Source organism: Dromiciops gliroides, chromosome 2 (genome assembly GCF_019393635.1).
Source record: "Dromiciops gliroides isolate mDroGli1 chromosome 2, mDroGli1.pri, whole genome shotgun sequence".
Taxonomy (NCBI): domain Eukaryota; kingdom Metazoa; phylum Chordata; class Mammalia; order Microbiotheria; family Microbiotheriidae; genus Dromiciops; species Dromiciops gliroides.
This window is the reverse complement of record NC_057862.1, coordinates 127,459,000-127,531,088: the sequence shown is the minus strand read 5'-3', so window position 1 is coordinate 127,531,088 and position 72,089 is coordinate 127,459,000.

Sequence of the window (72,089 nt, the reverse complement as noted above, 5' to 3'; positions counted from 1 at the left end):
AGAAGTCTGAATTTTTTTTCTTTTATGAGGTATTTTCAATACTTTATTGTCAAATTTGGCTTAAGTTTTTGTGTATAAGCTCTGTGTTATCTGGAGACCTTTGTGTGTTGTCTATAGCTTCCAAAAAATTCCCCCCAAATCCCATTTATTTTCTTATGCCAACCCATGATGTATCAAACTTTAACAGGGAAAGTCACAATGCTGAAGGGATAACTGTATTCTTTCTGAATCATAGATATAATTATGTCAGTACACACATAAACTGAATCCTAGATATAAATATCCCTACACACATGCACTAAAGAACTTTTGGTTATTAAGATGCATTGCTTCAAGGGGCAGCTAGGTGGCACAGTAGATAAAGCACTGGCCCTGGATTCAGGAGGACCTGAGTTCAAATTCAGCCTCAGACTCTTGACACTTAACTAGCTGTGTGACCCTGGGAAAGTCTCTTAACCCTCATTGACCCGCAAAAAAAAAAGATGCATTGCTTCAAGTACAAACTTGGCATTTAAGGTCCTTCAAAATCTGCCTTTAATTTACCTCTTCAGACCCATTTCACATTGCTTGTTTTCATACATTCTATATTCCAATAAACTGAATCACCTCCTACCTGAACTTGACCTTCTATCTCCGATTTCTGAGGCTTTATGAATTCTGTACCTCATAACAATATATTGCATCATTTTCTTTGCCTTTCAAAATGTTCAGAAGTTCTGGTCACCTCTTCCCCACTGAAGCCTTCCCTTATTTTTCCAGTTGTGAGTATTCTCTCCTGCCTTAATTTAGCTTGCTTTTACTTAGCTGTGTACATGTGGTATGCCTCCCAGGAGAAAGTTAGTACCTTCAGAGCAAAGACTGTTTCCTTTGTGCCTGTAAATTCCCAGTATCTAGTAGAGTGCCTTGCACATAATAGGTGATTATGAAAAGTTTGTTGAATTGAATTTAAGGCAGCTTACTGTCATGGAAAGAGCAATGAACCTAAATCTGGAGACGCTGAATCCAAGTAAAGGGTCTGATGTTTAGGAACTATATGGCTTTGGTCAAGTCACTTAATTTCTCTAAGCTTTAGTTTCTTTATGTGTTAAATGGAGATATGTGTATTACCTATCTCATATGGATACTCTAAGGAAAATATTTAATTCACTATAAGAATATTCATTATATTATTCTGTATCCTAGAGAGTTAGTATGGGTTAGTGAATAAAGAGCTTGTCAGTAAAGGCAATTCTTGCCTCTGACCCATACTTGCTGTGTGATTCCCACTGCCTCAAGCAATTATCTAAAACAATAATTTGCAGAATAATTGCTGATCTACACTGGTGATGGGAATTTCCATGCTGAGAACTCTCCACATGGATGAAACTCAGTAAACAATTGGTGTTGACAAGTCATGATTCCAGAGGACCAACGATGAAAGCCTGCTCACGTCAGAGAAGTGATGAACTTAACATAGAGAATGAAATGTACATTTTTAGACACGGCCAATGTGAGAATTTGTTTTGCCAGACTATACCTATTTTTTAGGAGAGTTTTCTTTTATTTTTCATTGCTCACTGATGGAGGCAGAAAGAAGAAAGAGGTAGGAAAATAAATACTTGCTAATCAGAAGAAAAATGTCAAATTCTATTTCATTTGAAAAACAATTCCTGTTGACTTAGAAGATGCAACTGGGCTGCTGAGTATTTCCAGGTGGTTCTCTGAGCTTCCAGACAACTTCAGAGTGTCCATTCCAAGGGAAGAGTGGAAGAAACGTTAGCCTTGAAATCAGAAAGACCTGGGATCAAATCCTACCTCTGTCATTAAAAGTGGTGTGACAATGAACAAGTTACTCAGGGTACAAGGCAACTCTTTAAAACTGTGAGTTGCAGAGGAATGGTCAACCTGTTTTGGTAGAGGGGGTTTTCCATGATAGGAATTCCTTGCATTGATGAAATTGTAGTCCTAGACATTATTCTCCCCCCCAAAAGAAATAATGTACCCTACCACAAAACTCCATTATGAAATTGAGAAACAACTAAATTGTATGCCTGTTGTTTTATTTTAGTTTATTATCTCAATCCAATTGTCAACATCCCGGTCAGAGGAACTGATGAAGCTAGGAGCAATGAACTGAGCCACCTCTAAGCCATAGGACAGCTCTGAACCACTCTTGGATAAGATGACTTGCATCATCACATAGGAATTTGGACTTGGTATGTGGGAGAGAGATTTTAGAAAATGATAGGACAGAGCCGACTTCCAAGAGTTAATAGAGCTTATGTGGCACTGGGTGGCAGATAGAGTTGCTTGTTCAGAATGTTCCATGACCACTCACAAATCACTGCACACACTGTTTGAACTCCATATACATAAGATAACCACGTTTCCAAAGTCCCACATCCAATCTGGGTTTCTCCTCCCTGTGGTACCAAAATGTTACTTGGATATCAGTCTTTCCAGAATCAAGAGATGGAGAAATTCCATTTAAAATAATTGTAGACAATATAAACTTTAAAAATAAATGTTAGGGGCAGCTAGGTGGTGCAGTGGATAAAGCACCAGTCCTGGATTCAGGAGGACCTGAGTTCAAATCCGGCCTCAGACACTTGACACTTACTAGCTGTGTGACCATGGGCAAATCACTTAACCCCTCATTGCCCCACAAATAAGTAAAAAAATAAATAAATAAACAAATGAATGAATGAATGAATAAATGTTAAAAAGTGAAAACATGTAATTGAGGAAAAAATAAAATATTATTAACAAAAAGTCAATATACGATGATATAGCCTTGCCAAGACAGCCTAGATTGCTTTTCTAAGTGACTAGTTGAATAACATTCTGCTCAATCAACCTCAGACATGTTTGAGATTGCCTCACATAACATATCAGTTCACCATGAATCAGTGCAACCCAACTTTGGATTATACATTTTGAGAAACAAATAAAGATATTCAATCAATGTGATTTTTCAAGTAGCTGATCTCCATCCCCTGCCAAGAACACCATACATATAAATACAACTCCTCTCATAGTTAGAAAATTTTCAGGGTACTCATTTCAATGCCCATATTAGGTACTCAGGAAACAATCAGTGTTGATGAGCCATCATTTCAGGGGACCAAAGATGAAGCCCACTGTCTACTTTGTGCCAGAGAAGTGATGGACTTAAAATACAGAACGAGATTCAGATATTCAGATGTGAACAATGTGAGAATTTATTTTGCTGAACTATGAGCATTTATTATGAGAGATTGCTTTTTTTATCCTTTTTATTGTTCAGTAGGAGGAGGGAGTGAGGAGAGAAAATAAATGCTTGCTAATCAGAAAAAAATGAAATATCATATTTCATTTGAAAAACAATCAGTATTAGCTTAAAACTTACAATTGGGCTGCTGAGTGCATCCAGGTGGCTCTCTGAGTTTCCAGACAACTTAAAATGTCCACAGCTGCTTTGGGGGTACTGTTCAGAACTAGGGCAGGTCTAGGTCATTTTTCCTAGAGATTCTACGTGGCAAATATATAGGGCAGTTGTTAAATTTTGAAGGACTTTAAAGATGCTTTGGGGGTTTTGGCACAAGATAAAAGTCCCTGTGGGCTCAGTACATCTAAGTTCTCAACTTGCCTACAAATATAGTTAAATGTGTAGGCACTCTAAAATGAATAGTGCTTGGTTTTTATTTTTAAGTTCTTCATGCCTGGGTAGCTCATTCAGAGGGTAAAACATTATATCTTTAATAGTAAAATTTAGAGATAGCTAGGCTTTGCAGTGTACAGAGTGCTGAACCTGGAGTTAAGAAGACCTAAGTTAAAATTCTCCCCCAGATACTAGCTGCATGACCTTGGGCAAGTCACTTAAATGTTCTCTGAGCCTCAACTTTCTCATCTGAGAATAATAGGAATACTAGGAAGAAGGATGATATAACAACAGAGCCTATAATAAGAACATCATAGAGTTGTTCTGAAGACTCAGTGAAGTAATATAAAGTATTTTTCAGACCTTAAAGTGTCCCAAAAAGTCTTGATACAGCCAAAATTGCAAAACCTCATGAAGACTTTTAAGACACTTTGTTCAAATGCTAGCTATAAAATATGTTAGTAAAATTTTGTGGCTTTCTTATGTGGTTGTTTTGGGGTATGTGTTTTTTTAATCTATATTTTAAATCACTATATTTAACATAGCTAGAATTGATATGCTGAGGGAAAAAATGTTTTATAGGTTAGAAGATATAGTGGGATTCAGAGATAGAAAACTATACCTACTAACCACTGCAAAACAATTGACATTCACTGCTTGATATTCCAAAGTACAATTTTTTTTTTTTTTACAGCTCAGTAATTTACCTGTCAAAAGGGCTATGGCAGCAAGTTGAAAAATAAAGGTGTAGAGAGCACCTAGACACAAATCCACCTGGATGGACAAGGATTTCTCAGCGTTTCCTGCTGGCTAGGTGGGTTCTGTATTATGTTTGAGAAATGCTGGTATGGGCCTCACTATGGTTGCAAATTCACCCACACTTACATGGATGTCAAGAAGACTGAAGAGCTCGCTTGGTTTGGCATCTCTGAAAGTCTGGGGTGTTTCACCTATTACCAGAGCCTCAGGAATCTGAGGACTAGCATTATCTGTCCCAGGATTATATGCAATTTTGCATCCAGCAAAATTTAGAACAATGAGATTGATTTGCCTATTACAAGGCCTCAAAAACAACAAACACTAGGACGGTATCTACACCATGTCAAGCAACCAGATGGAAACTGGGAAATTTAGAGTCATCCAGATGGTCTGTCTATACAATACTACATTTGGAAATCCACATGATTAACTGATTTCTACCCCGCACTGTTTTTCATCTAGATGTTTGCCATCATACTACCTACCCAAAGCTGCCTATCTGATATGTCAAGAACAATTCATTAAGGGTGGATCTTTTTCTTCAGTGATAAAAAAAGAAAAGTATCACCAAAAGGAAAAATACCACCCCTGCAAACTTATACATTTATATTTTTATAAGTGTAAGATACTAACATTCTACTCTGCTCCCCATATTAGACTAGGCTTTCTGTGGTAAGGGTGTCATTTGACCCTTCCCTTGTCAACCATTTCCAATATCTCAGTCTAGAGTTGATGGCAGCTAGGTGGCACAATGGATAGAGTCCCAGACCTAGAGTCAGGAAGACTCAATTTTCTGAGTTCAAATCTGGTCTCTTATTCCTCTTACTGGCTTCTGATACTTACTAGCTGTGTGAACCTGAGAAAGTCATTTAATCCTGTTTGCCTCAGTTTCTTCATCTATTAAAAAAAGCTGGAGAAGGAAAGCGCAAACCACACCAGTATCTTAGCCAAGAGAACCCCAAATGGAGTCACAAAGAATTAGACACTATTGAAACAACTGAACAACAACTAGGGTTGACTTTTGGTGCTGGTCATCTTAGCAACCACTTGGAGCTAACTTTCTCTGCCCCATATCACAGCAAATAAGTTAGCATTATTCCTAAGGTAATCACACTGAATTATTTCCAAGGTAATGGGCCAATAAAGTTGGTAGAAGCAGATGTACTATATTTCAAGATAAAATAGAAGTTTAGGGGGCAGCTAGATGGTGCTGCTCCTGGATTCAGGAGGACCCAACTTCAAATCCAGCCTCAGACACTTGACACTTACTATTTGTGTGACCCTGGGCAAGTCACTTAACCCTCATTGCCCCACAAAAAACCAAAACAAAACAAAAAGAGTAGGGAGCAACCATAGAGGCTCATCAAATTGAACTTTCCTTCTACAGCATGCAAAAAGGAGACAGGTTTTTGTTCAGAAGTATATGTTTACCTTTCAGTCTTTGAAGTCATAGGAAGACAATAGCTAGGTATCAACTGAAGGAAATTCCCACTGCTCAAGCATGGGACACAGAAGTTTCTAGGTATGGTAAAGCTCCATTGTAATGGGGAAAATTATCATCGTGTTCTGTAAATTCCTAGTGACTAATAAGATAATTCCTTTGGAAAGAGAGTTGGCAATGGAAGTTTTGTGAGCTTGGAGACAAGAGAGTGGGCAATTTTTTGCATGTATACTCAATTTCAGCTCAGCAACTTTTGAGTCAACAGTTCTGACTTCAAACAGATGTAGAAAGCTTTTCAGGTTCTCATAGTACTAACTCTGAGTTATCCCAGCAAAATCTGTCTCCCTAAAGTTCCATGTGTTGGATTGTAACCAGGCAAGGAATTTCTGTGCATGCTCCAAGGACTGAGCCTTCATTAGCCAGTCTACATATTAGACCAGATGGAGACAGGTTTGCCTCAAGAGAAGTTAGATGACCAAAAGAAAAGTTTTTTGGACCTCTAGATAGTTCTCAAGGTGGGTGAGATGGGCAAGGTGGGCAAGGTGGGCAAGGTAAGAGGTGGGTGTGGTGGGCAATAACAAATTCAGAAATTTACAAGTGAACTGAAAAATTGAAAAAGTTGGCAAGCCTGATATGGGCACAATTCAAGTTTCTGGGAGAGGCATCCGATTAAGTATATAAAGTAAAATGTTCATCTGACTTCTTGATGAGGCTGCACTCCACAAGGCTGATAGACCTAATAGGATTTTTATTTTATTTTATTTTTATTGCTTGCAAATCTAATTGCTGCTCTGCTATGTTCTGTCTATTTTAATGTTATAATAGGGTACTTGTCTACTGAGGTGATTATACACAGCACATAATCCAAAGAAAGGATGGTTTAAACAGTGAGTAGTAGGTGTTTTCTGCCCACTCTCATTTCTCCTATAAGTAAATGGCAATAATCACTGTAAGATTGGATTTACCTTGTTTCCAAGGCAATGGGTTAAGAAAGTTCGTAGAAGGTAATCCTTTTGCCTAAAGAACAGAACCTGCTTTCTAATATATTAGAAAAATACCATTTTTCAGGGAAACATAGATGGTATTTTTTACTCATAAGGATTTCTAGCCCACTGGGCTTTTCTAAGTTATTAGTCTAAAACACAATGATAGTATAAACATAATTTGTTTTTTCTGGGGCAATGGGGGTTGAGCGATTTGCCCAGGGTCACACAGCTAGTAAGTGTCAAGTGTCTGAAGCCAGATTTGAATTCAAGTACTCCTGAATCCAGGGCCAGTGCTTTATCCACTGTGCCACCTAGCTGCCCCACAAGCATAATTTTAAAAGGCCAAAGAAAACACCAACACTTCCTTTAGAAAATAGAGTATTTAATAACAGTTTGCAAATGTGGAGCCATAATTAATTTTTGATCTGATGGATGCATCCAAACATTCTTTTTTTTTCTTTTTTTGTTTTTTCTTTTATTTTCTTTTATATTTTATTTTCTTTTTTTGTTTTGGGGGGGTTTGCGTCCAAATATTCTTACAACAGTTCCTACCAGAGACTTCCCTCATTTCAACTACTTATGGAGTTTAAAAAAAAAATCCATAACTGCAGGTACGTCATGAGTCTTGTACATCAAAAGGCCAACAATCCCTTTTGGAGGCTTCACTACCTCTAGACAAACTGGAAAAAAAGAAATAAATGTACAGCAATTAAGCCTTACCAGGCAGTTGTGAATGGTGGTCAAGGAGCTGTAGCCTGATTGTTTGGGACTCTAGTGGAATGAATCTAGTGCATTTCATAGAATCACAAAAGTCTAGTATAGAAAAAGATCAGAAAGAATGGATCTAACTAGACCCAGTGAATTTAGGCAGTACCATACTTAACATCCCACCCCAAAGGTGACAACCTATTTTAATTGCAGAGATTTTCAGAGGAGTGTCTTTGAAGTCCTTCAATCCCTTCAAGCTATTAACAACCTTCATAGTTGTGAATTCATTCCTTATGCTAAATTAAAAATCTTAATAAGGCAACTTAAACTCATTTTCTCTTATTTATGTCACCAGAATGATTATTACCCTGAGGGAAAAAAAGATGTGTTGCCATGTGGCAAGATGAGCAGAGGAACAGCTTAAGAACTCATGATGTCAGGAGAAAGAGGTGGGCCCAGCCATGTTGGGCGAACCCTGTCCAGGTAAGTGAGGTTTACAGAAGATGGACTTGCCTGGGGTCATATATCCTAAGTGTTTGAGGAAAGATTTGAATTCACATTTTCCTGACTCCCAACTCCAGCATATCTTCCACTATTGCACCTCTATGTCTCAATTATAAAGGGTGTTAGATTGTTTGCTAGCATTTCATAGCTGTTAGTTTTGTCTTTCTTTCTTTTCAATTCCTTTACTAGAAAGTTTTTAAAAATGATTACAATTCCATATATAGTTTTACAAAGTTTACATTAGGGAGGAATGTAGTGATTATATTAATATGCAGGTCTCAACCATGTAAACAATTGTGAAAATCAGAGTGCTACCAACCTGCTGAGAAAGATACTGCAGGGAAGCTCTGCCAGGAAAAGAACGCATGTAACTTAGTGTCCAGAAGTGACCTTTTCTGGGGTTTCGAAGGTCAGATTGGCTTCAGGAAGTGATGTCTGCCACCTGTGGGTCCTGTCAATCGGTATTACCAGCCAATTAGCTTGGAGCTGTGTGTGGACGGCCCTGTTTCCTGTTTTACAGGAGGCTTCTGGGAGAAGCCACAGAGGAGTGAAGTCATTTCAGTACCAGACTTGGACTTGGCGGGAGGTCGGAGGCTGGCTCCTAGAGACAGTTAGACGAAGATTGTTTTACCTCTTTCTCTCTCTCTTCTCTAACTCCTAATGCACTTTAATAAATACTTAAAAGGCTAAACTCTTGCTAAAGCTTCTAATTTAAGGTGACCACTCATTGGATTTTAGATATCACAGCTAGAATTTTAGACCTTACACAATATAACCAGCACTTCTTAAACTAGATTTCATAGGCCTAGTACAATGCAGAACACTTAGAAGATGCTCAATGAATTCTGGCTGGTTAATATTTGTAGTTAATTATCCATGATGCACAGTGATGCCAAACTTAAAAATGAGGGTCACTAAAACTGAGGATCTTGTGAGTCACATATTGACTTATTAAATACATACTAATATTATCTGTTTTGTTATAATTTTTATTTATTTTATTAAATTTGTTTTCAATTATACTCTAGTTCTGATCACATTCAGGAGTGTCATACGCCGCCTATGGCCTATTAAGTTTGACACCTCTGTATGGATAATCTAGAGGGGAACTATCCCAAAATGCTAGAAATGAACTTTCTAAAATCCAATTTCTGATTCCAATATCAACCTTCTTTTACCCCCAATTTAACTATCCTTCCTTTGGGCTTTTCTTAATTAATTTTATTCATTTAGCAAGTATCTATCCTCTTCTTTACATTTACCTCACATCCCCGCCTGGGGGTTGGGGGGGCGGGAGTTGGAGAGAACAAAACCACTGTAACAAATAATGTAGTAAAGCAAAACAAATTCTGAAATTGTCCATGTCAAATATGTGTGTATCATGCTGCAAATCTAGTCCATCATCTGTCTCAGGAGATGAACAGAATTTTAAAGCACTGGTCCTCTGGAATCATACTAGATCGGTGTATTAATCAGAATTTTTAAAGCTTTAAAAAAGATTTCTACTTTTACCCTCTGATTATGAGATAAATCATTCCCCCCCTCATTCTTCTACTTTCTTTTCTTCCCTTAAGATCATCAAAACATAACATAAAACACCCCCAGGTCCTCCATCTCATTTGCTTCTCTCTATGACCACTGCAGATATTTTGATGTTCAAAGAATACCAGAATCACCCTCCCCATTAGAATGCAAATACTTCATCCTTGGAAAGTCTCTTCTTGGTGCTCATTGAATTTACCCTTTTCTATTTCTGTTCACTCTAATGTTTTTATTTCAAAGTTTCTACTTAGCTCTGTTTATTTTTTCCCTATTAGGAATGCTTATAAGACCTTTATTTCATTAAATATCCATTTTTAGTGATAACTACTAAATCTTGTGTGATTTTGATTTAAACATTTTTTTCTGGCTATTTGAAGTATTTTTTTAACCTGGAATTTCTGAATGTTGGCTATGAAATTTCTGGGAGTGTCCATTTTGGAATTTATTTCAGAATGCAATTAATAGATTCTTTCAATCTTCACTTTGCACCCTAATTTTAAGATATCTGGGCTGCTTTGTCTCCTGATTTCTATAAATTGTATATCCATGTTCTCTCTCATTTGTTTGTGTTCTCTCTCTGTCTCTCTCTTTCTTCTCTTCTCTTCTTTCCTCTCCTCCCCTCTCTCTGTCTCTTTCTACATCTCTGTCTCTGTCTCTGTTTTCAGTAGTTCAATGTTTCTTAAATTGTATCTCCTTGATCTATTTTCTTGGTCATTTTTTATATATTTTCTATTTTTTTCTATTTTTCCAACTTTTTACTTTGTTTTGATACTTTTTATTGTTTCTTTAAATCATTAACTTCCATTTGCTTCATTCTAATTTTCAGAGAGAGACTTTAGTAAGATTTAGTAAGGTACCACTTGTGGAGCAGCTAGATCTTGCAGTGGATAGCTCATTGGCCCTAGAGTCAGGAGGATCTGAGTTCAAATACAACCTAAAACACTTGACACTTAATTGATGTCTGACCCAAGGCAAGTCACTGAACCCCAATTGCCTCAAATATCACCAGGGCAATCTTTAGTCATCCTGATGTATATCTTGCCACTGGACCCAGATGGCTGTGTAGGAGAAAGTGAGGCTAGTAACTTTGCACAGCCCTCCCTCACTTAAATCCTGTTCATTGCAAGTCATGACATCACCTCCCAATGCCATGGTCCCTTTTGAGGACTAAAGACAAACAACAACATCTTATACTAAGCTATTAATTCAAGTCTTTCTGCCATAGCTCTTTTTTCATATTCTTTCCTCTGTAGATCTCATTTAATTTGTAACAACATTTTTAATTCTTGCATCATTTTCTGTATGAATTCCAATTAATGTAGACAAGTTGTGTTTTTTCTGGGGCTTTGCATGTTGGTGTTTTGAAATTATTTCCTCTTTTGAGTTTTTGTCTTAGGCATTCCTGGCCTTATAACTGAATTTTTCTTTCTGGGTCACTTCTTGACATTGACTTAAATTGTGTCTAACTAAGACCTAGATATCTCTGCATTGCTAATGTATGGTGGTCTATGAGTGCTGAGTCTTTAATTCTCTTCACCCCTAATCCACAGTTCTTGCCTTGATCACCAGGTCAAGTTTTTGATCTTGGACTTATAGGATGATCTACTTTGATTTCTCTTTCATTTTCCTTTTCACTAATCTATCCAGCAAATTTCTTAGATAATGATTGGAGTAGTTTGTAGGGGCAGGTGATTCTCTCTAGTTCTTGTTGTTCAGTCCAGGAAACAAACTATGATCCACCTAGGAGCATCCAATTTGGCTATAGCATTAGAATGAATGACAGTTACAGGATACTTTTCATATTGATGAAAAAATTATAATACAAATAGTCATAAATGACAGCAACATGTGAAACCAAAATTTCAGAGCAGTTTCACATGGTCACATGGTTTAATAGAAACAGCTTTCAACTCTGAAAGTCAGGGGATCCATATTAAAATCTGTGCTTTTTAATGCATCCTGAACTCAAAAGATGAGTTGGGGATGGATCATGAAGAGTCTTAAATACCAATCAAGTAAATTAGACTTTATTTGCTAGATTAGGGATGCTTTAGAAGGTTCCTGATTGGGGAATTCCATGATCAGGGCTGTTTCAGAAAAATAATTGTTCTGACAATGATGAAGATAAAAAGGGAAGAGACCACAAGTGGGTAAACTAGTTGAAGAGGAACAGTCCAGGTAATATGGGTCAATCTATATAAATGTTCATTAAATGAATGAACTAGGTTGCTGTGAGACTTTAAAGGAAGACATGGATGCAAGATAAATCCTTATTAGAGAATCTTGGATGATGGACAGAATTTGAGGGTTGTAGGAGCTACCATTCTATATTAGTATTTAGTAGTACTTTATGATTTAATTCATCTATTTTACTGAAAAAAGGAACAAAGTCTTTCTTTTATAAAGAGATTTCTAATATTTGGGGCTTCAAGGCCCTTGGGATCTATATAAATGATAGTAATTTACAAGATGATCCACAATGACTAGGAAGAATTAATGCATCTGCAAACACAGAACTATGGTCTAAAGTTGATATTACCTTTGTTTTAAATAATGTCTTTCTTCTAGGCACTCTGAGCTTCTTTGTATCCTAAATATCCCTTTAACAATATTCTTCAAAGAACATTGCTGTTACTGTATACAACGTTCTCTTGGTTTTATTTATTTTACTCTTCATTATTTCATGTGTCTTTCCATGTTTTTTCTAAAAGCAATCACTTTATCATTTCTTAGAGCACAGTAGTATTCTACCACAATCATATACCACAACTTGTTTAGCCATCCCCCAATTGATGGACAACTCCTCAATTTCCAGTTCTTTGCTACCACAAGAGAGTTGCTATAAATATTTTTGAACATATAAGTTCTTTTCCATTTTCCATGATCATCTTGGAATATTTGTTCTTTAAAACATCCTTTTGAGGTAGTCAACACAAGTATTATCTCCTTTTTACAGATGAGGCTCAGAGCAGTTCATTTAGTTGCCCAAGGTTATTAGGATAGCAACTTATAAAGAGGATTGGGGTTGGTTTTTTGTTTTTTGGTTTGTTTTTTAGTTTTGTTTTGTTTTGAGATTTGTTATAGCAAGTGTTTTGGAAGTAATCCTTGCCCCTTCTCTCCTCAGACATTGTCAGCTACTCATAAAAATGAAAACATTGCTCTGGATCATCAGTATTCCAGCTCAAAGACCATATTTCATTATGTTCTGAACAGAACCAAGAGTATTGTTTAGATTCAATGTGGCTTAAATAATGGCATTACTTTGAAATTTAATGATGATTCTACAGATAGAAAAGCTATAGTTCCATTGCAAGAAGCCTATCACTACAACCTGACCAGTTCTACTTTTTGATTAAAGCTGAGTCAGAGAATTGCTTTATTTTAATGGCCTCTTTGGTCAACATGTTCCTTAGTTAATAGAGGAGAAACCCAGGTATCAATATGGCATAGTAATTTTCAATATGCTACAAACAAAAGAGAGTATTTACAGCCCAGAACTGTTCAGATTCATCAACTGTTTCAAATGTATTTACTTTGGGACTTGAACATTTCATTAGAAATAGATTATAGAACAGAGTGGTTTCAGTTACAAGAAATGTGCTAAAGTAAATGCATTTATAATAGCAATTGGTGTGCTAAATAGCGAAGGGACCTGGGTGGCATGCAGGAGTGGAATAGGATATAATAGGACCATAGAATTAGAGCTCAAAAGGACCACAGAAATCAGCTAGTGTTCCTTTTGCAGATGAGGAAACTGAGGCCCAGAGGGGCTAAGTCAGAGGTGCCAAATATGTAGTAAGGGCAGGGGAGGGTAGTGCATGCAGTCCAGAAAACTTCTGAGTGTGGCCCAAGTCAGGTTAAAATGTAGTTCCCATCTGATCTTGATGTGTTGTTATGTTAAAATATGGTTTTCTAAATCAATATGTGACCCATAGGGATCCTTATGTCTGATTTAGTGACCCCCATTTCTTTGTGAATTTGATACCACTGGGCTAAATGACTTGGCTAAGAACAAACAGGGAGTAAGTGTCAGAACTAGGAGTTGAACCCAGACCTTCTGACTGAAATCTAGCACTCCTTCTCCTGTTCCACATTGTTTTTTGCTCTCTGCAGTGGCTATTTGGGGAAAAGGCAGGGAATCGTTGTTTAATGTTATAGCTGTTCTAAATAATCTCTAGTGCTTTCTTGGGAATGGGGAGAATTACCATGGTGCTGGACAAGAGCAAATGCCTTGGTTTTGTTGTTGTTGTTGTTGTTGTTGTTGTTTTAAAAAAGAAAGATAATAGAAAAGAGACAAAAAAAATCAATAAACTTGATTCTGATTTCTGGCAAATTTCAGAGAATGGACTATCAAAGAAATGGTTAGTGAATGTCTAGGAAAGGAAAGAGCCAGTGTGGCTCATTAAGAATAGATTGTGCTGGCAGCTAGATGGCGCAGTGGATAGAGCACTGGCCCTGGAGTCAGGAGGACCTGAGTTCAAATCTGGCCTCAGACACTTGACACTTACTAGCTGTGTGACCCTGGGCAAGTCACTTAACCCCAATTGCATCACAAAAAAAGGAATAGATTGTACCAATGCAAGCAGGCTTTGCACATGCCTACCTTACCTAAGATATAAGCACCTTGTGGAAGAGACTGTAGGAACCTGCTTCTGGAAGAAGACATCGTGCCTTCTCCTTACCACTTTCCATTGGCTAAAACTGTAGAATAGACTTCCTCTTTAAAATTACCAGACAGACAGCTTCATTCTCTTTCTGGCAGTGTCTAGAGGGTGAAGATTCTGTTCACCCAAAGCTTAAGCACATGAGCTGCATGTTGGGGAAGATCAACCTTCCCTCTTCCCTTTTAATCCATGTAGCCCCAAATTCAGGTTAAGGATTTTGGTCTGTTCCTTTTGTCATTTTTGCTTGTAGGCATAGACAGGAGAATTCTCAGACCTAGGATCTCAAGCCATGGTTAACTTGGAGGCAGAATTCTAAGCCAGAAATTTTTGTGAGCCCAGCAGGAAAGTCCTGAGAAGCCAAGGGACTGGGACTTGAGCCCAGGAATGCTCTAGACTTTGAACCTGTTGAATTAATTCTATAAAGGAACTAAATTAGGCTCTAAATCTAATTCTTCACCCTCCCCAGAGACTGAGGAAGGGTAGGAGAGAATACACACACACACACACACACACACACACACACACACACACACACACACACACACACACACACCCTGCTGGGGAGAGATGATCTTTGTATGTTTGTTTTTGCTACACCTTTGAAGTGAATTTTTCTCTGTAAAAGATAACCTATTATGTATGTAGTTAAATGTAATTGGGGCACAGGGGGTGCCTAAAACTAAGGAAATTCAGTCAGTGAAGTCTTGAGTCAATGGCAAAAATTAGATGTGCCCAGCACCTTAAGGGTACCCAAGAACCCAGGGGGCAGAGTGAAATGTAACAAACATGGCCTTCAGGTAGTGAAGCCCAGAGAATGACTGCTACATTTTATTTTTCAAGATTATTAAAGTGGTAGATTGTAGACACCCTTTTGTCAATATATTAGGAAAGTATTTAATGGAGTATCTCATGCTCTTCCTATGGAAAGAACAGAGAAGTATGGGCTAGATCATAGCAGAATAATATGGATTTATGGCTGGTTGAATGGTCAAAGATATAATGCATGATTTCAGATGTCAATTTGGGAAAATCTCCAATGGAATACCCCAGGTATTTATGCTTACTCCTTTGGTATTTAAAATTTCTATGAAGGATTTGGATAAAGATATTGATGATTTGCTCATTAATTGTGCACATGACATAAAGACTAGAAGAAACATCTGATTCACTAAATGATTATCAGGGCACAAGAAGTTTTTGACAGCCTAGACAGTGGGCTGAATAAGATAAAGCTTAATAAGAATAAATAGAAAGTCTTCTAAGAAAAAAAAAAGAAAGTCTTCCCCTGGCTCCAAAAAATAAACTTCACAGGTATAAGATGGGGAAGCATGATCTGGCATTTTTATTGGATAGAAAACTCAATGTGTCAATGAGCATAATGTAGAAGGGGGGAAAAAGCTATTATGCTTTTGTGTTGCACTAAGAGGCATAATTTCCAAGAATTAGGATTTGATAGTTTTACCATACTCTGCCTCACTCAGGCCATATTTGGACTATTTTGTTCAGGTCTGAGTACCACAGAAGGACATTGATAAGCTGGCAAACACACAAAGGAGTGCAATCAAGATGGGGGACCTTGACTCTACAAGTCAAGTCACATCAATTAAAGGAACAAGGGATATGTAAGCTAGCCCCCGGAAGAAAAGACTGAGGATTTGGTGGGATAGGGACAGATGATAGTTGTCTTCAAGTATATGAAAAGTTATCACATAGAAAAGAAATTAGATTTATTCTTTTTTACCCCAGAGGGGAGATTCTGGATTTAAGGGTAGACATTACAGAGAGGCCAATTTAGACTTAAGGAAAACATTCCTCACTAGGGCCCTCTGAAAGAAGAATGGGCTACCATGGAAAGTGGAGGGTTCCCAGCACTCACTGGAATTTTTCAAACACAGGCTAGATGACCATTTCTTGGGCATGTTGTAGGGATGTTCTGGGGACTATTGGTTGGATCGGATGGCCACTGAAGTCCCTAAATTCTCCCCATGAACACTGACATCCACACCCACCAGTCCTGTGTAAGTAACGGTGTGTGTGTGTGTGTGTATATATATATATATATATATATATATATATATATATATATGTTTGTGTGTGTGTAATTTATTATATATGTGTACTGTGTGTAAATATATATATATTCTTATTTAGAATTTGGGACAGACAAAACCATGTGAAAGTAGAGAAAAATTGAACAAGATAAATCTCTAAGATCATTTTGACCTCTAAATTCTATGTAATTAAATGCTATTTCTCTAGGAGTCCTAGGGGGATTTCACCTTTTTTGTTCAATCATAAAAAACACAAGATCTCTTTAAACTGAAGAAGACCCAACATGGAAATGACTTTGGCACAGGTTTTTTTTAATTATGCTGATTTATTTCTTCTGTTCAGACATTCATTAACATTTTTCTTAATTATTACTGACAATTAAGAGGGCCCAGAACTGAATAGGAAGAAGACAGGCTGGAATTCATATGGGTGGATCAGTGGGATAGATTAGGTACACAATACACTGTAGTAAACCACCATAGTAATTTAGTGTTTGATAAACCCAAAGATAACTTCTGGGACAAGAACTCACTATTTGACAAAAATTGCTGGGAAAACTGGAAAGCAGTTTGGCAAGAAAATATGTTTAGACAAACATCTTACTCCATATACCAAGATAAGGTCAAAATGGACACATGGTTTAGAAATAAAAGGTGATATCATATGCATATTAGGGGAAAATAGAATAAATTACCTGTAAGATCTATGGGTAAGGGAAGAATTTATCACCAAACAAAAGATTAAAAAAGCCTCATGGCATAAGAAATGGATATTTTGACTACATTAAATTAAAAAGGTTTTGCAAAAATAAAAGCAATTCAGCCAAGATTAAAAGGAAAGGAAGAAACTTGGGGTGGGGGAGCATTATAACAAGTTTCTCTGATAAAGACCTCATTTCTCAAATACAAAGAGAACTGAGTCAAATTTATAAGAATATAAGTCATTCCCCATTGATAAATGGTCAAAGGATATGAACAGGATGTTTTCAGAATAAATCAAAGCTATTTGTAGTCATGTGAAAAAATACTCTAAATAACTATTGATTAGAGAAATGCAAATTTAAACAAATCTGAGATACCTATCAGATTAGCTAATATGACAGAAATGGGACACAATAAATATTGGAGTAGATATGGGAAAATTAGGACTCTAATTCACTGTTGGTAGAGTTGTGTACTGATTCAACCATTCTGGAGAGAAATTTTGAATTATACCTGAAGTGCTATAAAACTGTGCATACCTAGGGGCAGCTAGGTGGTGCAGTAGGTAAAACACCAGCCCTGGATTCAGGAGGACCTGAGTTCAAATCCAGTCTCAGACACTTGCCTTTTACTAGCTGTGTGACCCTGGGCAAGTCACTTAACCTGCACTGCACCACCAAAAGCAAAACCAAAACCAAAACAAAACAAACAAAAAAACCCGTGCATACCCTTTGACCCAGCAATATCACTAAGAGATCTATTCCCTAAAGATTAAAAAAGGGGGAAGGGAAGGACATATATGTATAAAAATATTTATGTTTACTCTTTTTGTGGTGGTAGAGAATTGGAAATTTAGGATATACCCATCAAATGGGGAAAAAAAGAATGAATTGTGTTTTATAGTTGTAATAGAATACTATTATGCCATAAGAAATGATGAGCAGAATAGTTTCAAAAAAACCTGTGAAGACTTATATGAACTGATGCAAAGTGAAGTGAGCAGAACCAGAACATTGTATACAGTAACAACAGTATTGCATGATGATCAACTGTGAATTCTGAGAAAAAAAAATTATCCAAGACAATTCCAAAGGACTTATGATAAAAGATTTTGTCCACTTTCAGAGAAGGAACTGATAGAGTCTGAATGTAGACTGAAGCATAATTTTTTAACATTATCTTTCTTGCCTTTTTTGCAACATGCCTAATATGAAAATATGTTTTGCATAATTTATTATGTATAATTGATATCACATTTCTTACCATCACAATGGTTGGGGGGAGTGGGATGGAGCGAGAGAAGTCAGAACTCATTTTTTTAAAAAATGGTAAAAATAAATATTGTTAAAAGGCACCATAAAAAATAAATGAATCACATTCCCCAGAAGGAAAAAAAAAGTGGGACTGGATTACATCTGGAAATTTTTGTTGTAGTTTTAATGATTTCATCCTGCTTCCTGACACAGAAAACTTTATTTGTTTAATATTCCTATTCTTTCATGGTTTTTATGTGGCTGTGAGTCTTAGAACAACACAGCCTTCAGAGAAACAAAATATCAAATGACCCCCCCAAAAATGCAGAAACATGTGTTGATCATCAGTAAACTATAGCACATCACTAGTGGTGGCTTGTATACCAGCTATTGCTGTAAAAGATATATGGGAATTGAATGATTTTTTAAAAAGAAGAATTTTATAAGTGCAGTCATAGAGTTAGATAGAAGGATCAAAATTGACAACCCAACTGTTTCATTGAGGTTCAATGGAGAATTTATGGATGGACATGAACAAGATTCTCATATGATGATTGATATTTCAGAGGAGTTATGATTTATCTTCATCCAAAAATGTTCCTTGGGCAGCTAGCTGGCACAGTGGATAGAGTGATGAGCCTGAAGTAAAAAAGACCTGGTTTCAAATATGGTCTCAGATACTTAATTACCTGTGTGACCATTGGCAAGTCACTTGACCCTCAGTTTTCTCATCTATAAAATGAGCTGGAGGAGGAAATGGCAAACAACTCCAATATCTCTGCCAAGAAAACACCGAATGGAATCACAAAGAGTCAGACATGACTTAAACAACAACATAATAACAACAGAAATGCTCCTGAAAAACTGTGCTAGTCCTTTAGAATCTCAAAGTCCAGAGATGGATCACTTTTAAGGACCAGAATAGAAAGGATTGTGAATTCTCTCAAACCAAAATCTAAAAGTAACAGAGCCAGACACTACAAGACCACGTGCTTCAGAATAAAAATTAGACAGGATCCATAGAATGACAAATGAAAGAAACACATCTCTCCAAAACACTTTGTCATTTCCAAGTACTCCAGAAACCAATGAAGAACTGGGGAGAGATCACTTCAGGTTCATTGCTAAAATGTAGATACTTTGGACGTATGGAGCAGGAATCCCAGGATCATAGAATGTAGAGTTGGAGGGAACTTCCAAGATTTATGTGATAGGGATTTCTGGTTGTGGTAAAAATTATTTGTGGTATAGGCAGCTTTTGAAGGACCACCCCTTTTGGGGGAGAAAAGATTAAATGCTCCCTGAAGGGAGGTTAAAGGGCACTTCCAGAATGCTAAGCTCTCAAGGCATTTCCAGAATGCCTAGAGTCACTTCCAGAACACTAGTTCAAGCTCTCTGTCTGGTGACTGAGGTCCTGGTGGCACATGAGCAACTTTAGACTGGTGGGCTGTTCAGGTTGGTGAGTTACTTACTGAAACCCTAAATGCCTTTGAACCACCTTAATTGGGAATGGTCTGGGAGTAAATAGGTTAAGCTTAGAGTTAAGAATATCTCTCTGGGGGCAGCTAGGTGGCGCAGATAGAACACCAGCCCTGGAGTCAGGAGTACCTGAGTTCAAATCTGGTCTCAGACACTTAACACTTACTAGCTGTGTGACCCTGGGCAAGTCACTTAATCCCAATTGCCTCACTAAAAAAAAAAATCTATATATCTATCTGTTATTTCTATTTTCCTATTCCCTTATCTTTGATTTTTATTAGTTTCACCTTTGTTGTTTAATTAATTCCCAAGTAATAAAAATCTGATCCTTTGTGAACTAAAGCTTAGAGGCTCCTTCTTATTGGCCTGGGAGAAATATCTAAAAAGGGCAGTTCAGAGGGGAGAATAAACCTTAAAGGCCCCTCATATTTCCAGGACCCCAATATTAAGGCAAGTCACCCAAATAACACTAAGTATATCCAATTTTGACCTTCACATGGTCTTTTGAACAGTATCCAATGTGTCTGCTCTGAAGGTAAAAAATGCATTGTTAAACTGAAAGTTTAAAGTTTAGGTTAAAGCAGGGGTTACTAACCTGGGGTCCATGGACCCTAAGAGATAGTTTTCAGGAGATACATTAATTCAAATATAGAAAGATTTCATCTTTATTTTCATTATCTTCTAACTGAAATTTAACATTTCTTTCTATTAATATTTTTAAAAAAAAACAATTAATTCTGAGGAGTCCATAGACTTTTAAAAAAACTCCCAAAGGCACAAAACACAAAAGCATAAAAAAGCTTAAAAAGACTTATCAACATTTTATTTTAGGCTTTTAGTCTAAGAATCCATGAGCAGCTCTGAGAACCGTTTGACTTCTATGGTCCTACCAGGGGTGACCCAACAATTTAGAAATTGAACCCTAGAGGGTTCTTTCTACCATTAGGATTCCATAAATAGCCTATACTTATTTTCTACAGTATCAGAAGGATTTTCATGGGGTTTCCTGTATGGAATGCTTCACTTGACTTGTTTTAAGAAATATAACCTAATTTCTTTCTTCAACAAAGTTAAACTTTTTAAGGCTAAATAAAAATTCATATACATATATACATATATATGTATATATAATATATGCGTGTGTATAATTTTAAAGTGTTCCAAACACTATCTTATCAGAATTTTGTGACGGACATGGTCTAAGTAATGTCATCCCCATTAGAGAACTTAGACTTTATGTTACTTGCTTCTGAATGATCAAGACCCATGATTCTTGATTCCATTTTATATCCTGCAACTTTGATGAAGCTAATAATTTTTTCAAAGAGGTTTTTAGTTCATTCTCTAGGATTTAAAAAAAATCATATCTGCAAAGAGTGATAATTTTGTATTCTTATAGACTATTTTAATTACTTTACTTTATTTTCCTCTTTCATTGCTATGACTAGCATTTCTATTACAAAATTGAACAATAATGATAATATGGGATCCTTGCTTTACTCCTAATCTTACTGGAAAGACTTCTAACTTATTCTTGTTACAGATAATGCTTACTGATGGTTTTAGATAGATCCTACTTACTGTTTTAAGACAAGCTTCATTTATTCCTATGCTTTCTAGTGTTATTATAGGAATGAGTGGTGGAGTTTATCATAGCTTTTTCTGCATCTATTGAGATAATCATATGATTTCTGTTGTTTTTAATAGATATGGTCAATTTTGCTGATAGTCTTTCAAACCAGCCCTCCATTCCTGGCATAAATCCCATGTGGTCATAGTGTATGGTCTTTGTGATTTATTTCTATACTTTCCTGCCTAATATTTATTTAAAAAATTTTCATCAATATTCATTAGAGAAATTGTTCTATAATTTTCTTCCCCTGTTTTTGCTCTCCCTGGTTTAGGTATCAAAACAACATTTGTGTCATAAAAGGAATTTTATGTAGTACTCCTTTGCCCATTTCCCCAAATAGTTTGTATATTATTAGAATTAGTTCTTTAAAATAGGATTAATGTTATTATGTGTATATATATGTGTGTTTATATATCTATATCTATATCTATATGTATAGAGATATATAGATATAACCTATATCAGATTACCTGCTATCTAGGGGAGGGGGGAAGGAGGGGAGGGAGGGAGAAAAATCTGAAATTGTAAAGCTTGTATAAACAAAAGTTGAGAACTATCTTTACATGTAACGGAAAAAATAAAATACCTTATACATTTAAAAAAAAAAGAATTAGTTCTTTAAAATTTGATAAAATTCACTTGTGAATCCATCTGGTCCTGGGGGATTTTTTCTTGTGGAGCTCATTTATGGCTTATTCAATTTCTTTTTCTAAGAAAGAGTTATTTAAGTATTCTATCTCCTCTTCTGTTAATCTGGGAAATTTATGTTTTTGTAAATATTCATCCATTTCACTTAAATTTATTGACATTAGCATGTAATCTTAATACTATACTTAATACTTAATACTATACTCCTTAAAAGTATATCCAGAGTCTTTTAGCAAAAGTATATCCAGAGTCTTTTAGCAAAATTTTTTTTAAAAAGCTTGGATCCACCATGTCCCAGGAAATTGCTTTTCCAAGTAATGAAAAAGCAGTCTCCTGGGATCCTGTGCTTCCCTTCACCCTAAGTTTTTTAAAAGGGAAAAAGGGTATCTGCTAGGCAAAGAAACTTCAAACCACAAAGCTTTAAGACCAAAGAAATGGGATCACTGGTTCAATCAGCCCTAGGAATCTTAAGTAAGAGACCTAATTTCTACTAACTTAAGAAGAAGCCCTTAAGTCCTAAATATAAGCTAAGGGGGGAAAGCTATTAAATAAATACTGAAAAGAAGATAGAATTGCTTCAAAAATATATATATATGTATATATGTGTGTGTGTATATATACATATATACACATACATACATATACATATATACATATATACATATATACATACATACATACATATATATGTGTGTGTGTGTGTGTGTATATATATATATATATATATATATATATATATATATAACCAATTACCATGCCCTGCCTCTCCAAAAGCAAGAGCTATGAGCCTCTCACCTAAATACAAGGGAGTGGAAGTGGGAAGAATTTTAATAAAATGAAATCTGAAGTAAATTAAAGGTTTTGAGGGAAGTATTTACTAGGTTCTGTCAACTGGGATTTGTGAGAAAAGAGGCTAAAAAAGAATGCACTGTTTGGTGTGGTTAAACAACTGGTATTTTTAGTCTTCCATCTTTGACTAGTAAGGGCTGTGAACTTGCTTTCTGAGTGAGTTAGCTCCCATGCATTAGAGAAATGTAGGAAAGTTCTAATTTTTATCGCTGTTATCCATGGTTTTCTACCACAGGGGTATAGTAAAAAATGCTATTTTTTTAAAAATACACTTTGGGCTGTCAAGTTAGAGAATTTTCTACAGAGAAGATGAATACTCTGGGCTCTATAGGAAGTTCTGGGGGAGCATGTTTGTGAATACTCTACAGCAGACAGAAAGCAGTTATAGCATATATAACTTTGACATATGCATTAAATTTATTCTCATTAAATTGGTTTTGTGGGGACAAAAGGCAGTAAGAGACACTTTAAACAAAATTGGGTGGTATTTCCGGATTTAAACCATTTTTAGAGACCATTGCTGGGCATGTTTTTTGTCTATTCATTCTTGATATCTTAGGGGGAAATGCATTACATCTAAATACTGTGAAATGAAGAAATTTTCCCACTATGTAATTTGGATTTATTCTGCTAACAGTAATAATTGTTATAATCAGTTTTATTTTATCTTGTTCAAGATGGGACTCCATTAATGTGTACATTCAAACTTTCACCTACTCTGTGTCAGTAGTTTCCTCATTTAAAATAATAATGAAAAAAAAATTGCAGCTCCTGGGAAATGTTGCTTGTTGATTTCAAGGATTGGTTGATTACTGAACTCCCACTCCTTGTTTGAAAGAACTCATTTATCATCCCTCTGGTCCAAGGCTTAAACTCCATTCTTCAGTGGAGCCTACATTAATAAACATGAAATAATCTGACTCCTCATTCTGTTATCATCCTTTCCTTGATGGAAATTTAAACTTAACCATGCAGTTGTTGTTAGTTGAGAAAAGTTAAATAGCACATTGTCAGGCACTTTGAACTTTTAGGAAGGAAAGAGTTCTTTAGGTTTAAAACCATTAACATTCATTATTCGATCATCAAACCCCACATGCATGTTGCAGGTGAACCTCTGGCTGCTAGGAAGGAAAGTGTGAGTATTTAAAGTCTCCAGGTTTTCAGAGTTCAGGGAAAATCACTGAGTCTGGCTGCTGCTTTGCATAACACTTTGAGTTCCTGTGAAAATGTCATTTATATAGGAGGGGAAGTGGATAAGGAGGGAGGGGCAAAAGAAGGGGGAGGGGGCAGTCAGGCACAAATCCCTATTGAGGAGGGATAGGGTGAAAGAAGGTAGATAATAGAGTAACTATCATGAGGAAGGGAGTAGGATAGAGGGAAACAGTTAACAATAGTAATTGTGAAAAAGAGAGGAAAAGGGGGAAAATTGTACAAAAAATGTTTATAGAAACTCTTTATGGTGGCTAAGAATTGTAAATCAAAGGAATGTCCATCAATTGGGGAACAACTGAACAAGCAGTGGTATATGATGGTGATGGAATATTATTGTGCTATAAGAAATGACAAGCAGGATGATTTCAGACAGGCCTGGAAAGACTCATATGAACTGATATATAGTGAGGTGAGAGCATTATGCACAGTGACAGAAAAATTGTTCTATGAGCAATTGTGAATGACTTGACTACTCTCAGCAATGCAATGATCCAAGACAATCCCAAAGGACTAATGATGAAGCATACTATCCACTTCCAGAGAAAGAACTGATATTGATTGAACGTAGGCTAAAAAAAAAAAGAGTACTTGTGGATTATACATATACAACCTATATCAGATTGGTTGCTGTCTTGTGGAAGGGGGAAGAAAGGGAGGGCGGGATGAATACTTCATGGTCACCATCTGAATAGTTGCTGTCTGTAAGGTGGCTAAGATTCTAGCTAGGCTGTCTAAAAATCTAATGAATCGTTACCAATAAAAATAGAAGCTTTAGCAAGAGTTTAGATTTTTTAAGCATTTATTAAGGAGCAGAAGAATTTGGTGAGGAGAGAGAAAGAGGGCTAGATGCCTTCATCTATCTATCTCAGGGAGCTAGCATTTCGGCACCACCCCTTACAAGGTCCTGGTGAAAGAGAGAGAGTGAAAGAGCCCCTTCTTCGTCCCACAAGCCTCCTGTGAAAACCAGAAACATCCCGTTCACCCACATACAACTCCAAGCTAATTGTCTGGTAGCTTTGATCAATAATACCCATGAGAAAACATCACTTCCTGATGCCAAAGAACTGACTTTCCAAGCCACATGGCTTGCCCTCAGACTCCTTCTCCTCATGGCAGAGCTTTCCTACAGTATCTCTCCAGCAGGGGGCATCAATCCAATTTTTACAGGGAGAAAAATTTGGAACTCTAAATCTTATGAAAATGAATGTTTAAAACTACCTTTACATGTAACTAAAAAAAATGTTACACACAAAAAAAGAAAAAAGGGGGAAAAAAGAAAATGTCATACCTATGTGTAAAAATTCAGGAAGTCTGGTGGTAATTGTCAGTACTGAAATTATGTAAGCTATAAACCAAGGCAGGGGATACAATTGTATGATTATTTAACCTTGATTCTATTCTGTATACTTCCTTTAGAATCATCTCCTTTTGCCCCCTTCTATGTCTGTGACACTTAGACAACACCATTTTATAAACAAGTGCTCAAAGTAGTTGCTTGAACTATTAACTTGTCCAGCTTCACACAACAAATCCAGGGGTGAGAATGATACTTAAGCTTTCTTCACATATGAGTCTGGAGATATGTTGTGGGATTTAATAATAATTTCTTCCTGACATAGAGCAATAGGAAATCAGGGTTTGGTTTTCTTTGGGGATTTTGTAAATGATCTTAAGTTCCAGCAAACTTTGATTCAGATTTATAGATTGTAGGGGCCAAATTTAATATGTGGAGAGTTAATTGGGTGGCTTGCCATAATATTGGGGTTCAGAAAATAATGAGGAACCTCTAGGTCCAAAACTTCGTCCCCTATGAAACTGCCTTTTTAGTTATTTCTTCCAGGACAATAAGAAAGGAGCTTAACATCCTCTTTTCCACAAATGAATCAGGTTTTATTAATGGGAATAAAATACACAGCAAAGGTGAAATTAATAAAGTCAAGGACAAGGGAATAGGGAAAGAGGAAAATGGATAATCTCCCTAACTCTAACAAAAACCTATACAATCCCCCAAATCACTTCCAGCTCAGCTAATTCAAAGAGCTGGGCTCATTTATTAACTCACCACCTGGGGTCCATAGTTTCAATGGGAAACAGCTATGCAGCCAGCACCAATAGGCAAAGCCCACAGGAAAAACTGCCAGGAAAACCTCTCTCTCATCGGCTCTCAGAACCTCACTGAGCTCCACTCAGCGAGCATTTACTTTCCCTCCCCCAAAAGGGAGGTCCTTCAAACTGCCTGTGGAGAGTTGTTCCCCTGCTGACATCAGCAGCATATGGCACTCAGGGCAGGGCAGGTGTATATCCAATCATTCATAGCCAGTTTTCCAAACACTACAAGATCATTCAGGTGAGACCCCTAGGTGTCTGCAAAATTCCATTATTTTGCCACAAGATCTTGGTAAATAGATTGAGACACCCTAGTTGGATTCCTTTCTCTCCCTCACCTATTTTAGTCTTTCTATGACACACATTTTTTCCCCAATTCTGACACTAAGAATGGTTCTGCAGGAATAGGTTAAATTGGATTATGCTAAAACATTTAGCTCACCAAGTTTAAGAAAGGAACCCAGAAATTTCAATGCCATTGTACCTGAAGCTATCTTGTTTTGTTTTTGTTTTTGTTTTTGTGAGGCAATTGGGGTTAAGTGACTTGCCCAGGGTCACACAGCTAGTAAGTGTCAAGTGTCTGAGGCTGGATTTTGAACTCAGGTCCTCCTGACTCCAGGGTCGGTGCTCTATCCACTGCGCCACCTAGCTGCCTTGAGGCCATCTAATGAACCACACATTAGCTAAACAGATTGAGTATCATGAAACACATGTATAGGAGACAACCGGGGGCTTTCTTCTTTGCCTAATACACATTTCCACTGTAGTTGTGGTCTGCAGACATGATTTAACTCTTGCAAACTGGAAAGCAATTTGAATTTAATTATTCTTATTATTCACTATTTCCAGAGAAACAGTTATCAAACTATGGAAGGAGCTCTGAGTTGCTTTTGAGTACCAGTGATGTGTTTACACTGATCTATTCACATTCCTTCCTGTGGGTCCATTTGTTATCGTTAAAATATGTATGTAGGGGCAGCTAGATGGCGCAGTGGATAGAGCACCGGTCCTGGAGTCAGGAGTTCCTGATTTCAAATCCGGCATCAGACACTTAACACTTACTAGCTGTGTGACCCTGGGCAAGTCACTTAACCCCAATTGCCTCAAAAAAAAATAATAATAATACATATGTAGCTGGGCAGCTAGATGGCACAGTGGGTAAAACACCAGCCCTGGATTCAGGAGGACTTTAGTTCAAATCCAGCCTCAAACACTTGACACTTACTAGCTGTGTGACCCTGGGCAAGTCACTTAACCCTCATTGCCCCACAAAACAAAACAAAAATACATGTAGTTTAAGGGACAGGATGGGTAGTATTTGTGCACAAGAAAGAGAATAAATGTAAGCCAGACAAGCATAAAAATCTTAAAGCTGGAAAGGACCTTAAAATCATCAAGCCCAGTCCCATTATTTTACAAATGGGAAAACTGAGGCCCAGAAAGATTAAATCATTCACAATGAAAGGAAGTAGTAGCATGAAGATTTCAACCCATGATCCTTGACTCCAAACACTCTTTTCACTGTACTACCCATGGCAATAATTGAAATACTAGCTTGTGTGTGTGTTTACATACATATATACTATATGTATATTGTATGTATGTATTTCAGACATAATAAAGGAAGGCATTTTATGATGCCCAGTGTTATTTGTATAGAAAGCTGATTTTCTCTCATTTCTCCTTTATGCCTTTAAAGAGAGAGGACTGAATCTCTTCTTTTAAAAAAAATATGTAGGTGTTATTTTCAGCTTCCTACTGTTGTCCCTTCTTTTCTTCATAGCAATCTGATTTTCATATATTACTCTGACTCTAGTCAGCTTGGCTTCTGCTACGGCTTAATGTATTTTGGTATGAGCATAATAGTGAAATAGATAAAGTACTCTTATTATGGGAGTGAGACACTAATCTTATTGTATACCTGGGAGAAATAAATTTAGTTGAATCCCTGAAATAGTAAATTGTTCAATAATGATTTTATTCAGGGTATATAAAAATTTTATGATGAAAATTATAGCTGGATAAATCTTTTTCATGAAAATATGTGCAGTTTTTCTTTTTTTTCAAAATTATATAAAATAGGTTTACTGATTTCTCTTCAAGGACCCTAACATATAAGAAGAGGTTTTCCTCTGTCTTTTTTACATTGAGTACAATGACAATACATCTAAATTAATTTACAAATTCAATGGTATGCAATCAAACCAAAATTACTACAGTGAAGTAAGTGAAAAGCTTTCCACAACAAGGTAGAACAATGTGAAATCATAGCAAAGCAGATTGTAGTGGGACCAGGGTACATTAGAATAAGGATGATAGTTATGGGAGACGTGGTATGGGCACAAGGCTAGCATTGAAATTTGTGAGACTGGAAAAGGGGGAAGGAGGTCAATATTTGCATAGCATCTACTATAGCACCTACTGTGCTTGGCAATGTGCTAAGCACTTTAATAAATATCATTATCCTTATTTTACACTGAAACAGACAGAAGTTAGGTGACTTGCCCAAAGTCATCTACCAATTAAATGTCTGAGGCCAAATTTGAACTCAGGTTATCCAGATTCCAGGTTCAGCTCTCTATCGACTGCACCACCAGCTGTAATAACTGAGATTGAAGTGCCACCCATATGAAGGGGTAGAGTGTTGTCTAACAAACTCATTGAGAATATCAAGGTGAATAATGGTTTTGATGTTTTAGAACCCTGTTGTGCCTCTACAGTGGGTCATTTTGATGAAGGTCAGTTCTTATGTTGCAGGGCTATAGGTGTCAAAGGTAGTAAACTGAGTTAAATTTCTTCTGACCCAAAGCCATATCCTCATTGATTTTGCTTATTTTTTTGTTTTGTTTTGTTTGCTTTTTGTTTATTTTTTTTGGCGGGGTAATGGGGGTTAAGTGACTTGCCCAAGGTCACACAGCTAGTAAGTGTCAAGTGTCTGAGGCCGTATTTGAACTCAGGAATTAGTGTTTTGTCCACTGCACCACATAGCTGCCCCCGTTTTGTTAGTTTTTGATAGCCTAAGGTTGTACAAATAATAAGTGCTTATTGAATGGTTGATAATTTTGTTAAAATTTTCTGTTTAATTCAAGAAATACTTTTAAAGGATACAATATCTGATGTCACTGAACTAAGGACTAAGGATTCAAATTAAATATGTTGTTACAGCAATAGCAACTAGGATTTATATAGCATTTTAAGGTTTGTAAAGCACTTTAAAAATATTACCTCATTTTATCTCCAAAACAACTCAGGTTGTTCATTCATTTTCAGTCATGTCTGACTCTTTGTGACCCCATTTGAGGTTTTTTTTTGGGCAAAGATACTAGAGTGGTTTGTCATTTCCTTCTCTAGATCTTTTTACAGATGAGAAAAACTGAGGTATACAGGGTTAAGTGACTTTCCCAGGGCCATACAGTTACTAAGTATCTGAGGCTGGATTTCAACTTAGGAATGTGAGTCTTCTTGACTCCAGGCCCAGCATTATATCCACCGTTTCACTAAACTGCCCCAAAAACCCTTGGAGGGAGGTGCTATTATTTTCCCCTTTTTACAAAGGAAGAGGAGACTGATACAGATAAAGGTTAAGTGATTTTTACATGGTCATATAGTTAGTGTTGTTAAGGCTAAAATTCTAGCTAAACTGTCATCTAATGAGGGGTCGCCAATAAATTATAAGCTTTAGCAAGAGTTAGGCTTTTAAGCATTTATTAAGGAGAATAAGAATTTGGTAAAGAGAGAGAGAAAGGACTACATTCATCTATCTATTAAAGGGAGAGCGCATTTCTAGCTCCCCTCTCTGCCAGAGTCCACAGGAAAGAGAGAGAGTCAGAGGGTCAGGCTCCCCCTTCTTCCTCCCACAAGCAAACGTCACTTCTTGACCCAAAGAAAAGACGCATGGTCTTGCCCTCAAAGACCTTCACCTCATGGGCAGAGCTTTTCTACAGTAAGTCTCCAGCAGGTGACATCATTCCAATCCTTACAGTGTCTAAGGCTGGATTTGAAGTCTCTGATCTTGGAGTTTACAATCTGAAGGAAAGAAGGACACGTACACTATCAACACGTAATATAAAAGTCCAAGTGAGATAAGAGCAAAAGAGAGATTCAAAATGTTATGAGAAATCTGAATAGATAACCTGCATCTGAGCAGTTTCAGGGAAGGCTTCATAGCTGAGGTATCACGTGAGTTGGGCTTAGACAGAAGGGAAAAACTTCAACAGAAATGGAGGTGTACAAGAATTAGTGAAGTCCTTTCCAGGCATGTCTAAAGGAGTGGAAATTTGAAAGAGGTTCAAGAAGAGAGAATGAGAACAAGAATGTAAGCTATGTTTGGATGAATAGGCAGGGATACTGGAGATGGTTAGTAATTTACATGGTAACATCAGTGATTTATAATGGTTTCAATAGAAGCAATCACAAGTTTGTTTGTGAAGGTCTAGAATAATTATGATGGTGTACTAGGAAGACAATTCAAACAACGATGTAAAAGACTCATCAGAGCAGATGTATACTAAAGGCAGGAGAATAAGTTGGGATGCTATTAAAATAGCCTATGTGGAAAGAAACATGCTTGAAACACAAAGATTCACATAGAATTACAAAAAGAGACTGGAACATAATCTATTATGCTTCAGCTGAACTCAGAAAAGCAAGGGTAGCAATCATGATTTCAGATAAGGCTATAGTACGTATAGACATGATAAAAGAGACAGGTAGAGAAATTAAATTATGCTGAAAGGTACCCTAGATAATATATTGATATCAACATTTAATACATATGCACCTAATAGCAAGCAAGAAAAGCATAAAGGAATGGAAGTCAAAAACATAAGAAATTATCAGACTATTGACCTGATGAACATTGCAGTTTTTGTTTGTTTGTTTTAGTAATTGTAAAAGGAACACTTTTTTCCCCTTTGGATTAACTTATTCCAAATTTTAAAATCATTTTTGAAACAGGAAAAAAACCCAGAAAACATTTCTTTCTTTTCTAAACTATAAGAAAACTGGAAGAGAAAGTAAAGATTGCTACATATTTATTCTGGCATTGGAAAGTCCTTATGTGATCAAAGGATGTTGATTTGCCTAAAAGTCTTAATATGGAGTTTGTTGTTTTGGGTTTTTTTTGTAAATTTTTAAAATTTATTTAAAACTTAAAAACCAAATGAGAAAAAAAATTTCTGCCATGTACACAGCAGAACATGAAAGGATTCAATATAAAACACTAAATTTCCACTTCAGAAAACCTATATAATAAATACATTTTGTTTTTTAAATCTGTTCAGCTTTTCTTTGTTTCCTTGTTGGTTTTCTTTTGTTCTTTGCTATGTACTTTTTACTTTATTTTCCACTCCCCACCAAGAAAACTAGAATTTTAGATAGATAGATAGATAGATAGATAGATACACATACATACATATGTAGGGTGTGTATAGATACACACGTTTACATATATACATATATGTATATAGATATCTATAAACATACACATATATACACATATATACTTGTACACATATATGAAAGACAGTACTATGCTTATTTCCACTTATTTGTAGAGGGAGGTTTTTGCTTTTTGGTGTTTTGGGGTGGGGGAGTAATGAGGGTTAAGTGACTTGCCCAGGGTCACACAGCTAGTACATGTCAAGTATCTGAGGCTAGATTTGAACTCAGGTCCTCTGGAATCCAGAGCTGGTACTCTATCCACTGTACCACTTACCTGCCCCCATTTGTGGAGTTTTTTAAAGCAAGTTTATTATTAAGATAATTAAATATCTTTAAATTACTCATTTATGCTATTAAAATTATTCTATACATTAAAGGAAATATTCAGGGAATTATTTAAAATATATTTTCTTAAATACCCAAACTGATGGAATATAGCTATGGCATGCCTCAGAAGAAAATTTGTATCTCTGAAAACTCACACTTATAAACTAGAAAAATTGAGGATTGGGGGCAGCTAGGTGGTACAGTGGATAGAGCACCAGCCCTGGATTTAGGAGGACCTGAGTTCAAATTTGACCTCAGACACTTAACACTTACTAGCTGTGTGACCCAGAGCAAGTCACTTAACACCAACTGCCTCACAAAAAAAAAAAAAGAATGGAAAAATTGAGGATCAAGGAAATGATCATGCAATTAAAAACACTAGAAAATGAACAAAGGTAACAACCCTGAGACAAATCCAAAATAAAAAAATAAAAAAAATAAATATTTAAGGAGAAAAAGTAAAATTTGAAAATAGAACTAATAAATTGTACTAAGAGCTTCTTTTCAAAAGGAATAAAAAATCTATAGATTATATTATAGATATATTTTTTTAAAAGAGAGAAAGGGAAGAGGAGGGAATAGGTTGGAGGGAAATACAGTTAGCAATAGTAACTGTGAAAAAAATTTTGAAGCAAGTTTGTCTGATAAAGGCCTTATTTCTCAAACATATAGAGAATGGAGTCAAATTTATTGAAATAAGAGCAATTCCCCAATTGATAAATGATCAAAGAATGTGAAGAGTTTCCAGATGAAATAATCAAATCTATAACCATATTTTTAAAAACCACTTTAATTCACTATTGATTGAAAAGATGCAAGTCAAAACAATTTTGAGGGTACTACTTCATACCTGTTAGATTGGCTAATAGAGCAGAAGAGGAAAATGACAATAGTGTAGGGAATGTGGGGAAAATGAGATATTAATGCAGTGCTGGTGGAGTTGTAAATTTATTCCACCATTTTGTAAAGCAGTTTGGAACTATGCCCAATGGACTGTAAAACCATGCATACTCTTTGACCTAGTACCACCACTACATGCTGTGTATTCAAAAAAGAGATAAAAAATAAAAAGGAAAAAGACCTATACATATAAAAATATTTATAGCATCTGTTTTCTGGTGGCAAAGAAAAATTGGAGAATGACTGAAAAAATTATGGTATGTGATTATGACGGAATACTATTGTGCTATAAGAAATGATGAACAGGATTATTTTAGGGGGAAAAAAAACCTGGAAAGGTTTGCATGAGCTGATGCAAAGTGAAATGTACTGTGTACAAAGTAATAGCAATACTGTAAGATGATCGGTTATGAATGACTTAGCTATTCTCAACAATTAAATGATCCAAGACAACTGTGAAGAACTTATGATGGCTTATGCTATCCATCCTTAGAGAAAGAACTGATAGTGTCTGAATACAGACTGAAGAATAATTTTTTTCTTGATTTTTTGTCTGTTTTCTTTCATGACATGACTAATATGGAAATGTTTTGCATGACTAAACTTGTATAACATATTGAATTTCTTGTCTTCTTAAAGTGGGGTGGGAAATGAGGAAGGGAGAGAATGTGAACACAAAGCTTTAAAAATGGATGTTAAAAATGACTTTACATGTAATTGGGTAAAAATAAAATCCTAAATACAAAAGAAAAAAAAAGAGAGGGAAATCAAACCCTTCTCCTACCCCCACAAAAGAAAAAGAACAAATTGAATTCACATCAGATTGGGAATAAAGAGAATTATGAGAAACTACTATATACAATTATATGCAAATAAAACTAAGAACTCGGAGGAAATATATGTGCATCTACAAAAAAAAACCCTATCAGAACCCCAAGTTGACAAAAGAATAAATATTTTAAACAACCATTCTCAGGAAAAGGAATCAAGCAAAACACAAAATGCAAAAGTAGAAAATGGGAATGGGCACCCTTGTTTACATGGATTTTAAGAATGAATTCTATCAAATCATTAGCAATTAATACCTCAAATATTTAAACATTTAAATTACACTAAGATTTCACTGGCGTGAATTTTTCTCTAATTATACAAATTTTAACATTTCTATTTCTGTGCATACTGGGTAACTAGTTTTAATATACTTCCTCAAAATTGAGACAGAGGGTTCACTAATGTTCAGAGGACCTTCATAATCTTCTCCTGACTTCTTAAGAATACCAGTTATGGATTTAAAAAATAAAAAAATTGATCAGTAGAAAAGAATAGCTCAATATTGGCAAACCCAAGGAATACATGACTTGAATTAAGGACTTTATTAGAAAAGAACTGGAGACTTCCGGGGTGGAGCCAAGATGGCGGAGGAAAGACAGTGAGCTCTCAAACTCATGACACAATCACTCCAAAAAACATCCAAATAATGCCTTAGGAAAATGCTTGGAGCAGCAAAACTCACAGAAGAATGTGCTGAAATCATCTTTTAACCAAGAATGGCTTGGAAGGTCAGAAGGAGGGAGCTGCTGTGCTGATACAGGAGTCGGGCCCAACCCCACAGTCACCCTGACACAGATCCAGTCCCAGAAAGGCCTCACCAGAGAAGGAGACCCCCAGAGCCCCTGAATCAGCTGAAGTGCCAGTGTTGTCTGGAACTAAGCTCACAGTCTGGTGAGAGGGCTGAGCCCTGGGCAGGGGGGAGACTACAGGGGTCTATGCTGGTGCTGAGGCAGAACTTGGGTTTTTCACCCCTGCTTGGAACCAGGAGGTAGGCTTGAGTAGCAGTGGCTCAGGTGGGGGAGGGGCACAGGCTCGTCAGAGCTGACAACCACAACACACAAAGCTGGTTGATTAGCAAGTTGGTCTGGTGTCATCTATGGACCAGGGAACAGGCCAGGCGAGTGAAGAACCTGATCTTCCTTAAATCATACCACCTGGGACTTAAGCTTGGGATACTGCAGCCTAGAAACAGTGCCCCACTTTAAGGAGCTAAAAGGCAAGTAAAAGAAAGGCAAGATGAGCAGACAGAGAAAGGTTGAGAACCATAGTAAGTTTCTTCAGTAACAAGGAAGACCAAGGGCACCCTCAGAGGAAGATGTCAACATCAGGGCCCATATATCTAAAGAAAAGAACTGAAGAAAATTGAAAAGCAGTTTGCAGAAATTAAGTTTAGCCCGACATCTTCTACTATAAATAAATTCTTAACACTATAAATCTTACACTATAAATAAATGTACTATAAACTCCAAGTGGATATGTAATCTTAATATAAAAGGTCACTTCTTTTATTTTATTTTTTTTTTATTTATTTTTTAATGGGGCAGTGGGGTTAAGTGACTTGCCCAGGGTCACACAGCCAGTAAGTGTCATGTGTCTGAGGCCGGATTTGAACTCAGGAACTCCTGAATCCAGGGCCGGTGCTCTATCCACTGTGCCACCTAGCTGCCCCAGGTCACTTCTTTTAAAGCAAAGAAAAGGAAGACAGCAAAAGCAAAGACGGGAAAAAGTGCCCATGGAGTCCCTAACCTAACAAATGATAGAAGTTATCAGAAATTATAAAAAAATTCAATACATAAAATTTTAAAACTCTTGAAGAAATAAAATCAATGCACATATAATTAGAGAACTATCAAGTGGAGAGATACTGGCACCAATTGCTTACAGTTAGTATAAGAGTATGGGCATGTCATTTCATCTTTCAGTTCCCTCATCTGTAAAATGAGTGGGTTGGGGGCAGCTAGGTGGCACAGTGGATAGAGCACTGGCCCTGGACTCAGGAGTACCTGAGTTCAAATCTGGCCTCAGACACTTAACACTTACTAGCTGTGTGACCTTGGGCAAGTCACTTAACCCCCATTGCCCCACAAAAAAAAAATGAGTGGGTTGGACTAAATGTTTTCTAAAATCTCTTGTAGCCCTAAATCTTTGAGACTATGATCCTAACAGATAAGTAATAAAAACTTTGAGCAGTTTTCAATGCTATCGATACTTGCAAAATATTCATGGGATGAAAGTGTTCTGTGAAGGACTAAGTCTACTGTATGTTTACAATCTCTTTCTTCCCTGGCTTGTTTCCCCCATGCACTTTGTACTCTATTTCTTCATAAAGATACCACCTTGGTTTGTCTCAAGCAATATTCATGGCTTGCTTGGCAAATAATTATTTAGTCTCTCCCCACTCCATGTTGCCTTATTCAATTCCAGGTTCGGTTTTCCACAGGGACTACTCCTCACTGCTCATTATGGTCTCTCATTCTTTAACCTGTCTGGGTTATCTAACTTTGATCTTTGTACATGTTCACAAACCTGGCAGCTAAATCTATTCCTTCTTATCTTAGTATGAAACAGGTTCTTCTGTCACACCCCATGGAGCCTGAGAGTCTGTCTCCCACCTTAATGAAAAGGGAAGTGGGAGGAGCTGCCCTCAACCTCATACCATAATATAAGGATATATTGATATATAAAAAAGCATTTAATCAATATACATTGATATATAAAAAAGTAATCAATTAACCATCAAGCTTTTATCAAGCAATTAATTTGTATCAGACTATTTTATATTCCTAGGCTACAAATATCACAAGTAAACAGATTGTGTTCTCAAGGTTCTCCTTATATTCTGTTGGTAGGAAAAGGGGGAAATCTGGGATTAGAAATAAGGAGATCCATTTGTTAGTACTACTTCTTCCACAAAGTAATTGTATGACTTCAAGCAAGCAACTTAACATCTCTAGGTTTCATGGATAAGATGGGGAAGTTGTTCTAGATAAGGACTTCTTTGTGTGTGTGTGTGTGTGTGTGTGTGTGTGTGTGTGTGTGTGTGTGTGTGTGTATAAGTTATGGACACCTTTAAAAAAATAAACCCTATGGACCACTTTCAAGAAATTTTTTCTGTTCATATTTGAAGAAAATGCTAAATTTCAGTTAGAGGTTTATGAAAAAAACAAAGCTAGAATTTTTTAATTCAATTTTAATTTAGTTCAAACTTTGAAATGTATCCATAGACCCCTTTGGCACTCTATGAAACATAGGTTAAGAACCCCTGGACTATAAGATCACTCAGGTACCTTATAGTTCCAAAATTTCATGATACTATGGCCTAACACATATTAAGGCTATTTCAAATGAATAAATGTGCTTTGAGTAGAAAAATTCAGTAAAAATCTTCCACTCAACTTATTTAAATCAAATCTGCTCCATCATACTGTATTTATCCTTCTTATCATCTGTTCTATTGATACCTTATTTACCTATGGCTTTTATTCCCTGTACATTTTTTTTTCTGTTTAGAATTTTATTTTCCCAAATTACATGTAAAACAAATTTTGGCTATAATATTCCTGGGAGTTTTCCTTTTGGGATATCTTTCAGGAGGTGATCAGTGGATTCTTTCAATTTCTATTTTATCTTCTGCTTTTAGAATATCAGATGCTGTCTTAACTCTTATTTTGGTCATGGCTTTCAGGTAGTCCAGTAATTTTCAAATTCTCTCTCCTGGATATATTTTCCAAGTCAGCTGTTTTTCCAAGGACATATTTCATATTGTCCTCTATTTTTTTATTCATTTGGATTTGCTTTACTGTGTCTTGGTTTCTCATAAATTCACTAGCTTCAATTTGTTCAATCCTAATTAATAGGCAATTATTTTCTTCAGGGAGCTTTTGTATCTCCTTTCCCATTTGGCTTTTCAAACTATTGACTTTTTTCTCATCACTGTCCTGCATTGCTTTCATTTCTCTTTCCATTCTTTCCTTCACCTCTCTAAATTTTCCTTCTATCTCTCCTACTTTCTATTCAAAGTCCCTTTTGAGTGCTTCCATGGCCTGAGACCAATTCATATTTTTGTTGGAACCTTTGGATGTAGGGGACCTGAGGTTGCTATCCCCTTCCGAGGGTGCACCTTGATCTTCCTTGTTGCTGAAGAAACTTTCTATAAATCTCAACTTTCTTTGCTTGCTCAACTTGCCATCTTTTACTTGACTTTTAACTCCCTGTTGCAGTGGGGCCCTAATTCCAAACTACACTGTCCTAAGCTTCAGAGGCTCCCAATTGTTTTAGTTTGAGAAAGGGCAGGTTTTTCTCTTGCCTGGCCTGTTCTCTGGTCTGAAGATAACATCAAGCCAACTTGCTAATTAACCAGCCTGCAGAACTTTGTGTGCTGTGGTGGTTCTTAGCTATGACAAGCCTGTGCCCCCCCCCCAGGCCTCCCACCACTAACAATTTCTTCCTGGTTCTCTGCTTGGGTGGGATAGCCAAATTCCTCCTTAGGTCCCACAGATAGCCCTGTATTTTTCCCAGCCAGCCGTTCAGCCCTCTCACCCAACCATAAGCTTAGTTCCAGGAGATGCTGGTGCTGCAGCTGATTTGGAGGCTCAGAGGTAAGTTCCTCTGGCACAACGTGCCTGGGGTCTCTATTGGTGAGATCGCAAGGTTGGACTCTTCTCGCAGCCCCAGCATGGCCCCCTTTAATCTGCCTTTGACTCCTTCCCTATTCATTTACAATACTCCACATCCATGTTTTTAATCATATATATACACACATACACATGCATCCTGAACTACCTTTCCCAATACTTTTTCTTTTTTTCCAGTCTTTGAAGCAATAACAGTCTGTCTACAGAGATATCTTTAAACAGGACATGCTTTATCCCTTTCAGGTTAGACAGTTAAAGGGGAACACAACAGTTTGCCACTGGATGTGGTAAAGGAAGGAGCCATCTAATTAACAATTCTCTCCCAGTCCAAATGTCTCTCCTCCTCTTCCTTATTTGGCCATCTTCCTCCTACTTCCCTAGAGTAGAAAGTGTTATTCCAGGGTCTTTTGAGTCACCAGCAACTCAAAGGAGATGCCCACAGTGGCTTGGAGTGAAAGTAGTTGCGGGTTCTTTTTCCCTTTGAATCAAAGATGTGGAAATCTTAAACCTGAACCTCAAAAGGAAAGGACAACCTACATTTATATTCTTTCTTTCAATCTTTTATAAATCATCTTTTTTTTTTAGAGTCTTTCTCTTGGAAACAATCTGCTGAGAAACCCAGTAGTACAGTGGCAACAGTAGCAATTATTTTTTTATGCTGAGGCACTCAGGTCTGCTATAAGGCAAAAGTGAGAAGTAAAGGAAGTTTGTTTTTCATTTGCCTCTTTCAGTTCCTCTCTTGACATGCCCAGACTGAAATCCCATCCTCATGAAGCCAAGAGCTCCCACACAAAACTATCCTAGAAATACACAAAACTACTGAAGGAAGAAATGTTAGATGATCATTCAATTAGCTTTGCCACAGATTAATTTTGTTCTTTAAAAATGGAGATGGAGGAGAGTGGAAATCCCAAACATTTAATCAAGATTGGCAAGCTTAGTCCTAGACACTTAGATCATGACTCTTGCTGTTCAGGTTTCTAAGTGAAAACCTGAAAGAAAGAAGTGGGGAATTTATCAAGTAAATAGGGCATGTCAATATCACAATTCCTTAGGCTTATAAGAGGAAGCAGGATAAATTCTAGCCTCAAATTTTCCAACAGAGTTTGGTTGTCATAAGTCAAAGTACTTACCAGCAGTAGGGAAACAATGGTCAGAGTTTACAGGGGAACCCCTAGTGAATTGCTGGAAAATAGGCCAGGTGTAGGGAGACCAACTTCGATCCAAATTGCCTCAAGCAGTTGGCTTCAAGGATCAAGTTCCTTAGCTGATGTTAAACAACAAAGGGACCAAGTGGCAGCCAAGGTTAAAGGCCCATCAAAGAAAACAACTCTTCCCTTTACTCCTCTAGATCAGGGCTTCCTAACTTTTTTCTACTTGCAACCCCTTTTCACCCAAGAAATTTTTACTTGACCCTGAGGTATATAGATATATAAAATAGGTGTACATAACCTTTGACTATTGCCAATTTTTTGTGACACCCACATTTAGTTACATGATGCCATATGGGGTCCTGACCCACGATTTAAGAAGCTAGGCTCTAGATGAACATTTTGACATGGTAGAAATGTTACTCGTGTTTGGCCCCATATTTTTAAGTCAAAACTACACAATCCTAGCACCATTCTCCAGCTAGGATACATCTCAAAATTGTATCCCCAAAATGGAGAGAAAAGTGAGATGTGCACAAAACCTGGTACATTTGTAGATTTAAAAAATCAAAACCTCTGGTGTGCAACCTACTCCAAACTATCTCTCCATGTGTCATCTTTCTGTGATATATGAGGGCAATTTTTAGGATGACAGAGAATAGACAAGATCAAATCTCCTCTCTTCTGGAACCAATTATAAAAACTATTATTAAAATTATTAATTTTATTTTAAATTGAGAAATTGTTTTAACAGATGTCACAACCTGACATTCTCATGATCCCTAAAGCTACATGGAACAAAAATTGCTTAAAATATAAAGACCTAGTTGAAGGAATCAAAATCATGTGAGAATAGGACAAAGTCTGCATCATCATGATTAACCTGTCTCTGATGACAAAAATAAAATTAAGATCAGGAATTCCATTGCAGAATCATTAACTACAACTTAACCATCAGTTACTCATTTAGTTATTATGCATACTGTCTGTGGGTTCCAGGGAAATACAAGTCATGACTCCTAATCAACAATGAACTCTATGAATACCCTCCACAAACTACAATGATGACCCAAAGGAAAAAAGAACCTGAACCAAATACTGGAGACAGAGAAGCTATACTCTACCATCAAACCTCAACTTATCTCTTCCCTAATTTTACTCCAATGACCCTCACTAGGTATTGATTTTCATCACCAAGTACAGATCAGATCAATTCCCAATATATAAGTCTCTGGCTCCCTGTGGAAATGATTACATAATGCCAATTTAATGCAACTGTTTTATACAGCCCTGGCGCTATGTAAAGGGCCCCAGGAAAATCTGTCATATATGCAGTCTCTTCTATCTTTGGATGCTGTAGCAGACAACAAAAAGCAATGTGACATGGCAATAATATATAACAATAATATGAAGAATAATAATTACAAATTTTAGAGCATAGGGAAGATATGATTACCCATTTTACAGAGAAAGAAATTGAGGTTAAGAAAGATGAAATGACTTGTCCAAGATTACATGAACAGAAAACAGTGAAGCTTATCTCACAATGAAAACAGGCCAAAAATGGTAAATTGTTCAATGATGACATTTACTGTTTGCAGTGGGACCCAAAGCTTGCCCATGCACATACTCCCTCTATGACAGTACAAAGTACAATCCATCCACACCTTTTCAACTTATGTAACTCTTGTCCAGGGATTCACATGAATCCCACCCAGTGGATCCACTCAACATGCTAGGGAGCCTTTTTCTAGGTATACATACACATACATGTACACACCTATACTCCAACACACATGTGTATATTGGTGTTAGTGTATTCAATAATTTAAGTCATGTCTGACTCTGTGATCTCATTTAAAGTTTTCTTAGAAAAGATACTGGAACGGTTTACTACTTCCTTCCTTCTCCAGCTCATTTTATAGATAAGGAAACTTAAGCAAACAATGTCAAATGACTTGCACAGGGTCACACAGCTAGTGGGTGTCTGAAGCCAGATTTGAACCCAAGGAAGATGATTTTTTAAAAATATATGTATAGATATAGTTATCTATGGTAATATATAGTTATGTGTACTTATATATATGTATAGATATATAGTTATATATGGTAATATATAGCCATATATACTTAACATATATAGTATATATACACAACTGTAATTTCCTATAAAATAACTATCAGGCTATTAAATATCAGAGTAGCACTAGGTATTCAGGATATCAGAAAAGAAACATGTAGAAACTAGTGTTTGAGCTGCATCTTGAAGGAAGTAAGGGATTTGATAAGGCATAGGTGAGGAGGGATTGTATCCCAAGTAATGGGATAGCCAGCATAAAGGCACAGAGATGAGAGATGGATGGCCATATATGATGTGACAGAGAAAAGATCAGCATAGCTAGACCTTTCAGGTCAATTGCGGAACAAACCATCACATTTTCATGGACAGGCAAAGTGGCTCAGACAAACCAGTGTCTAGGTTTAGAGGGTATCTGATCTTGTGCAGTACAAAGACATCTTCACCACCTGAACTAAGAAGTCAAGTGAAGTCCATGAGGTTTATCCCATTTCACAAGTACATCTTCAGGATGATGAGGACCTTGGTCATTCTTTCACTGATATTATTGTCTCTGCCCAGATTGCTACTGAATCATCTGATTTATTTTCACAATTTCCAATAAATTCATCACTTTGTGAATAAACTACTAGTTTAAACTACTAGTGGAGAGATTATCTACTAGTTTTAAACTACTAGTGGTGAGATTATCATAATTTAGCTAGATCAGTACTCAAATAGTAAATTATATAACAATAAATTCCTGATTCAAATGGGAAGCATACTGACTTATGCGAACATTTCTAGAATTTTAAAGCAAATTCATTAACATTTTTCTATTAAGCAGTTCTTAATGGTTCTACTAGTACTGTTTATATAACCATTTTGTCTTGATGTTCACTTGGTTACCAAATATGCCAGCAGATCCTCTGTGGTATTTCTGACTTCCCAGCAGCATCAGGATTACCAACTGACAAAGCAATTTCAATCATTAAGATTGTTTTCAGTTGTGATACATTTCTCATTCTTTGACATACTTGCTGATGTTATTGTCTCAATGTTAAATAATTGGCTTTCCTTTGGAAAAAGCTAACTTTCAGGGTAAATTTTGAATGTAGGGTAAGTGACAGATTATAATATTTGATTGATACCTGGGGTATCAAAAAAACACTGTGCCACCCAAGAAAATGGCTACTGGTGAAAATGCTACCAATGGAACTGAATCTCTAGAATTTATGGCTTTGATCCCTGTAAAAATCAAAATACCCAAAGAGGGTTAAGATTTTAATGATTTGGTGATTTTCATCCTAGTGAGAGCAAATTGTGATTGGAAGAATGCAAAGAATACTAAAGGATGTTGTCTATCTAAGGGAAGGATAAAGAATGCCACCTGGGGTAATGGAAGTGAATGAAGAAGCTGTGGGTGTCAAGACAATGGCTTCATTTGATCTTTTCTTTTTCAATTGCTACCTGTAGTATTGTGTTGCTATTGTCTTCTAAGAAGTTAATCTAATTTGATTCCCAACAAATTGTTTTGGAGAAGAAGCACAGTATGGTGAAAAATAAATCACTGAGTTTAAATCTAAAAGACCTGTATTAGACCTGATTCTGCCATTTGCTAGATTTGTGACCTTAACCAACACACTTTCATTCTTTGGCTCTCTTTCCTCATGTATAAAAGAAAGGCATTGGATTAGATAATATTTAGGTCCCTTCCAGAACTCATATTATTTGAGTTTGTCAACTAGCCTCAGAGAGACTTTGAAAAGAGTAGACATCTTCTCCTGCTAATTGGAAATATAAGCTTGGAGCTTCCAGTAATTGGCTGTTTTTCAAAGGTCATATACAAAGGTAGTTGGGTATTGAAAAGATGGATCAAGGCTTGAGCTTTCAATACTGTGTGCTCTAGTTTTTTTAATTATAATTGAATCCTCATAAATAATCCTCCCTTCCGTCTTGTATACTCCATACTCAATGCTATAATATAACACTCTGAGATTTACAGATACACTTTCTCCTCTAGGGTTTTCTAGGCTTCCTTTGATAACACATGCAATTAACTGTTTCCCTTTTCCATTAATGTCCACATATTATCACAGTCACTACTGCTAAAATAGGCCTGTGAGGCAAACATAAATGAAACATGGAGCAGGAAATTTTTCTTCATTAAGTGGGCCACTGAACATCTTAAGGGGTCAAGAGAGAAAAATCTCTATGGAACAGATAAGAATCAACTGTCTCAAATACCAGGAATTTAAACAGAACTTACATCTGGGTTTGAGACTTCCAGGTATTTCAGAAAATATATTCCATTCCTCCACAACCCTCATCTTAAGCTTTGCATATGATCCTTCATTCCAAGGAAACATTTCTTTCTTTTTTTTTTTAACATTTCTTAATAATAAGGGCTACCCAATAATGAAATGAGCAGCCCCATTGGGAAGTGAGTTTCTCATAACTGGACATCTTCAAATGGAAACTGGGTGCACATTTCTTGGATATGTAGTAGTGGAGAGTAACTATTCAGGTTCAGATAGAACTATATGGCCTCTGAGGTCCCTTCCAGCACTATAGTTCTATAATTCCATAATTCTGGGTTTTATTTGATGTGAGTGAAAATTTCCCTACTCCTTAGACACAAGTGATTTAACAGTAGTACTAATAATTTTATAGACTACAAACTGTGATTTTAAATATTTAGATATTATTTAGTAGGTTAAGAAAATAATAATGAAGATAGATATTGAAAGGAGATAAGGCAAACATTAACTTGTCTACTCTACAAGTTTAACCAAAGATTCAACTATCTGACTTCCAATTGTGGTTAGGTATAGCCACCAATCAGCTTAAAGATCAGATACCTAAAATAGTAACTCCTGAGCTATTAGGGCCAATCAGAGCTGGAGAGAAGTTGGAAAGCCAAGCTTAACCAATATGGTGGAAAGTCTTGATAGCTGAGAAACCACTCAGAGAAATATAGGCCAGAGAAGTTCTGTCCCAGATGGGAAAGATGCAATCTAGTACAGGGCTTCTTTTGTCATGAGCCTGTTACTTAGTAACAGGGTTATTTTAAGTAGGATATATGGAATGGCAAGTGACTATGCTAGTATGTGACTGATGGTTTCTTTCTTCCTATTCCACACATTGTATTTGTACCCCGTGGATTATGTTAAATAATGGAAAGTGTCATGTATAAATATCCATGGATAGTGAGGCTTGGGATCTTTAGATTTTAGGCCTGAGACTAGCTTTATTGTGAGACAGTATCCCTCTCTCAATAAACCTATTTTCTTTTGGCTTGGAGACTTTGATTTTTTTTCTGTCTAATTCTGCAACTTAGAAATTTTTCGCAACATTGATCGAATTAGATAATATAGATATAGAGTATTTTATAAACGTTAAAGTTCTATATAAAAATTAGCTATCATCATTATTATCACCAAAAACAACATCATCATGGCTTGGAGGCTCAAATGTATTTAATCTTTTGAGAGAGAACCTAAAGTCTGATGATAAATAGGATCTAGAAATATATTCTAGTCTATTCAGCTTCTCTAATTGAAAAACAATCAGTGGCACATTTCTGCTGGTGATCCAAAGACTGAATTCCATTTCTATAGACTCTGTAGATTCACTTTCATTTGAGATGAATTTCCTTTGACTACATCCTTTCAATAAGGAAGATGTGCTCTACAAATTTCTTTAATGGTCTTTAAAATGTTCCCAAGGCATCCATGTATACATGTTATATATGTTATGTATGTATGTGTCTGTGTATGTGTAATGCCAATGTCAGACCATCAGATCAACCTGCTGTATTCCCATATTAACATTTTAAAACAAAACTGATAACTAAACCAATCTGAACATTTACCAAGAGAAACTAAAACCTCCATTCATCAAAAATACTCATGCCAATTGTTCCTTTGCTCCATTTTCATTTCACAGCACGGGCATCAGGCATATGAGCACTGTCAATAGGGAATGATTTTTTTCAATTGGAAGGAAGGGAAATTATATAGAAATATACTAATTAGTGGGGAAATGAGAATTTAATTACCAAAGAACTTGAATTCTTACTAAGAACTATTGATGAATGTGTCCTAAAAAGTTCAATTCATGTAAACCTTATTGGAGCTGAATAGGGGAGAGAAAACACATCTGACATTTTTCATTCCTGGCTAAAATAAGTATGTATACAGGCAGCTCAAGAATTACTATTTCAACAGACTGTATTTACAGAGCACCTTTCTCCTGAGAGCTTTAGGCACTGTTTTTCAAGAATTTTCCCAAGGTTTCTTCTGACAATGTGTGCAAAATAGCTTCACTAATGGGCTAAGCAAAACAACAACAAAAAAAAAAAAAACAAAAAAACAGTAAAAATAGTCCTTTGGTTCATAGGATTATAACTTGAGAGCTGAAAGGCCATCAATTACAACCTCTCCCATTTTAGAAATGTGGAAACTAAGGCTTATAAAAGTTAAGCGATGTTATTTTCCCAGGATTGCACAGGTCATAGAAATCTAAGGCAGGATTTTAATGCAGGTCTTCCTAACACTACCAGTGTGACCTTGGATAAGTCACTCAACTTATCTAAACCTGTATTTCCTCAGTGATGCTTTAATACAGGCCTCCATCACTTTTTGTCTAGACCATTACAATAGCTTTCTAATTGCTTTCCCTGGTTCAAGTCTTTCTCTACTCCAATTCATTCTCCCCTCAGATGCCAAAACAATTTTCCTAAACTGCAAGTCTGACCGTGCCACCTCCCTACTCAATAAATTCCATTGGTTCCTGATTACCTTCAGGAGGATATATAAAGTTCTCTATCTAGCATTTAAAGCCTTTCCCAACATAACTCCATGTTACCTTTCCAGTGTCAACTCCATGTGCTCAAGGACCCAACCATGCTAGCTTTCCTGGAGTTCCTCACACATGACTCTTTTCATTTTCTTATTTTAACAAAATATACAAACATCCTAATTACATTTCTTTTTAAACATTATTTTAAATTTTGAATTCCAATAAGGGGTGATACCATAGGCAAATTAGAAAAGGAAGGAATAGTTTACTTATCAGATCTATGGGAAGGGGAAGAATTTATGACCAAAGATGAGATAGAGAACTGTATGAAATACAAAACTGAACATTTTGATTATATTAAATGAAAACAGTTTTACACAAACAAAACCAATGCAAAGAAGACTGGAAAGAAAGCAGAAAGCTGGAAAAAAATTTTTTACATCCAGTGTTTCTGATAAAGGCTTCATATTTAAAATATCGAGAGAATGGAATCAAATATATAAAAATACAAGTCATTCTCCAATTGATAAATAGTCAAAGGATATGAACAGGTAGTTTTTAGATAAAGGACCTAAAACTATCTATAGCCATATGAAAAACTGTTCTCAATCAGAACTGATTAGAGAAATACAAATTAAAACTACTCTGAAGTACCACCTCAGACCTATCCAATTGGTTAATATGATAAGTGGAAAATGAAAAATGTTAGAGGAGATGTGGGAAAATTGGAACACTAATGCACTGTTGTTGGAGTTGGGAACTGATCCAACCACTGTGAAGAGCAATTTGGAACCAAGCCCAAAAGGATATAAAACTGTCCATACCCTTTGACCCAGCAATACCACTACTAGATATATATCCCAAAGAGATCATAAAATAGGGGAATGTACCCACACATGCAAAAATATTTATAGCTGCTCTTTTTCTGATAGCAAAAAATCAGAAATTGAGAGGATGCCCATAAATTGGAAATAGCTAAACAAGTTGTGGTATATGAATATAATGGAATACTATTATGCTATAAGAAATTATAAGTACTTGGGCTTCAGAAAAACCTGGATAGACTTACATGAATTTATGGTGAGTGAAATGAGCAGAACCAAAAGAACATTGTTCACAGTATCAACAACAGTGTGATGATCAACTGTGATAGACTTAGCTCTTCTCAGCAATACAGTGATCCAAGACAATGCCAAAAGACTCAGATGGATAATGCTTTCCAAAAAAGAACTATGGAATCTGAATGCAGATTGAAGTCAAGAAGAGTGGGACAGGGCAGAGCCAAGATGCCAGAGGAAAGGCTGTAACTTTCAGAGCTCCTCATACCATCTTTCCACATACCTCCAAACAATGCTATAAAACAATTCCTGGAGCAGCAGAATGAGATCATTTTCCAGCCAAGTATGGCTTAAAACAGTGGCAGGGAAGGTCTGCTGTACTGGGGTGAGAGAGGAGAGCAGCCACACCACATAGATCCAGCCCCAGTCAGGCTGCACTTCCAGAACCTTGGAATCATCAGCATCAAGAGCTACATCTGGAACTCAGCTCATGGACTGATGAGGCAGTCCAGTGGTTGGCCAGGGTGAGATAGCAGGGGTCTCTGCTGGAGCTGAGGCAGAGTGCCCATGTTCTGAAACAAGAAGCACACTTGAATGGCAGCAGCCCAGTGGGGGAAGGACACAGGCATACCAAGCTTACAACCACAGTGAATCAGATTCCTGCTTCCAGGTTAAAGAGTAAGTAGGCCATGGTTACTTTCAGGCCAGGCAAGCTGAGAACATGCCTCTCCTTAAATAGTACCACCTGGGAGCCCCTGAAGCTTAGGACCATGCATCCTGGAAGCAGTGTCCCACTTTAAGAAGAAGTTAAAAGCCAAGAAATAGGCTAGGATAATGAACAGGCAGAAAAAGCTGTGGACTATCAAAAGGTTCTTTGGTGACAAGGAAGATCAAAATACACCCTCATAAAAAGCTCCTACATCCAAAGCTTCCAAGAAAAATATGAATTGGTCTCAGGCCATAGAAGTGCTCAAAAAGCACTTTGAAGATAAAGTAAGAGAGGTAGAGGAAAAAATGGAAAGAGAAAAGAGAGTGATGCAGGAGGGTCATGAAAAAAAGTCAATAGCTTGAAAAGCCAAATTGGCCAAATGGAAAAGGAGATACAAAAGCTCTCCGAAGAAAATGATTGCTTAAAAATTAGGATTGAGCAAATAGAAGTTAATGACTTTATGATAAATCAAGACACAATAAAGCAAATCCAAATGAATTTTTAAAAATAGAGGGCAATGTGAAATATTTCCTTGGAAAAACAGCTGACCTGGAAAATAGATACAGGAGAGATAATTGGAAAATTATTGCACTACCTGAAAACCATGATCAAAATAAGAGCTTAGACAGCATTTTCCAAGAGATTGTCAGGGAAAATTGCCCTGGTATTCTAGAAGCAGAAGATAAAATAGAAATTGAAAGAATCCACTGATCACCTTCTGAAAGAGATATCAAAATGAAAACCTCCATGAATATCATAGCCAAATTACAGAGCTCCCAGGTCAAGGAGAAAATATCATAAGCAGCTTGAAAGAAACAATTCAAGTACTATGGAGCTACAGTCAGGGTAACACAAGATCTAGCAACTTCTACATTAAAGGACCAGAGGGCATGGAATATGGTATTTCAGAGGGCAAAGGAACTGGGATTACAACCAAGAATCACATACCCAGAAAAACTGATCATAATTTTTCAGGGGAAGAATGGGACTTCAATGAAAAAGAGGACTTTTAGGCATTTGGTTTTGTTTGTTTCTTTGTTTGTTTTTTGCAGGGTAATGAGGGTTAAGTGACTTGCCCAGGGTTGCACAGCTAGTAAATGTCAAGTGTCTGAGGCCGGATTTGAACTCAGGTACTCCTGAATCCAAGGCCGGTGCTTTATCCCCTGTGACACCTAGCTGCCCTTACTTTCAGGCATTTGTGATGAAAAGATCTGAACTGAATAGACAATTTGACTTTCAAACACGAGACCCTAGAAAAGCATAAAAAGGTAAACAGGAAAAGAAATCATGAGGGATGTTAAAAGGTTAAACTCTTTACATACCTACATGGGAAGATGATACTTCTAACTCATAAGAACTTTCTCAGTATCAGGGCAGCTGAAAGGAATATACTTGGACAGAGAGCACAGGTATGAATTGAATATGAAGAGATGGTGCCTGTAAAGCATTTATTTTAAGTTTATCCTTTATTTGTGGGGCAGGCAGGGTGGAGTGGCTTATGTCTGGGGCCGGATTTGGGCTTGGGTCCTCCTGGGTCCAGGGCTGGTGCTTTGTCGACTGAGTCACCTAGCTGACCCATGATGACATCTTTAACATAAAATTAAGAGGTGAGAGGAATGCACTGGAAGAAAGAGAAAGAGAGAGGTGGAATGGGGTAAAGTAGCTCACATAAAAGAAACAAGAAAAAGCTTATGGAGTGGAGGGGAAGATGGGAAAGGTACAGGAGAGTGAGTGGGCCTTACTCTCATCAGAAATGGCTAAAAAAGGGACACTCAAATGGATAAAGTAATATATCTTGCCCTTCAGGAAAATGAGAGGAGAAGGGGATAATGGGGGAGAGGTGAAGGAAGGGAGGACAAATTGGGGGAGGGAGCAGTAAAAAGGCAAAATACTTTTGAGGAGGGATAGGGTGAAAGAAAATAGAAAATAGAGTAAATATCAAAGGGAGGGGGGCAGCTAGGTGGCACAGTGGATAGAGCACCAGCCCTCAAGTCAGGAGTACCTGAGTTCAAATCTGGCCTCAGACATTTGACACTTACTAGCTGTGTGACCCTGGGAAAGTCACTTAACCCCAATTGCCTCACCTAAACAAACAAACAAACAAACAAACAAAGGGAGGGAATAGAATGGAGGGTAATACAGTTAGCAATAGTAACTGGGGGTGGGGAGGCAGCTAGGTGGCATAGTGGATAAAGCACCAGCTCTGGATTCAGGAGGAACTGAGTTCAAATCTGGCCTCAGACGCTTGACACTTACTAGCTGTGTGACCTTGGGCAAGTCACTTAACCCTCATTGTCCAGAAAGAAGGAAAGATAAAAAGAAAGAGGGAGGGAGGGAGGAAGAAATGATGAGCAGGATGCTAGCAGAAGGACTTCTGAAAATGCAATCCATCTACAGAGAAAGAATTGATGGTAGCTGAATACAGATTGAAATATATTTTTGTTAGTTCCTCTTTCTGGAGTTATTTTGACTATTTTCTTGCACAACCTGACTAAGGTGGATATGTACACAAGTATAACATATTGAATTGCTTGATTTCTTAGGGAGGGATGGAGAGGGAGTGAGGAAGAGAATTTGGAACACAAAGTTTTAAAAATTCATTGTGAAAATTTGTTTTTACATGTAATGCAGAAAATTCTAAATAAATAAATCTATTTTTTTAAAAAGAGTGGGACAGGACTGAAAAATTACTAAACAAGAACAACATATTGCCTAAACATCTTCTCCTCCCTATTTCAAGCCACTTGCAGCCAGGTTTATAATTTAATCTCCTATCCCATGTTTAACAGCTTTTTCTTAGCACTCATTGTTTTTGAGCTCTATAGCATTTGACATTATTGAACACCCCTTCTTATCTCTACTTTTTATTTCCTAGTGACTAGCCCAGTACCTGGCATATAGTATGTATGTAATAAATGTTTTTGAATGAACTATACTACAATTTTGCCCATGTTTTTTCCCATCTTCTCAACAAGAATAGCATAAAAGTTTTTGTCAGTGACTTGTTGAAATACAGGCAAATAACAATTATAACATTTCCCTGTCCTGTCTATTAGCTTTGTTCAAAAAGGGAGATTGAGTCATTCTTGATGAAGCAGTGTTCACTCTTTATTATCACAGTTACTTTTTATAAGGTGCTCATTAACAATTTCTTTGATCTAGAATAATGCCAGGAATCAAAATCAAATTCATTGTCCTATAATTTACAGATGCTATCCTCTTCTCTGTTTTTAAAAGTCAGAACCCCATTTACCTTTTTCCAGTCCTGTGGGATATTTCTCTTTTTCTATGACCTTTCAAAAACCACCACAAGAGCCTATTCTTTCAGTGCCCTGGGGTATAATTCATCTGTGCCTAGTGATTTGAATTTATCAAAAGAAGCTCTTACTATCTACCTATATATCTTATGATTTACCTGCACTGGGCTTCAGTGCTTTGCTAGCTGCTTTTCTTTTTTCTTTTCTCGTATAAAGATGACTCTTGTTGACAGAGAAAATAGAAATCAAGTAAGAGTTGGATAACTTACTTCATTCTATCTTTGGTTATCATCATTCCATCTGCCCTAAACAGTGAGATTGTTGAGAAGAACTGATTTATAAAAAAGTGACAATCTACCACTTTCCTAACTCTCTCTCCACCTTCCATGCCAGTGGCTGCGTATGGAATTTCCATGTGGGGAAATAAATTGGATTAGGTAACCTTTAAGGCCCCTTTCTGACTCCAACATTTATGTTTCTATAAAGTAATTGGTCTTGGGGACCTTACTTATAATATCCTCCAATATAGCTAATAAAAAACTTTTTTCTACTGGCTAGTGGTTCATCTTTAGCTTTGGGAAGTTGATGGCAGAATTTTTTCATTCATTAGATAAATTTAAATTCTACTGGTTATTTCATGTGTGGATTAGTTGGACTTCCCCACCCATTTTTGGACCAAACCTTTGATTTCATCAGAGTATGAAACTCCTTCAAGAAGAAATTCTTTCTACAAATACTTATAAAATGGTCTTAATCTTAGAGTTGTATAAGGAGTTTAGATATTTGGGGGAAGGGAAGTGAACAGGGAAATGCTGTGGGTTTTTTTCAAAACAAAATGCATAAATACTTGTTTAAAATGAACTAAATAATTTGCTTTTTCATCCAAATGGCACCTTTTTAAGACTGGCTTGTGATCAATGCTGAGACTGTTGCTTCTAATCTTTAGCCCTTTTCCCTTTTGTTGTATTTTGCAATAACTGGTAGCTGACAAGTGAAGTGTTTATTTCATTGCCTTGCTTGGGTAGAACACTGATTTTTTACTGACCCTTAATTTATTTCCTTGGTCAAGACAAAAAGCGCTAGCTAGATATGCTGAAATAAACACTACTTCCTTTTGATTAATCCCACTTTCTCCCCCAAAAGAACAATTTTTATACAGAAAACTATAGTGGAGCTGGCTTCCTTATAGGAGGGAATGCTATTTTTTTTGTTGACAAATCCAACAAATCTACTGCTTACCTGTAATTCTAAATGTGAAGTCTCTAGAAGCATGAACTGCTTTGTAAGTGTTGAGGTTTGGGGGGTTTATTTTCACTTATTAGGAGCTGTAGTCTATGAACTAAGGGCTTCTGATGTACCAAAAATCCAACTTTCTATTCTTAGGGGCCTATCTGGAAGCTTTGCCTTTTCTAAGCCTCTATATTTGATAGGTCTTCAGTTATCATTCATGGAAGCTCAGAGAATGTCATAATATTGACCAAAAGCATATGGCCTCTTGTCCACCTTATTTGTTCTGTTCTTACTTATTACAATCCATTTTGTATTATGATTTGGGTACCTTTCTTATCTCATCTTAGTGTGTGACCTTGAAAAAGTCCCTTCACCTCTTTGGGTCTCAATTTACTCACCTATAAAATGAAGCGATTTCTATTTCATTTTCCAGTCATGTCCAAGTCTTTGTGACCACCATTTGGGGTTTTCTTGGCAACTGGAGTGTTTTGCCATTTTCTTCTCCAGATCATTTGACAGCTGAGAAAACTGAGGCAATCAGGGTTAAGTGACTTGCCCAGGGTCACACAGTTACTAAGTGTGCTCATGATTTCTCTGGTCTCTTTCCATTCTAGAAATCCTATCATGTTCCCATTTTCTAGTTGACAGTATACTATCCATTTCCGAGAGAGAAACAGAGACAGAGACAGTAACACAAACAGCCACACACACACACACACACACACACACACACACACACAGATTGAGAGAGAAAGAGAGAGAGAGAAGAAAGTATTTCATGAAAAAGGTCAAACAAATCTGTCATCTTAGGGAGGGGAAAATAATCCTTTCATTACAAGTAGAGTTTTGTATAAGAATTATTACTGTTTTCTCTGAAGTAGTTTACTAATCTTTAATTATATCCTGGTGTGCATCCCTTCTCTTATTTCTCCCCAGTGTACCAAAGTAATGATGCCTATGCAGCATGGCTTATGTTAAGATGAGTGCTGCAGAATCCTTAGTCACTTGAGTCTTGATGAAATTCTCCCCGGCATTCTTTTTCAGCACTCTCTTCAAGTGACATTTCATGAAATAATAGAAGAAAGCTCTTTGATGACAGTCATATTTTCAACCATTGAAAGTATCTACCAGATCTTTCAAGGTCTTCTTACAGACTAAGAATGAAAGTAGGCATCTCAATATAAAAAAACTTATACTGATAGCACCAATTCCAAAGCAGACTGACCTTAGGCAAAGTCACAGTGTTATTGAAGTTTGGTTTTTTGTTCATTTCTTCTTTTTTGAAACCATGATAATGCTGCCAATCATCTTCCCAATTCTTTCCAGGCCTTTGTGCTGATTTCCAACTACCCAACTCTTCAGTCATTTTTCAGTTATGTCTGACTATTTGTGACCCCATTTGGGATTTTCTTGGCAAAGATATTGGAATAGTTTGCCATTTGCTTCTCCAGATGAGAAAACTGAGGCAAATAGAATTAAGTGACTTGCCCAAGGTCACACAGCTAGGAAGTGTCTGAGGCCAGATTTTGATTTAGGTCTTCTTCACGCCAGGCCCAACACTCTGTCCACTGTGCCTCCTCACTATCCAAATGTTCTACTTTAATTGAATTCATCCGATGTAGCTCTTCCAGAACTCTGCAGATCTTTGTAGTGGCTGCCAGTCAACTTGAACCTCTTATAGCCTGCTAACTCCAGCAAGGTTCTGACATTTATCCACTTTCATGCAGGGAATCTAAGTCACAATGCAGTCAAATGGATAAAAAAAAAGTACCAAGCCAAGTCAGGTTAACAATCATTGATTAAGTGCCTACTGTGTGTCAGGCATTTTACCAAACACTATGGATATATAGAAAGGCAAAACCACCACCACAACAACAATGATAACAATGACAATGACAATGAAAAGAAAGCCAGAACCTCCTTTCCAGGAGCTCATATTACAAAATGAAAAGTTCATTTAAACCTCTAGCAAATGCTTATTTTCATTAAATAAATCCTATAAACATTTATTAAGCACCTATTTTGTGACAGGCAGTGTGCTAAGCACTGAACATCCTTAGGAGGGAAAAGACAGTCCCCTGTCCTCAAGGAATTTACAACCTGACATACATTTACATATATATGTATTGCTCACAATACAACATATTGTTGAAAATTAGCTGAAACATAAAATAGGTAATCCCAATAGATTACATATATTCATGTAATTAGAAATCCTAGTAGATACCGAGCTCTTCAGTAGTAAAAAATAATCATTAGATCTAATAAGAATTCCCCTATTTGTGTTTTAATTCATTTATTCATTCATTATTCATTCATTCATTCATTCATGCCATTTCTCTTCACAATGAAAGCCCAGAGTTACTAAATACAAGAAATTATTACTATATGCTTAGTATTTGCATTTCTGTCTGAGAAAATTGACACAAAGATGCCAAGACTCTGTTAGGATGAGTAGACAGTCATTTGAGATCCTGTGGGACCCCATCTGTAAGCCAGCCAGTTTGTTCCTTGCTCAGCATCATCTTTGCTATGTGACCCACCCCATACTTCATACAATAAAACTGCCTCTAGTCTATCTGTCCTTGGCCTTCTAAAAAACACACATTCTCCATCTGGATGCAATCATGCAGAAAGATTCTACACATTGTTTTTTTCATTGCAGTTACAAGCTTCTATACCTCATATTTTACAATGGACAAATGATATGGTGTGTAAATCATTGTGGGCAGCTCTGTAGAGTTGACATTTTTACCCTTATCTTCCCATGGCTTCATGGTCAACTAGCATTGTATGAATAGGGCTAAAACCAATCTAAGCCCTCTTGTATCCCTTGATATTCTCTCTGCCCTATTCTGGTATCCCATTGAAGTTGGTGCCATATTTGAATATCTTCTCAATGTCTTAGTGTCTTGATGTCCTGACCCACAATGGGTAATTAACACATTTTGAAACAAGTCAGCTTAGAACTGTAGCTTTTCTTGGAGTTTGGATATGGCATTTAACATTTTTTTTTTTTTACTGTAGACTCTAATAACAATCATTTTCTCTAAGATGTTCTTTCACCAAAGTTATTAGCTCTTTTAAATAAAAGATAACATCTTTGTGTTTCCACAAGCAAATTTAAATTTCACAGGTCTTGAACTGTTGTAGGAACACCCATGTAGTTAATACTGTCACAGATTGACAGCTATATTCATTTCATAAGGTCTTACTGGTGTGGTGTTTTTTGGGTTTTTTTTGAGGTGGGATAGTAAAATCTAGAAGTAAACCTCTGAATTGTGACTTTAGAAATTATTCTTCATAGAATCACAACATATCAGAGCTGAAAGAAACCTTTGAGATCAACTAGTCCAGTCCCTTCTTATTCTAGATTAGGAAACAAGAGACTTATCTAACATACATGAAAGAGCCAAGACTAGTCCTTCCTAATCAATTTTTATTTTTAGTAATCCTGAGATCAAAGCTTTTTCAAATCAAGACTTTGTTTGGTCCTTGATCCTTCAATCCCACAAGCCTACATCAATCAAAATGTTAAAAAAAAAAAAAACCCATATACAAACAGAGAGAGAGAGAGAGAGAGAGAGAGAGAGAGAGAGAGAGAGAGAGAGAGAGAGAGAGAGAGAGAGAGAGAGAGAGAGAGAGAGAGAGATACACTTTTCCCTGCACTGGATATCCAGGGATGAACTCAAAGGTCACACTTCCCAAATAGCCTATTAGAAATCATTTCATTCCCAAGGATTACCAGTTTGTGGGACTTTCACTCATTTATGATGCAGGGATGAATTCCCTTTACACTATGTTGACTTAAAACTCTCAGAATTCCATCACTGCCTAGGGCTCCCCACTAGTTCAAACACCTTTCTTTCTACATATGACTGCCAATTTGGTGAGAAGCTTTTTTTATTAATAAGAAACTACCCCATTTTGCAGGACCAAGGCCCTCCACTTCTCCCCATGCACATCCCTGATCACCTCTGCCAAGCTTGATTTAAACTTTAGTCTACAGGGGTGGAAAAGAAGTGTTTTATGTACTGATAGATTCACTGAGCCTCTGTCCCTTCAGGCCAATTGCTTCAGAAAACACTGTGTAGGCTGGAGCGTGTATGTTTGCAGCCAGAAGGCAAAATAAATAAACATGCACTTGAATCAGAAAAGAAACTGTAGATTTTTTTCCTCCTCCTTTCCCTAATCACTGTTTGGTTATTCCACCTACAAATCCTCTGCTGAGTTAGAGACTGGCTTCAAACTAAATGACAGCTCCTCTCTCACTACCTCTGTTTCCAAGCTCATTCTTCCTGCCTCTCATTCTCAAAGGTAATTTCAGTGCCATTACCAATGCTATCCTCAGTGCTAGTCCTCCCTCTCCCACTCAGGAGAACAGTTTGAAAAATCTATTTGAATGAAATGGCTTGATTACAGCAGGGAGACAATTGGTTGAATAAAGTCAATTATCTTTCTGGTGACAGGTGCCCACTTTGAAGTCTGGGCACCAGCTGACATAATCACTGACTCTGACATTTCCAGGATCTTATTAAAAAATGAGGGGAAATGATGAAATTCAGTAGCTGGATTTTATTGTCTTCTTATTTTGAAATTTTGTGTAAGGGGTTTTGAATTTTCTGGGTTTGTTTTGGGGTTTTATTTTTGTTGTTGTTGTTGTTTTGGTTTGGTTTGGGTTGGGTTGGGTTTTGGGTTTTTTTTTTTTTTGGTAGTGCTGGAGAAAGGTGATTAACAGCTGTTTGGTTCATTACTGTCCCAGTAGCTAGCACAATCATACGTGAGGAATGTACATATCACCAGACCTGTCAAAGGTAGCAGACAGTTCAGTGCCAACTGACTGAAAAACTGGAAGGTAAATGAGAAAGGGTAATTAACACAAAGTAGAAAAAGAATAAGAATCTATTTGCATCCCAAAGAGAACTGGCTCTCCTAATCTTGAGTGAACTCAGAACTCAGTATTTAGTAACAGGAGTGAGCGTAATGATTTGGATAATGAATTTTCATTTAGTGTAAATCCTAGAAACAGGAACAGAAATATTAATTTTCCCCTCCTTTCCCAGGTATTCTTATGTTATTCTTTTCAAATCATCTGCCCTTCCTTTACCCAGAATGAATTCTCCATAGCTCAGTCCTCCCTTCCTCTGTCAGCCACCTTTTCCTCTATTCATCGTCTTATAATACTCCACCCCCAAAATAGTTGTGATAGCTTCAAGGAGCACACAAGAGTCAATAAAGGTGGTTGGTAGGCTAAGGTGCTGGTAGCAATAGTAAGAACCATGGTGGGATAGTTTATTTTGAGGACTGAAATTATCATAGAATCTTAGAAATGAAATTTAACCAGAATCAGAAGGAAAGCAGACAATTGGGGGTGGGGGGATTTTATAGACAATTTATTAGATAAAGGCTTCCTATCTAAAATATATAAAGATCTTTGTCAAATATATAAGAATACAGTTCATTCCTTAATTGATAAATGTTCAAATGATATGAACAGGCAGTTTTCCAATGAAGAAATCACCTACAACATGCCAGGCACAACATTCATATAACACTCATCCCTCCTATCTTTCCCCCCACTACTCTAGTACATACCCTAAGAATCACCTATTAGACTTTTGCAATAGCTTCCTAAGAGATCTTCCCTCCAATCTCTAACACAATATATTCTTTATATTGGGGCTTCTTAAACTTTTTCCACTTGTGACCCATTTTCACCCAAGAAATTTTTACATGACCCCAGGTATATAAAAGGCATACTTAACCTTTTACTGTGTCAAATTTTTCATGACCCCCATATTCAACTAAATTTTCCTTTTGAATTTATTCAGATTCTACTCAAAAATCTTTCGTCATTTCCTATTGCTTACTGAGTAAAGTTCATATTAACTTGTCCCGCATTCAAAACCCTCCATAATTTGATGCTGTCTAAATTTTCCAGCTTTAGCTCCACCCCAGACTGCTCCCCACAAATGTTTTTAGGTGCCAACCAGACAGGAATACTCTCTGATTTCTGAACATATTTTCTTACCTCCGTATACTTTTTCCTGCCCTTTCTGTACCTATAATACCTTCCCTTCTTTGCCTGCTGAATTTCCATTCATCCTTTAATCCAACTGAAATGCCATCTCCTTCATGAAGGCTTCCCTTACAGCTTGGTTGATGATGCCCTCACATCTCACATTCCATTTAACATATTTTTCAGGTACTATAAGTGAGGAAATATGCTAGGTACCGAGCATAAAATGGCAAAAGACAAAAAATCATTCCCTCTTTTAAGCTTACTTTCTATTAGGGAGACACAAGATATACATATGGAAATGCAAAACAAAGTAACTTGAAAAGGGAGAGAACTACAAGTAGGGTTACATGTGATCAATTCAAAACATAGATGACACTTCAGTTTAGCCTCAAAGGAAAATAGGATTCTGAAAGTTCATGAAGAACAACATTCCAGGTACTATGGATGGCCCAAATAGTACTGGAGAAAGAAATGGGATGTTGTATTTAGACAAGAGCTTGCAAGCCAAGGGGCTACAAGGGAGACACACACCATTCTGGTTCTATTGCTCTGCCTGTTTGTTGTTGCTTTTTCAACTCCACAGAACAAGATGACCCTCCAAGTTAAACTCATCACCTCTAATCTCAATCTCTCTCTCTCTCTCTCTCTCTCTCTCTCTCTCTCTCTCTCTCTCTCTCTCTCTCTCTCTCTGGCAATGAGGGTTAAGTGACTTGCCCAGGGTCACACACCTAGTAAGTGTCAAGTGTCTGAGGCTGGATTTCAAATCAGGTCCTCCTGAATCTAGGGCCCGTGCTTTATCCACTGCACCACCTAGCTTCCCCCATCACCTCTAATCTCATCACCACTCTGCTAAGGCTAAGCTCCTTGAAGTCAGAAATTGTATCTCCAACACTTGGCACATTATGTGGCACAAAGTAAGTGTTTAATAAATGTTTATTGATTGATTGCTAGTGATTGTTAAAAGCTCAGAAAAGTAGGTAAGAGGCTGATTGTATAAAGTATTAAATGTGAATCTGGAGAGTTTTATCTTAGAGACAATAGGAACCAATGTTTTTGAGCATAGGAAAGCTCATAATGCTCATAGGTCAGGACTGTTCCTTAGGAATATATTTTGACAACTAGGTAGAGGATGGGTTGGAGAGGGAAGAGACTATAATCAAATATACCAATTAGGAGACTATTTCAAGAGTACAAGTGAGAGAAGATCAGGGCTGAAACTTGATGTTGCTTGTGTAAGTGAAGAGAAGGGAAGGGATATAAGAGATGTCAAGAAAATAGAGTTGCCAAAGTATGGCAAACTAATAGGAGGGAGAGGGAAGGGTCATAGTTTATTCATATAGTACTGTGTTCCTCTTTGACCTAGGCGGTATAGTAGATAGAGTCCTGGGCCTGGAGTCAGGAAGACCCGAGTTCAAATATGTCCTTAAATACTTAGTAGTTGTGTCATAATGGGTGAGTCATTTAACTTCTGTCTGCCTCAGTTTCTTATCTGTAAATTAGAGATAATAATAGCACCCACCTCCCAGAATAGTCATGAGGATCAATTGAGATAATACTTGTGAACTTTTTGCAAACCTTAAAGCAATATATAACTATTTTAATCAATACACATTATTAATTATACCTACCTGATATATGCATTTGAGTTATTACTATTCCTGGGGTTTATGGGGCATTCAAGAAGGTTTAGAAACTCTGGTGTGAGGGTTTGCTGAGCCCTTTTCAGAACTGTTCATCTAACTTTGGTGCCCACCTTGCACTCAGGTCTTACTTTTGTCTCTAAGAAGCTATAACATGGGCAACTGCCACACCCACTAAACTATCTTGGCAAATGGGCTAAACCAGGTTGAGGGCAACTTATGGACCTCAAACCCATCAGTAAAAGTTAATGGAAGGAGCAGCTAGGTGGCATAATGGATAGAGTACCAGACCTGGAGTCAGGAGGACCTGAGTTCAAATCTGGCCTCAGACACTTGACACTTGCTAGCTGTGTAACCCTAAGCAAGTCACTTAACCCCAATTGCCTCACCAAAAAAAAAAAGAAAGAAAGAAAGTTAATGGGGTGTCTTCCCCAAGCATATGAAGAGTTTCTCTTGAAAATGGGCATATAAGAAAAAGTAGATGCTGTGTCTCAGAGTATTTGGAGCTTGGTCAGACATCCAAAGTCATCTACAACATCCTGGGCAATCACCAGTTTTCCTGAATTTTGTCTTGCCATGGGATTTCAATATTTCTGGAGGAGATAATGAGGCTGATGACTTTGTGCAATTCTGACTCACTTGAATCCCTTTCATGAACAAGTCAAGACATCACCCTACTATATTATTGGTCCTTTTCAAAAATGAAGGACAAACAACTACTAGTCCTCACATAGTTAGGACTACAATTTTTATTAGGAAAGGAAAAGGAGAGAGTTCCAGACAGACAAATGTAGACTCACTATAAAGAAAAACTTTCTAAAATCATAGACCTAGGACAGTACTTAAAGGTTATCTGGTCCCTAGCTTCTTAAACTTTGGGTTTCAACCCCAAATGGGGTCATGTAACTGAATGTGGGGGCTGAAAAAAATTGGCAATAATAAAAGATTATATAAACCTATTTTATATACTTATATATTCACAGTTGCATAAAAATTCCTCAGGCAAAAAAGGGTCATGAGTGGAAAAAGTTTAAAAAGCCCTGGTCTAATCCAACTTCCTCATTCTACAGATGAGAAACTCATTCCTAGAGAAAAGAAATTACTTACCCAAGGTCACATAGGAAGTTTCCCAGGCCTGGTTTGAATCAAGGCCTGGTTTGAATCAAGCAGGCCTGGTTTGATTCCAAAGACATCATTCTTTATACAATGCCATATTTCCTCCTTAATAATTAACCTGTATAAAAATGGAATGGACCACTGGTTCAGTATATAAGTGGGTTTCCCCGTTAACTGAAAAATGAATTTCTCATCTTTAAGAGGGGGGATGATTACTTCTCAGGGTTTTTGCAGGTATAGGTATAGGTTGGACTAAATAACTTCAAAGATTTATCCCAACTGTGAAATTTTGTGATTCTATTTTAAAATAGATTCACAGTTAGAGGTTGAATGGATTTTTTTTTTTACATATAAGGTATTTTATTTTTTCCGTTACATGTAAAGATAGTTCTCAACTTTTGTTTATACAAGCTTTACAATTTCAGATTTTTCTCCCTCCCTCCCCTCCCTCCCCCCTCCCCTAGACAGCAGGTAATCTGATATAGGTTATATCTATATATCTATATATCATATGAATGGATATTTATTAACTAGATTTTCATTTCATATTTCATCAAAAAGCTATATATGAGCCATGACACAAAACTATTTCTTTGTGAGAGTGCTCTCTTCTTTGCCACCACACATTTTGAATTTGAAAAGATAATTTTTGTATAGAAATGAGATACTAGATCAAGAAGAAAAGCATACGCTTATTACAAGAGCTTTAACTTTCTACATAAGACTATCTCTTTATCACTTTTTATTCTATGAAAGCATATATATGGTATATGTAAGTAAAACATACAAATATTGGATTTCAGAGGGAAGGGTTTGAACTAGGCTTGTGATTTCATCACTTTGGAGCCCTCTAGAATGGAATATCCCTCCATGTAGATTGTTAATTTTTTCCTGTAATTTAGAGAGTTAGGAGGCTTCAAGAGTTTCCTGAGGATATTAAGAAGTTAGGTGACTTGCCCAGGGTCACACAGCCAGTACGTATCAGAGGCAAGACATGAACCTAGTCTTTGTGATACCAAGGTCATCCCACTATACAACATGCTACACCAACTCTTCTATCTATATCTATAGTCTAAATCTATATCTATATTTGTATGAGGGAGGACAAGACCTGGGATCTTTGATAACTCTCAACTCCTTCCCCCGCCCCCATTTACAATCTGTAGCCAAGACCTGACAACTTGAAGTTTGCAACAGCTCTGAAATACACCCCCTTCTGACACTGCCACCACTAGAGTGTAGGCTTTCATCACCTCATGCCTGGATTATTACAATAGCCTGCTGATGGGTCTACTTGCTTCAAGTCTTTCTGCTTTTCAATCCATCCTCCATCTAGCCACTAAAGTGATTTTCCTAATGTGTAGGTTTGATCATATCAACCCTCCTCCTTCACCCAACTCAATACATTTCAGTGGCTTTCTGTTGTCTCCAGAAACAAATACAAAATGCTCTGTTTGGCATTCAAAGCCCTTCAAAACTTAGTCCTCTCCTACCTTTCTAGTCTTCTTACACCTTGCTCTCTGACAGGTACTCTTCAATCTAGTAACATTGGCCTTCTGACTATTCCACGAACAAAACACTCGATCGCTGGGTTCTGGTCTGTACTCCTTGCCTAGAACACTTTCTCATCCACCCTGACTACTGACCTCCCTGGCCTCCTTTAAGTCCCAACTGGAATCTCACTTTCCACAGAAAGCCTTCCCCAAGCCTTCTTACTTCTAGGGCCTTCTCTCTGTTAATAATTTCCTATTTATCCTGTTTATAGCTTGCTTTGTATAGATTTCTTTGCATGTTGTCTCTCCATTAGATTATAAGCTACTTTAGGACAGGGACTGTCTTTTTTCTCTTTTTGTGTCCTCAGCTCTTAGCACAGTGCCTGACATATAGTAGATGCTTAATAAATGTTTATTGATTGATTTCACCATTGTGATGAACTGCCAGTATAGTGATTCCCTCCATTGATCCACACTAGTCTTAAAAAGTTTCCCAGAACAATGAAAGGTAAAAGGACTTGCCTGTGGTAACACATTTACTATGTGTCAGAAGTAGGACTTAAAACTGATTCTTCCTGACTTCAAAGTAAGCTCTCTATCAATTATCCTGCACTGCTTCTCAGTAGAATATAAATTATATAATAAATGTTTGTGGAATTGACTGAATATCCTGATACAGAATTTAGATATCACAGAGACCTGCAGGCTGAACAGGAAAGATTTAGCTACATGTGCCTCAAAAAAATTGAAACTAAGCATCATGGAACTGAATTTTGATGATCTTTTCCCCTTTTCTGTTGGTTGAAATTCCAAAGCTAAGCTATAGGTATCTCATAGAGATTCAAATCAGCAAAGCATGGATGCTGCTGTGGAAGTGATTTTGTATGCATGGATGTGTAAAGGGTTTATTCATTCAAACCAATGATGCCTGCTGTTCAAAGATCTGCCATTTAGTGTGGATTCCATCACTATCAAACATAGATTCCTCACAGAGTGTGCTACCATGTGTCTGCACATTTGTTGATGTGATAGGGGACAAGAAATTCCCATGGAAATTAATCACTTGTACACTTTTTCTATGACAGGCATGGAGGTTCAGACGCCATACCTATTAGTATCAGGGCTACAGGACTTCAAATCAGGCTGTTTTGCATTTTGAGATTCAAAAAGAAAGTGAAATAACTTTTCTATTGGCTGAAATTTAAATTTTCTAAGTAGCAGACATCCTGGGGAGCTGAAATCAAAAGACGGAAATTTATGCTTAAAGAATCCAGTCTGTGGTTTATGGATATACTTGTCTTCTCTTTGAAAACAGCTCTCTGAAACTTCAGTCACTTTCAGTTGTGTCCAACTCTCCATGCCACCATTTGGGGTTCTGTTGGCAGAGATACTGGAATGGTCTGCCATTTCCTTCTCCAGCTTATTTGACAGATGGGAAAACTGAGCCCAACAGGGGTAAGTAACTTGCCCAGGGTCACACAGCTAGTAAGTGTCAGAAGCTAGATTTGAACTCAGAAAAAACGTCTTTCTGACTCCAGGCCTGGCACTCTATCCACTGCATTACCTAGTGGCCCAACTGCAAAGAAAAGTATTTTGGACAACTCACTTCCTCTCTCTAGATGGATCTCTTCATCTGGAAGATGAGGGTTTTGTACTGAATGATCTCTCTTTTAAGCTCTAAATCCCAAATTCTTTATATCATACAAAGGGCTGGGTAATAAACATCATAACAATAGTTTATATTTTCATAGTGCTTTAAGGTTTGAAAAGAACTTTTCATGTATTATGTCATTTGAGCCGTACAACAAAGCATGTTAGGAAGGTGCTATTATCCACATTTTCCAAATGAGGATACTGAGGCTGAGAAAGTTTAAATGGCTTACTCAGCGTCACACACAGATAAGTGTTTGCATCAGGATTCAAACTCATCTTTCATCTTTCTGTTTCCCAATCTGGTATTGTATTTACTACAACATCTAGCTGCCTTGAGCAAAACAAAATAAAAACAAAACCAAAACAAAACTCTAGCTCTTTCTTAGTTTTAGGTACCTGTAACAGGGATGTGCTGATAAATGTTCAAGAACCAGACCTGGAGGCACAATACAACTTTAAGTTTAATGTGCACTATTAACATTTTTCTCTATCTCTTTTTTGAGTCTAGACAATCAAAAAAAAAAGCTCATTTCAAAGGTGTAATGTTCACAGGGCAGCTAGGTGGCACAGTGAAAAGAGCATTGGGCTTGGAATTAGGAAAACTCATTTTCCCCAGTTCAAATCTGACCTCAGGCACTTACTAGCTGTGTGATCCTGGATCAAACATGGCTGAAATGACTCAACAACAACAACAAATGTTCACACTGAAAAGTAGATGATCACTCTTGGAAGCCTATAGTATTTGGCTCCAGCACATTCCTGCCTTTATGTATAGTTTTGTTGATTGTCTAGGCTGAAGGAAGTAATAGAGAAAATAGTAATGAATATTTAACTTTTTAAAATATCATGCATTTTCACAAAGCCCATTGTTAAAAACATTTACCCACACACCTATGAATCAAGCCCTAATCTGTAGCATGTACCTATTTCTGATATGTAAAATGTTCATGATGAAAATTGAATAACCACCTCTCCCAAACCAGTCTGGGCTATACCCAGCACACCCTTGTCTGTAAACAAGCACACAGTTCTTCACAGCTGCTCTACCACCTCTACAATGGCTTCTATATTTTTCAGGAAAGGAGATATGATAGGGTCTGATGACTAACTTTTAAAAATGAACATTATAGAACTTATGCATACAAATAAAGGCTGTCTTCCTCAAAACATTTGCCCTTGGAGGTTACAAACTATTTCAACAGTGCTGTAATTGCCCAAAATATCTGATGAGGCTGGAGTAAATTAGAGCCTTAAAAGCTAGACGGAGGAGTTATATTTTATTCAAGAAGGAATAGGAAGCCAGTGGAGTTGGTTCGATATGAGAGTCACATGGTCATATTTGTGCTTAAGGAAAATTAATTTAGTGGCAGTTTGTTGAATGGCCTGAGTGGTGAAAAACTTTGTGCAGAGAGCAATTAGGACCCTGTTGCAATAATCCAGGGGAGAGGTGAGAAGGGCTTGGCCTAAGGTGGTAGCTCTAAGTAAGTGATGAGAAGGTGTCAGGAAGCAGAGGTGTTTAAATGATGGAAATGGCAAAAATTAGGAATTGATTAGATATGTGAGGTGATGGAAAGTGAAGGGTTAAGGATAATGCCTACATAATGAACCCGAGGCATTTTGGAGCAATAATGAGATTGCATTAGTAGCGTTGCTGGAATAAATAGAGGGTTTTCCTAGGGAAGTGTTTTGAAAAGGACCACCATAAAGCTCATTACTTTTTAGCTGTACCTCATCTGTATGACAGACTCTTAGTCAAGGATGGAGTGAATCTAATGATGACTGGAAATAATATATTCATTGGGATATTTGTGGTTCTCATCAAGAAGGCTTTAAATTTAAAAGTTAAGAGGATAGAGGAATTTGCATATATACAATCAATAAACCAGCTACCACAAAAAATGGACAGGTATGACAGAAGAATAGAAATGGAAGTACCCAGTACTTCCCAAGAGACAGCAATGAGGAAGGGGAACAAGTGATAATAATCATTGTTTCAGATGTCTTTATAAAATAAGTAGTAATAAAGTGAACTAGTGATCTTAATGCAATGAGAGAAATTTGACCTCGCAGACTTTGATAAGATTTAATGGACTATGACATCAATTGTGTCCTTTTGGGCCACTGTTATTACTGGACTTTTCTGTGGAAGAATGAGATTCAAGAGGACAGATTTAGATGAAAGAGGCAATAGGTTAGCATAAGTCATAATCCTAGCTGGGAAATTATAAGCAAAAGGGGGACCACAGTGGAGAACAGATAGGTGAAGACCAAAGGAGGAAGGAAAAGAAATGATGGTGAGCATGAGTTTATTACTAATTACCTACTCAGAATAAGTAAACAGATGATGAATTCTAGAAGTAGGTCATAAAACTGGTACAGAGGTAGGTATAATAATAATAATGTGGCAATTCAACTATTTTGGCATCTGCTCAGAACCAAACAGCTGAAGCATTCTTACTTTGTCCTAATGACAATTTTATCCTTCAAAATTTGGAGGTAGAAATAACGGAAGGTGTTATTACTAAAACTACTACTTCTCACCAGTGACTGCCTATCTAGATGTAACATGGGTCAACTGTCCCCTCTCTAGCAATCCCCACAATAACCACTGATTATAGACATGATTGTAACTTTGGAAAGAAAAGATCACATTTTTTTCTTAATAGGGTTCATAGTAGACAGAGTGAAATGCAAGTCAGACAGGAATGCTTGAAATTAGAAGAATCGATTTCAGAGTTCATTGATGAGATCATTAAGATACTGTGGCCTAAAATTCTACAGCTGGTCAGCTCAAAGAATGCTATTGATTAACAGAAGCACACATGATTTCAATGATGGGGAAAGATATAAACTTTCCAAAGAGGTGACTCCTAAGGTGGAAAAAAGAAGGAATAAAGGAGGGGGTGAAGAAAGGAGGAGGAAGAAGGGAAGAGGGAGGAAGAAGGGGGAGGGGAAGGGAAAAGGGGGAGGGGAAGGAAGAAGGGGGAAGGAGGACAGGGGAAGGGGGAGGGGGAAAGGAAGGAAGGAAAAAAGAAAGAGAGAAATAAAGAAGAAAGATTTGTCTAGTGCTTTAAGATTTGCAAAGTACTTTATAAACATTCTCTCATTTTCTCCTCACAACCACCCTAGAAGGTAGGTGCTATTATTATCCCCATTTTACAGATGAGGAAATGGGGGCAGACAGAGGCTAAGTAACTTACTTAGCCAGGGTCACACAGCTAGTAAATGTCTGAAAATGGTTTTGAACTGAGGTCTGTACTGGCTCTGGGTCCAGCATCCTATCCACCGTACCACCTAGCTGGATAGAGTCGCTGAACCTGGAGTCAGGAAGACCTGCGTTAAACTTCTGTCTCAAACATTTACTGTGTGATGCTGGGCAAGTCAGTTAAGCTCTCAGCCTCGGTTTCCACATGTGTGAAAGGAGATATGAGGTATCTACCTCATAGGGTTATTGTGAAAATCAAATGAGAGAGAACAGTGAAATCAGAAATAATGAGGCTTTCTCTTAACACTCAAGTATTCTTGCCCCCAAACCTTCAAATTCTTTTAGCCAAAAGTGTAGATTATCAACCAGGCATTTGATTAATAATGTATAGTTTATAAAGACATAAAAACTTGGTTAAATTTTGTCAGTCATTAATTTCCTTCTCTCTCCTATTCCTCTCTTCTATTTCACTGCTTTCCCAGTTTCTATGAAACCAATACCCTTGAAATTTATAAAACTTTTCACTGACAGAAATAAGCTATAACACAATAAACCTGCCAAAAGACCAATTGGAGGTGAATCCTATTTCTTTCCATCACAAGATGTTGTGGTTAAAACCTCTCATCTGGCAACTCTTTCCTAGAAATTCATTAGGTTTCATGTGGAGTTCTCATTTGCTTTTGATTTCAGCAGATAACCTGAGGATGAAAATGTTCAAATGCAATTTTGTTTAAAATTCCACTTGATGAGTGTTGATTTAAACTCTTAAGCCATGTAATAATTGAGAGAATTGAAAGGAAGAGAGGAAAATAGATCAAAAGGGCAGCCAGGTGACACAGTGAATAGAACGCTGGGCCTGGAGTCAGGAAGACCCGAGTTCAAATTTAGCATCAGACAATTATTAGCTTGTGACCCTGGGCAAGTCACTTTGCCTCAGTTTCCTCAACTATAAACTGGGGGTAAGAACCACCTACCTCCCAGAGCTTCTTTGAGAATCAAATGAAATATTTTTAAGTGTCTGGCATATAGTATGCTTATTTATGCCTTTCCTGAAAGACTTCTGTGATGATTAACCTTAGTGAGAGGGTAAGGTATGGAGCAAGCAAGAGTAGAATACATGAGTATATTCTTTTGAGAATCAAATGGAAAAAATGAATGCAATCTACTGATGCCATGAAATTGTTCAAGAGACCTAAGCAAACTGAATTAGGCTTTCAACAGATAAACCTGTGCTATGTTCCAAAGTGATGACATTTATTGATTTAGGAGTTTGAAAATAATGGTCTTCATAAAGGATTTTCTGTAAAATAAATTTTTATTGGGGGAAAAATAAAGCTAATATTTGGAACAGTCTTTTGTTTTCTTTTTAGCTATAAACAAATTGTCTCTTTTCTCTCAAAGGAGCTGTGCAAGATATAGTGCTATGTATCAGAGAGAGTTAATAAAAATATGGAGGTTCAGACTGCTACATTTTATTTCCAATAGAAATTATTAGAATTAAAATGGCTCGTGTTTTGTGGCAGGTGACCAGCAAGAAACTAGCATACTGTGTAGTCTAATGAAGAGTGACCTGAATTTAAAATTGTAAGCCTTGAGTTCAAATCCTGATCTGTATGTCCTTGGATGAGTTATTTAACTTCCCCAGGTCTCTGTTTCTTTGATTGCAAAATGAGAGAAGTTGATCAGATGACCACTTAGGGTCATTCCAGCTCTACAGTGCTATGCTTTATCCACGTCTACCAAAATGCTCTAGCCTGACTTTGGGGTTATCTACTGCTCCAAAGGAACCCTTCTCTGGGCAGCTGGCTTAGTAGCCTAAGAAATATACTTTTCCTCAAAGAATTTCAATATTTCCAATCCTAATTGAAATTGGAGAGATTGAGGTGTATCCAGGTTTTATTTTCTAAGGAAATTATTTTAATCCTCATAACTTTCTTTTAATTCCACTTAATCAATGTGGTTTATGGATTTCTAGAGAAAGAGGGTTGCCTAAAAGAGTACTATTTATCCATCCACTTATTCAGTCAATAGTTACTGTTTTTATGAATATTTTAAGCTGAATATCAATTTCAAAATCTTTGATCACTGAGAACTAAAATAGACCTTAGCACCTGACCCTGTAACTTGCATTTAATACATATTTGTTGATTTGATTCTACACAATTAATTTTCACATGGATCACAGATTCCAAATGAAACACTAGATACTTCCCCTTTCATATTAATTAGAAACAGACGGAAGAGTGGGCCAGTGGACAAAATGTAAGAAGTGATTTTATAGTCTCCAGAGGATGTACTGAGAAGATAACAGGTCTTTTCCAGCTCTAATTTCTGTGACTCAAATAAGAGAGTTGTTACTGGTGCAAATGGAGTTACTTTGACTCCCTATGGGCAGGGTAATTAGATACACAGCTCCCATTTCTAACAGGAGAACAGCATCTGACTCTTAGCACACCAGGCAAGGAACAGGCTGCAAAACAAGTCTCTTTTGTTTGCCTCTGGACACTGGATTGAGAGATACATGTTTTATCTGGTTTCTGCTTTTGCATCATATTACTCCATGATATTAATAGGTTTCTTGTTACGGACTTGGCCCCTTCATCATCAAAGCTGCAACTGTATGCACCATGTGCTTAAAAGACTATGGATTCTGAGTCCCTGGCAGATGGCTACATAAGCTTAATGGGAATTACTGTTTGTTCACATTGTAAATGTCATGTATACCAGCTCTGAGTAACAATGACAACAAAGAGCCCTATAGATCTTTGGCCTGTCTTTGTCAGTTCTACCTCTGGAATCTCTCTTGCATTCTTGCCTCTTCTTTCCATTCTAATAGCCCCTAGTTCAGAACTGCATTACTTCTCACATAGACAATTGAAATATCACCATAAGGGGCAGCTACATGGCGCAGTAGATAGAGCACCGGCCCTGGAGTCAGGAGTACCTGAGTTCAAATCTGGCCTCAGACACTTAACACTTACTAGCTGTGTGACCCTGGGCAAGTCACTTAACCCCAATTGCCTCACTAAAAAAAAATTTTTTTAATTTAAAAAAAAAGAAATATCACCATGACTACATTCTCTGTTTCTAGTCACTACTCTTATAATGCATTCTAAACAGTGAAATGAATTTCATCTTTATAATCAGAGCTGTAATAACACTCTTTCACTCAAAAAACTTTAATGACAATATTACCAACTGAAAAGTCCAAATGATTTAGTCCAGGATTCAAGTTCTTCCATAATTTGACTCCTTACAGTCCTCTTGCTCTGCAAAATAACCCTAATCTTGATAGGAGCAGTGTCTTTTCTTGTGCTTTTGCCTATACCCACAATGTACTTATTTCTCCACCTCCACTTGCCCAAAACCTTCCTATCCTGTAAAGACCAGCTCAAGTACCACCTATTTCATGAAACCCTCTTTCCTTGATTGACCCCAGCCAATAGTGATCCTTCCTTCCTATGAATTCTTATGGCTAAGGTCCTATATGTCCCTAAATTCATGATCCTATTTTTTTAAAATATACTTTATTAAGCTGTAAGGACATTGGGATTTCATAGCTGAAAAGGACTTTAGAGGTCATTTTGTACAAACCCCTTATTTTGCAGATGGGGAAATAGGTCTGGTGAGGTAAAGTGACTTGCCCAAGGTCATATTGCTAATCAGTAATAGTGCTAGGATTTAAACCTAGCTCCTCTGACTCCAAATCAAGTGCTCTTTTCATTATACCAAATTGGCTCCACAATATATAAATTCTTATTATTTATATCATACATTTATATTTAATTTTATATATGACATTGTCATATAATATATTATAGCCATATTATATATTTATAACATTATTGATGCATATATATTACTGAGGGAAGGCCCTTGTCATCCACATATAAATATAAATGTGTATATAACATATGAATACACATACGCACATAAGGATATAGATTTGTGCAACAGTAGCACTTAGCATAGCTCCTCAAATGTAGCAGATACTTAAAAATGATGTAGTTATTTTGTTTGCCATATGATGTGAAAGGAAGAGAATGGTGACAAGCTTTCAATTGCCTCTTCTAAATTTTCCAAATAGGTAACCCTTCAATTGGTCTTCCACTAGAAAAGACACTCCTGGAGACAGGTATTCTTTCATTTTGGTCTTTGTATCTCTGGAGTCTATTACAATCACATCTAGATAAGAGGAACCTAATTAATGCTTTTCAATGGCATGGTTAGATTATCAAGGCAGAAAAAAAGCCAGAAATAAATCTCACTATAGTCAAACAAATTAGCCAGCACCCATAGATAACAGAATATCATATAGATCCAAAGGATTAGTTTTAATTTTAGAGGAAAAATGCGATTATGAAAGTGGATCCTATGGTTAATAGAGTCAGCCCTTGTCCAGGCTA